At 43.1% G+C, this 72,089-nt stretch overlaps 2 pseudogenes; both read left to right on the plus strand.

The window, feature by feature from the left end:
- On the plus strand, positions 25,600-28,335 carry CHTF8P1 (chromosome transmission fidelity factor 8 pseudogene 1; annotated as a pseudogene).
- On the plus strand, positions 41,363-42,070 carry RPL19P20 (ribosomal protein L19 pseudogene 20; annotated as a pseudogene).

The raw sequence follows: 72,089 nt of genomic DNA on the forward strand, positions 1-72,089 counted from the left end.
CTGGGTGTGGTGGCTCATACTTGTAATCCCAGCACTTTGGGAGGCTGAGGCAGGCTGAGGAGGCTGAGGAGGCTGAGGATCACTTGAGGCCAGGAGTTCGAGACCAGCCTGGCCAACATAGTGAAAACCTGTCTCTACTAAAAATACAAAAAAAAAAAAAAATTAGCCAGGTGTGGTGGCGGGCGCCTGTAATCTCAGCTACTCGGGAGGCTGAGGCAGGAGAATCATTTGAACCCGGGAGGTGGAGGTTGCAGTGAGCGGAGATCACGCCATTGCACTCCAGCCTGGGTGACAAGAGCAAAACTCTGTCTCAAAAAAAAAAGAGAAAAAGAAAATAATTGTTGGCAAAGACATAAAGAAATTAGAATCCAAATGTTGGTGGGAATGTAAAATTTTGTAGCTGCTAAGGAAAACAGTACAAAGGTTCCTCAAAAAAATTAAAAATAGAACTACCATAGGCTCTAGTAATCCCATTTCTGAATATAAGTCCAAATGCAACAAATTCATTATCTTAACCCCTACAGTCCTCCACTTTACCAACTAAGTTATCAAAGAGCATCAAATTCATTATCTCAAAGAGATGTCTGTACTTTCATGTTAATTGCAGCATTATTCACAACAGTCAAGAAGTATGTATTAGTCTGTTCTCACACTGCTATAAAAAAATACCTGAAGCTGGGTGCTGTAGCTCATGCCTGTAATCCTGGCACTTTGAGAGGCCAAGGAAGGTGGACCACCTGAGGTCAGGAGTTCAAGACCAGTCTGGCCAACATGGTGAAACCCCATCTCTACTAAAAATACAAAAATTAGTCCGGGCGTTGTGGCTCACACCTGTAATTCCAGCACTTCAAGAGGCTGAGGTAGGCAGATCACTTGAGGTCAGGAGTTCAAGACCAGCCTTACCAACATGGTGAAACCCCATCTCTACTAAAAAAAAAAAAAAAAAAAATTAGCTCGGCGTGGTGGCAGGTGCCTGTAGTCCCGGTTACTCGGGAGGCTGAGGCAGGAGAATCATTTGAACCTGGGAGGTGGAGGTTGCAGTGAGCCCAGGTCGTACCACTGCACTCCAGCCTGGGCAACAAAGCTAGACTCCATCTCAAAAATAAATAAATAAATACAAATAAAAATATAAAAATCAGCTGGGCATGGTGGCACACGCCTGTAGTCCCAGCTACTCAGGAGGCGGAGGCAGCAGAATCACTTGAACCTGGGAGGTAGAGGTTGCAGTGAGCCAAGATCACGCCACTGCACTCCAGTCTCGGTGAGAGAGCAAGACTCGGTCTCAAAAAAAAAATTAGCCAAGTGTGGTGGCAACTGCCTGTAATCCCAGCTATTCGAGAGGCTTAGGCAGGAGAATCACTTGAACCTGGGAAGTGGAGGTTGCAGTGAGCTGAGACTGTGCCACTGAACTCCAGCCTGGGCAAGAAAACAAAGACTCCATCTCAAAAAAAAAAAAAAAAGAAAGAAAATTGTATACACATACAATGGAATACTATTCAGCCTTAAAAAGGAAGGAAATCCTGGCTGGGCATGGTGGCTCACGCCTATAATCCCAGCACTTTGGGAGGCCTAGGCAGATGGATCACCTGAGGTCAGGAGTTCGAGACCACCCTGGCCAACATGGCGAAACCCTGTCTCTACTAAAAAGACAAAAATTAGCCGGGCATGATGGCACACACCTGTAGTCCCAGCTACTTGGGAAGCTGAGGCAGGAGAATCGCTTGAACCCTCGAGGTGGAAGTTGCAGTGAACCAAGATCATGCCACTGCACTCCAGACTGGGTGACAGAGTGAGACTCTGTCTCAAAAAGAAAAATAAATAAATAAAGGAAAGAAATCTTGACAAATGCTACAACATGGATGAGCCTTGAAGACTTTATGGTAAGTGAAATAAGCCAGTCACAAAAAGACAAGCATTGTATGATTTCACTTATATGAATTACCAAGAGTAGTCAAATTCATAAAAATAGCAGAATGGTGGTTGCCAGGGGCTGGGGGATGGAGAACAGGGAGTTGGATATGGAGTTTGACTTTTTTTTTTGAGATGGAGTCTCACTCTTGTTGCCCAGGCTGGAGTGCAAAGGCACGATCTTGGCTCACTGCAACCTCCGCCTCTCAGGTTCAAGTGATTCTCCTGCCTCAGCCTCCTGAGTAGCTGGGATTACAGGCATGAGCCTCCATGCCCTGCTAATATTGTATTTTTACTAGAGACGGGGTTTCACCATGTTGGTCAGGCTGGTCTCGAACTCCTGACCTCAGGTGATCTGTCTACCTCGGCCTCCCAAACTGCTGGGATTACAGGCGTGAGCCACCGTGCCCGGCCTTAAGTTTGATTTTTGCAAGAAGAGTTCTAGAGATCCACTGCACAGCAATGTGAATACAGTACAGTATGTGTACATCCTGTACACATAATGTTGGCCAGGCTGGTCTCCAACTTCTGGCCTCAAGTGATTTGCCCACCTCAGCCTCCCAAAGTGCTGGGATTACAGGTGTGAGCCACCGCACCCATCAAGGTGGGCTTTATTTTTACTTATTTATTTATTTTTTGAGATGGAGTCTCACTCTGTTGCCCAGGCTGGAGTGCAATGGCTTGATCTCGGCTCACTGCCACCTCCACCACCTCCCAGGTTCAAGCAATTCTCCTGCCTCCGCCTCGCAAGTAGCTGGGATTACAGGCATGAGCCACTTCGCCCAGCTGGGTGGGCTTTAAATGCCATCACAAGGGTCCTTATAAGTGAGAGCCAGTGGGGGATAAGAGATATGAGAAGGTGATGTGAAGACAATGTGAATACAAAGGCAGAGCTTGCAGTGATGCAGTCACAAACCCAGGAATGCTGGCAGCCACTGGAAGCTGGAAGAGACAAGGAATGGCTTCTCTCCTGGATTATCCCCTAAGGAAGCATGGCTTTGCCAGGTTTCAGACTTCTGGTCTCCAAACTGTGAGAGAATAAATTTTTGTTGTTTAAGCCACGAAGTTTGTAGTAATCTATTACAGCAGCCTCAAGAAGCCAAATAAAGATATTTTTATGTGTGCCCTGCTTACCCTCAATGTTAACTGAAATTGACTACAAATAAGCAGTTGATATGCTAGGATTGTCTACAAGGTAATTTGTAAAACATCTTCATGGCCAGAGGGGAAAAAAAATCTAATCGGATCTCATAATCAGAACATCAAAAATCAGTGCATGAGTTATGAAATGCATTTCCCCTGGCCTCACAGAAGTTCCTGTAACAGTGGTTGAAGCCACAGGAGTTGTGCTCAGAATAAAGCCCTGGCCAGGTGCGGTGGCTCATGCCTATAATCCCAGCACCCTGAGAGGCCGAGGCCACAGGGTCACTTGAGGCCAAGAGTTTGCGACCAGCCTGGGCAACATAGTAAGACCTCATCTCGATTAATTAAAAAAATTTTTTTTAATTAAAAAAGAAGAAAGCACTGCAAAGAAAACACATTACAGCTTGCATCCTTTGGGATCAGTCAACAAAAGACAAGGATGAGTAGTCAGGACATTATTACAGACTTCAGTGTTACCATTTTCAATAGAATTTCTGATGCCAAGTGCCAACCTTGGCTGCGTCCTGAGATTATGCAATTCATGCCCAATCTTAGGGCATGTGCCCCTAATCCCAACACTGTGGAAGGCCAAGGTAGGAGGATCGCTTGAGGCCAGGAGTTTGAGATCAGCCTGGGCAACAAAGCAAGACCCTGTCTCTACAAAAAATGGGACATTAGCAAATGTCTTGCAAAATGGCAGATGGGGAGAGAGTGGAGAAAGGCCAACAGCTGACAAGTATTTGATTGTTGGCTTGGATAGACAGTAGACCAAGGTGAGTAAAAATGCATTAGTCAGATGGCAGCACTCCCACCTGACCTCCTTGAACCACCGTTTTCCCACAAGACCGAAGGCTTCTGATGTTGTGAAAGAGGCAAAGTGTCCAGAAGCCAATGGAATTCAATAGAGGTGTTAACTTTATGATATTAGCAAGGCATTAAGATAGCTTATGAACTCAAGGTTAGCAGTAGGCTGGATGCAGTGGCTCACGCCTGTAATCCCAGCAATTTGGGAGGCCAAGATAAGAGGATCGTCTGAGGCCAGGAGTTCGAGAACAGCCTGGGCAGCATAGCGAGACCTCATTTCTTTTTCTTTTTCTTTTTTTTTTTTTGAGATGGAATTTCACTCTTGTCGCCCCAGGCTGGAGTGCAATGGTGTGACCTTGGCTCAGCACAACCTCCACTTTCTGGGTTCAAGCAATTCTTCTGCCTCAGCCTCCTGAGTAGCTAGGATTACAGGCACATGCCATCATGCCCAGCTAATTTTGTATTTTTTAGTAGAGACGCGGTTTCACCATGTTGGTCAGGCTGGTCTCGAACTCCTGATCTCAGGTGATCCCCCACCTTGGCCTCCCAAAGTACTAGGATTACAGGAGTGAGCCACTGGGCCCGGCCGCGAGACCTCATTTCTACAATTTTTTTTCTTTTTTTTTTTTTTTTTGAGACGGAGTCTCACTCTGTTGCCCAGGCTGGAATGCAGTGGCGCGATCTCGGCTCACTGCAACCTCCGCCTTCCCGATTCAAGTGATTCTTCTGCCTCAGCCTCCTGAGTAGCTGGGATTACAGGTGCGTGCTACCACGCCCGGCTAATTTTTGTATTTTTAGTAGAAAGAGGGTTTCACCATCTTGGCCAGGCTGGTCTTGAACTCCTGACCTCATGATCCACCCGCCTCGGCCTCCCAAAGTGCTGGAATTACAGGCGTGAGCCACCACGCCCAGCCTTTTTCTTTTTCTTTTCTTTTTTTTTTTTTTTTTGAGACAGAGTCTCTCTCTGTTGCCCAGGATGGAGTACAGTGGTGCAATCTTGGCTCACTGCAACCTTCGCCTCCCAGGTTCAAGCGACTCTTGTGCCTCAGCCTCCTGAGTAGCTGGAATTACAGGTGCAAGCCACTAGGCCAGGCTAATTTTTGTACTTTTGGTAGAGACAGGGTTTCACCATGTTGGCCAAGCTGGTCTCGAACCCCTGACCTCAAATGATCCACCTGCCTTGGCCTCTCAAAGGGCTCGGATTATAGGTGTGAACCACCTCGCCTGTCCCAAAAGATATTTTTAAAAAAATTAGGTGGCTAGGCATGGTGGCTCACACCTGTAATCCCAGCACTTTGGGAGGCCGAGGCGGGCAGATCTCCTGAGGTTGAGAGTTCAAGACCAGCCTGACCAACATGGAGAAACCCCATCTCTACTAAAAATACAAAATTAGCCGGGCATGGTGGCGCATGCCTATAATCCCAGCTACTCGGGAGGCTGAGGCAGGAGAATCACTTGAACCCGGGAAGCGGAGGTTGCGGTGAGCCAAGATCAGGCCATTACACTCCAGCCTGGGCAACAAGAAACTCAGTCTCAAAAAAAAAAAAAATTAGGCATGGTGTCATGCGCCTATAGTCCTAGCTACTTGGGAGGCTGGGGTGGGGGGTGGGATTGCTTGAACCCAGGAGATTGAAGCTGCAGTGAGCCATGATGGCGCCACTGCTCTCCAGCCTGGACAACAGAGCAAGACCCTGTCTCAAAAAAAAAAAAAAAAAGAAACAAAAAACCGAAGTTAGCAGTCAAATGATGCACTTTGAAATCTATTCAGGACTGTAGAGTGATTAAGGAGGAGGCAAAACCTTTTTTTTTTTAGACAGAGTCTTGCTCTGTTGCCAGGCTGGAGTGCAATGGCATGATCTCGGCTCACTGCAGCCTCCGTCTCCCTGGTTCAAGCGATTCTCCTGCCTCAGCCTCCGGAGTAGCTGGGATTACAGGCACGTGCCACCACACCCGGCTAATTTTTGTACTTTTAGTAGAGACAGGGTTTCACCACGTTGGCCAGGATGGTCTCAATCTCCTGACCTTGTGATCCACCAGCCTCTGCCTCCCAAAGTGCTGGGATTACAGGCGTGAGCCACCGTGCCTGGCCAGCATAACCTTTTTGTTAAAGCAGGAATCTGTGAATTGCGATTGGAGCTGGAAGAAGAAAATGGGCAAAGAGTGAACTGGAGCAAGAAGTCATTTTCCAAGGATAGTGAGAATCCTTGTAGAGAAAAAGATCAGGAGGGGAGGTTGGGTACTACTTGGAGTGAAGCGTGGAAAGGAATTGAAGGGTTACTGTTGACTCCCAGGGTCTCAGCAAAGGACTTCCTAGGTAATTATCACTTCTTCCCAGGATTGACAGGGAGAAAGGAAACAGATCTCCATCTTGCGTGGAAAGTTGCCTTGGAGAGCAAGAACTGTGCATGGGCTCTGTGTGTGGGGATTTGGAGGTGGGCAGGGGCGGGAAAGGGAGCTGCCTAGATGCTGCCATCATTAAACAAGGAGCACAGAGCCCCTCTTCTGAGGCTCCACACTTTTGAAATAACAGTAAGTATGAGCTTTCGATCATCCTGCCTCAGCCTCCCGAGTAGTTGGGACTACAGGCGTGCACCACCACACCCAGCTAATGTTTATTTTTTTGTAGGGACGAGATCTCACTATATTGTCCAGGCTGGTCTCTAACTCCTGGGCTCAAGCAATCTACCCGCCTCAGCCTCCCAAAGTGCTGGGATTATACGCATGAGCCACCGCAACGGAACAGAAAACTATTCTTTGTTACCTACATTTTCGGGTCACCAAAAGTACGTTGAATTGTGGGCAAGTTAGTAAACTCTATTTACCTAGAATGGAGGATAGTATAATAAGGCTTTCTTCATCAAGAAAGCAGAGGGGGCTGGGCGAGGTGGCTCAAGCCTGTAATCCCAGCATTTTGAGAGGCCGGTCAGGAGTTCAAGACCAGCTTGGCCAACATGGTGAAACGCCCTCTCTACTAAAAGTACACAAATTAGCCGGGTGTGCTGGCACACCCCTGTAATCCCAGCTACTCGAGAGGCTGAGGCAGGAGAATCACTTGAACCTGGGAAGTGGAGGTTTCAGTGAGCCGAGATTGTGCCACCTCACTCCAGCCTGGGCCACAGAGTGAGGCTCTGTCTCAAAAAATAAATAAGGAAAAAGAAAAAAAGAAAGCGGAGGGGAGGCTAACAGCTTTTGAGTGCCAGGTTAAGTGTGTTTATGTTCATTCTCCTTTGATAAAAAATACCAAACCTCAGCTGGGCACGGTGGCTCACGCCTGTAATCCCAGCACGTTGGGAGGCTGAGGTGGGCGGATCATCTGAGGTCAGGAGTTTGAGACCAGCCTGACCAACGTTGAGAAACCCCCATCTCTACTAAAAATACAAAATTAGCCTGGTGTGGTGGCACATGCCTGTAATCCCAGCTACTCAGGAAGGCGGAGGCAGGAGAATCGCTTGAACCCAGGAGGCGGAGGTTGCGGTGAGCCAAGATCGTGCCACAGCACTCCAGCCTGGGCAACAAGAGCAAAACTGTCTCAAAACAAAACAAAAACAAACAAACAAACAAACAAACAAAAAAATACCAAACCTCTCTGAATATCATCCCAAAGTTCCATGCTTATAATTTCCGATAACATTTAGTTAACTCCCGAATAGCATACATCCTTGTCAGATTATGTTTTCTCACTTCCACGTCAACATTTTTTGGGTGCCCATCCAACCTGATGCATATAAATCTTCATTTCCCATTGGAATGTCCCCAGAAATATTCAGCATTAATGGATCATTTGTTCGTGTCTTATGCTAAAATTTGTTTAAGATGAGTAGGTGTCTTGTTTGTTCTGTCATTAGAGAGACCATATGTTAGCACAGCCATATGTGGGAGTGTTTTTATTCTTTTAAGAGTTCAAAACAGGGCATCTCCTAAGAAGCCTTAACTGGATGTCCAAGTACAATATAAAAGCAAAACAATAACTGATGTCCTAGTCATTCCAAACACTATTTATTTTATTCCATTTATTTCCTACATTAAGCTTAATGTCTAAAAGCAAAGCAAAACAAAACAAAGCAGAAACTAATTTTATTATACAGCTAGACACTGTATAATCTTGGTGCCTAAGAAAATTATACCTGCATATTTTCGAACTCTTGAGCTCAAAGCTATCCACCCACTTCGGCCTCCCAAAGTGCTAGGATTACAGGCATGAGCCAGCACGCCTGGCCAATACTTGCATATTCTGAGCATAATAGCGACTCTAAGCAGGGCACAGTGGCTCACACCTGTGATCCCAGCACTTTGGGAGGCCGAGACAAGAGGATCGCTTGAGCCCAGGAGTTGGAGACCAGCCTGGGCAACTTGGCAGGACCCTTTCTCTACAAAAAAAACTTTTTTTTGAGACGAAGTCTTGCTGTTGTCAGCCCGGACTGGAGTGCAATGGCATGATCGCGGCTCACTGCAACCTCCACCTCCCAGGTTCCAGCAATTCTCCTGTCTCAGCCTCCCAAGTAGCTGAGATTACAGGCACGTGCCACCACACCCGGCTAATTTTTGTATTTTTAGTAGAGACGAGGTTTCACCATGTTGGCCAGGCTGGTCTCGAACTCCTGACCTCAGGTGATCCGCTTGCCTCGGCCTCCCAAAGTGCTGGGATTACAGGCGTGAGCCACTGTGCCCAGCCAAAATTTTTAAAAATTATCCAGACGTGGTGGCACATGCCTGTAGTTCCAGCTATTCGGGAGGCTGAGGTGGGAGGATCACTGGAGCCTGGAAGTTGGGAGGTTACAGTGAAATGTGATCATGTCATTGCACTCCAGCCTGCACGACAGAGCCAAAGTGAGATCCCATCTTTCTCTCTCTCAAAAAAAAAAGCAATTCTATAAGCCTAATCAAATGATACACTAGTATAGCAGCCAGACCCCAAAATAAGATTATTTCCTTTCCATGCAGTGAAAAAAAAAAAGGTTTGTTTTTTTTTTAGTTTGTGTGTGTGTGTGTGTGTGTGTGTGTGTGTGTGTGTATGTGTTTTAAAGAGTCAGGGTCTCCCTCTATTGCCCAGGCAGCCTCAAATTCCTGGGCTCAAGCAATCCTCCCACCTCAGCCTCCCTAGTAGCTGGAGCTACAAGTGTGCACCACCACGCCCAGCTAATTTTTGTATTTTTTGTAGAGACAGGGGTCTCCCTCTGTAACCCAGGCTGGTCTTGAACCCCTGGACTCAAGAGAATCTCCTGTCTCCGTCTCCCAAAGTGCTGGGACTACAGGTGAGAGCCACTGCGCCCAGCCTAGAATTAAGTCTTAACATGGAGAAGTGTTTATTGTCCTTTGATTTGATAACTGGTTTTATCTTCAACACTACTTATAAGTTTTTTAAGTGTATAATAACTTTACCAAAGTAAAGCCTCCATTTAAATATAAAATAATATATATTTCTTACAATGCACAAGTTATTTTTTAGAAAATAGAGACCCATTTTTTGAGGACTTTTCAAACTAGATTTCTCTGAAGATTTTTGTAGTTCTCCCCTTTCAAAACATTTATTCTTTACCCTTTAAAAGGAATTTATGCATCTGCTGTTTTGAAAACATCTCAAGGTCTTCTTGAGAATACACATATTATACTCTGAAATCCTGAAATAGCTGGAGTTCTGGGGTGTATACCCAAATTACTTAAATTCTTAAGATGATGAACTCTAATTTTCTCAATTTTTGCAAGTTTTCAATTCTTATGGTCCTGCGTTTCTAAGTATCATATTTTAATCTATGACTTTCCTCCCTCAGTGTAGCAGGTTGTGATATTATGGAGTTAGAGTCACTTCTGAGAAATACCTTTCAGGCCAGACATGGTGGCTCACACCTGTAATCCCAGCACTTTGAGAGGTCGAGGCAGAAGGATCCCTTGAGACCAGGAGCCTGAGCAACATAGTGAAACCCAGTTTCAAAAAAAAAAATTAGCTAAGAGTGGTGGTGTGCACCTATAGTCTCAACTACTTGGGAGGCTGAGACAGGAGGAACACTTGAGCCCAGGATATTGAGGCTGGAAAACAGAGGGAGACCCTGCCTCTAAAAATAAAATAAAATAAATCTTCCTAAGATTTATCTTTAAGGCTTTGAAATGCTCAGGCTAAGGTTTCTCCTCATTCAAAACGCAGAAGAGTGAAAGCAGAGGTTGTTGCAAGAGGGAGTCTTTCATTTGTGCAGTTTTTCAGTCATTTATGTGCTAAAAAGGTTAAAACTTCTAATGCTCCGAACGTGTTGCCTCCTTGTTGATCTAATTTAGAGGAATTAAATGTTTCCAAAAGAGTTTGTTCAAGAATACACAGATCTATGTTTTGGGATAGCTGTGGCTGATTAGTATTCCTTGTGTGGCTGTAGGATGGTTTATTCAGTAGTTTCCTATTGACATGTAGATTGCTCCCAAACTTTTGTTTGTACCAATAATGCTCACTGGTAGGGCACAGTGGCTCACGCCTGTAATCCCAGCACTTTGGGAGGCCAAGGCGGGCAAATCACCTGAGGTCAGAAGTTCAATGAGGTCAAAAGTTCAAGACCAGCCTGGCCAACATGGTGAAACTCCATCTTTACTGAAAATACAAAGATACAAAAAATAAATAAATAAATAAAAATAAAAATCAGCCCGGCATGGTGGCAGGCGCCCGTAATCCCAAGTACTTGGGAGGCTAAGGCAGAAGAATCGCTTGTAACAGGGAGGCAGAGGTTGCAGTGAGCCAACATGGTGCCACTGCATTCCAGCCTGGGCAACAGAGTGAAACCCTATCTTCAAAAAAAAAAAAAGCTCAATAAATAACCTTGTGCATATGTTACTTCAAATCTGTTCAGGTGTAATTTACATTTGCCTTTTGTTTATTTTTGTAGAGATGAGGGTCTGGCTACATTGCCCAGGCTGGTCTTGAACTCCTGGCCTCAGGCAATCACCACCCCTCACAAACTGCCCCTCTCCCCCCCGCCTCTGCTTACCAAAGTGCTGGAATTACAGGCGTGAGTCACCATACCCTTCCAATAATTCACAATTGATTTGTAGAAGTGGAACTTCTGGGCCAAACTGTGAACACATTTGCATTTTTGCTAGTTATTGCCCCTGCTGCCCCTTTGCCCCATCCCCCCTCCACTGTTTTAACACCTTAAGCCCTGCATAAAACTCTTGGTATAATTTCAGTGTATGTTCTTACACCTCCACAGTGATACTACTGCACTGGGCTACTCAAGGGGACAATGTTGGTGTCACCTCTGGGAAGGACAGTCAGGTATGACCACCAAGGTGACCAGACAACATTTGCCTGTCCTCCTTCTCCATTGCCGTCTTCCTCTGTCAATGTCACTCTCTTCAGAGCCTTTGTGAGGCCCCAGAGGTTGCTCCCCAGGAAACCCTGGCAGTGCCTCATCCATCCCTGCCCTCTCTCCAGTGTCTTAGAATGATCTCACATCATCAAGAAGCATCTCCTACATCCCCCTTGAGGCCTTCTCTGAAGATTTATAAATAATCCACCACAAAGTTTTAATGACATCATGAATTACTGAATGGGGATTTCAGTTAAACACTGCTTTACCCAAAGGACCAAGCCTAATGGTGGAAATTTCCATACCCAAGGCAAGCCTAGTCATAAGTCACTGCTCTGCAGGGAGCCTTTGCTGATGTTCCACCGCCACCCCCTCTGTCCCCTTCCCCCAAGGCAAGGTGTTGAGTGTTCCCCTCCCAGACTTCTCTTTTTATTTTTTATACAGAGTCATACTCTGTCACCCAGGCTGGAGTGCAGTGCCGTGATCTTGGCTCACTGCAATACCTGCCTCCTGGGTTCACACGATTCTTCTGCCTCAGCCTCTCAAGTAGCTGGGACTACAGGCGCACGCCACCATGCCCGGCTAATTTTTTGTATTTTTAGTAGAGACAGGATTTCACCATGTTGGCCAGGCTGGTCTCGAACTCCTGACCTCAGGTGATACACCTGCCTCAGCCTCCCGAAGTGCTGGGATTACAGGAGTGAGCCACCGTGGCCCACCAAATGATATCTAACTTCACCTACTCCATCTTGCCTCTAACCTCCAAGCTGTCCTTGTTCATTCTTGAGCATAGGCTGAACTAAATTTGGGAGAAACTTTAAACTATAGCTTATAGTTTAAAACAAAGACGATTAACAGCCCTTTCCCAAAGCAGACCTCCTTGTTGCTTGGGGACTGGATTGCCTCTGTAGGACTAACATTAGCCACAAGATTAGAAATTATGGTTTAGGAGTCATGCAGCAGGAGGCTACAAGATTCTGACTCTCCCTAAACTGCTCCTAAGACCAGTGCTTGAGATATTTTGCAGACCCTGCACTTGACGGATCAGCTGGCACCACCCAGATTGAAACACTGGCTCATCTGATCTTGTGAGCCCCACCCAGGAACTGACTGAGCACAAGAAGACAGCTTCGACTCCCTATGATTTCATCCCTAACCAGTCAGCACTCTCGGCTTACTGGCTTCCCCGCACCCACCAAGTTGTCCTTAAAAACTCTGCTCCCCGATTTGATTTGAGTAATTTGAGTAATAATAAAACTCCGGTCTCCCGCACAGCCGGCTCTGCGTGAATTACTCTTTCTCTATTGCAATTCTTCTGTCTTGATGAATCGGCTCTGTCTAGGCAGCAGGCAAGGTGAACCCATTGGGCAGTTACAATAATGGCTCACTGCTGCCTCGACCTCCCGGGCTCAAATGATCCTCTTGCCTCAGCCTTCCTAGTAGCTGGGAATACAGGCATGCTCCACCATGTCTGGTTATTTTTTGTAGAGACAGGGTCTTGCTATGTTACCCAGGCTGGTCTCGAACTCCTGGGCTCAAGGGATCCTCCCGCCTCGGCCTCCCAAAGTGCTGGGATTCCAGGTGTGAGCCACTGTGCCCGGCCAAGTCTAAACTCTTAATAAGGTCAACTCATTGAATGATAGTTTTCTGATAGGGTTATGGTCACTTTATTCAAAAAAAGAACCTCAAACCACTCTCTTTTACCAGGCTCCCGGCTGTATTTCTATTGTCCGACTTAAAAATCCAGGACTTTTCTCAATATGAGTAAAGAGTAAGGAAACAAGTGATGCATCCCTTGTATAAGCCTGTGGTTAGAGAAGCCTGTGAGGGGCCAGGAGTGGTGGCTTGCACCTGTAATCCTAGCACTTTGGGAGGCCGAGGCGGGTGGATCACCTGAGGTCAGGGGTTCGAGACCAGCCTTGCCAACATGGAGAAACCCTGTCTCTACTAAAAATACAAAATTAGCCAGGCATGGTGGCGCATGCCTGTAATCCCAGCTACTCGGGAGGCTGAGGCAGGAGAATCGCTTGAACCCAGGAGGCAGAGATTGCAGTGAGCCGAGATGGCCCCTGCACTCCAGCCTGGGTGACAGCAAGACTCTGTCTCAAAAAAAAAAAAAAAAACTTAGATCTCATTCCCTGTCTCAGTCATAATTTTGCAAAGGTGGTTTCATTATCTCACCACTGCACTCACACCTGGGTGACAGAGTGACACCCTGTCTCAAAAAAAAAAAAAGAAAAAAAGTTTAGATTTGATGACTGGGTCAATCGGCAAATTTCCACCCAAGAGAGACAGGAGACAATGAATCAATTCGTTCCTCTTTGTTGTCCCTGTCTCCTGCCCCAGCTTCCTCCTGCTTCCGTCAGCTAGAGAAGTCCTGAGACAGAGTTTATGGGGCTTCTCTGGGGCACAGTCCCACAGATTGAGCAATCATATTGCACATAAAGATGGCCAGCTTGATAACACACCATTTCATTGGCTCTCCGTCCTTCTCTGCTTTGCTCCCCCAATGGGGAAACAACATATATGTCCTCTGTCTCAGGCTTTGCTTTCTGAGGAAATCAATCTGAGATATAAAAAGAAAAAAGAGTGATAGGAGCTATAGTGTAGCTAAAATCTCTGATTCTAATTGAGAAAGACTGATAGAGAGAAGGAGTCAGACACTGGCGAGCAATCAGAGTAGAATATAGCTCAGCATAGACTCAGAGAAGGATATAGGTCAGAAAGGCTTCTTAGGCTGGGAAGCATCAACAGTCCTTTTGTGTTAAAAATTGAAGAAAGGCCGGGTGCGGTGGCTCACACCTGTAATCCCAGCACTTTGGGAGGCCAAGGAGGGCAGATCACTTGAGGTCAGGAGTTCAAGACCAGCCTGGCCAACATGGTGAAACCCCATCTCTACTAAAAGTACAAAAATTAGCTGGGCGTGGTGGCATGCACCTGTAATCCCAGCTACTCAGGAGGCTGAGGCAGGAAAATCGCTTGAACCCAGGAGGCGGAGGTTGCAGTGAGCCGAGATCATGCCATTGCACTCCAGCCTGGGTGACAGATCGAGACTCCGTCTCAAAACAAACAAACAAAAATAATAATAATAATTGAAAAAAAATGTTGGGGGGACATGGTAAAAAACCATAGACATGGACAAAAGAAATATAAGAAACAAAAAATTTGCAAATTATAATTATGTTGCAAAAGTTCTTAACAATTGAGAAGAAAAAAACAAATAGAAAAATCAGTGAAAGACATGATCAGAGGGTTCATAGAAAAAAGCAAGGAGTCTCAAACATGAAAAAATGTTCAACTTCACTCATAATAAGGGAAATGCAACTGATCGGTACACTGAAATACCATGTCTTATTGATCAGATTGGCAAAAATTCAAGTTTGAAAATGTACTCTGTTGGTGAGCCTGTGGAGAAGTAGGCATTCTCATTCATTGCTGGTTGGAGTGCAAAATATTACAGCCCCTATGGAGGGGAATTTGCTCATATTTAGCAAAAAGACAAACGCATTTACAGTTTTTGACCCAGCAATCCCACTTCTCGGAAACAAATGTAAATTATACCTGGGCATTATCTGTACAAACAAAAGTTTGGGAACAATTCACATGTCCATCAATAGAAAACTGATTGAATAAACCATTGTACAGACACCGAAGGATACTATTCAGTCATAAAAAAAAAAAAAAAGCATGAGGAAGGTCTCTGTATTAGTTTATTGTGACTGCCATAACAAATTGCTATAAATTTGGTGGCTTAAGACAACAGAGCTTTATTATCTCACAGTTCTGGAAGCCAGAAAACCAAAATCAAGGTATCAGCAGAGTTGATTCCTTCTGGAGGCTCTGAAGGAGAATATGTTCCATGCTTCTCTCCTTGCTTCTGGTGGCTGCCTGCAATCCTTGGCATCCTTTAGTTTATAACTGCATCACTCTAATCTCTACCTCCATCTTCACAAGGCCTTCCCCTCTGTCTCAAAACTCCCTCTCTTTTTTTTTTTTTTTTTTTTTTTTTGAGGTGGAGTCTTGCTCTGTCACCCAGGCTGGAGTACAGAGGCACGATCTTGGCTCACTGCAACCTCTGCCTTCCGGGTTCAAGCGATTCTCCCGCCTCAGCCTCCCGAGTAGCTGTGATTACAGTGCGCACCACCATCCATGGCTAATTTTTGTATTTTTAGTAGAGACGGGGGTTTCACCATGTTGCTCAGGCTGGTCTTGAACTCCTGACCTTGTGATCCACCCAGCTTGGCCTCCCAAAGTGCTGGGATTACAGGCATGAGCCACCGCACCCAGCCAAAACTCCCTGTCTTTTCTCTTATAAGGACACTCCCAACTGGATTTAGGGCTCACATTAATCCAGAATGGTCTTGTCTTTTTTTTTTTTTTTTTTTTTAATTTTTGAGGCAAGGTCTGGCTCTGTCGTCCAGGCTGGACTTCAGTGGTGCCATCTCGGCTCACTGCAACCTCCACCTCCCGGGTTCAAGTGATTCTCCTGCCTCAGCCTTCCAAGTTGCTGGGATTACAGGCGCGTGTCACCACACCTGGCTAAATTTTTGTATTTTTAGTAGAGACGGCATTTCACCATGTTAGCCAGGCTGGTCTCAAACTCCTGACCTCAGGTGATCCGCCTGCCTTGGCCTCCCAAAGTGTTGGGATTACAGGCGTGAGCCATAGTGCCCAGCTTAAGATTCTTACCTTAATTACATCTGCAAAGACTCTTATTCCAAATAAGGTCGTATCCTCAGGTTCTGGATACATCTTTTGGGGAAAAAATGTAACCCACTACAGTATATAATAATACCAATTAATTTCCAAAATGTATCATTATGTCTAAAAAGCAAGGTGCAAAACAGTGTTGATCAGGCACGGTGGCTGACACCTGTAATCCCAGCACTTTGGGAGGCCGAGGAGGGCAGATCACTTGAGATCAGGAGTTTGAGACCAGCCTGGCCAACACGGAGAAACCTCATCTCTACTAAAAATACAAAAATTAGCTGGGTGAGGTGGCATGCTCCTTTAATCCTAGGTACTCGGGAGGCTGAAGCAGAAGAATCTCTTGAACCCTGGAGGCGGAGGTTGCAGTGAGCTGAGATCACACCACTGCATTCCAGCCTGGGCACAGTTCGAGACTCCATCTCAAAAACAACAACAACAAAAAAAAAAACAGTGTTTATTTATTTATTTATTTATTTATTTGAGATGGAGTCTCACTCCCGTAGCACAGGCTGGAGTGCAGTGGCACGATCTCAGCTCACTGCAACCTCTACCACCCGGGTTCAAGTGATTCTCCTTCCCCAGCCTCCCGAGTAGCTGGGATTACAGACATGCGCCACCACGCCCAGCTAATTTTTGTATTTTTAGTAGGGACAGGGTTTCGCCATGTTGGCCAGGCTGGTCTCAAACTCCTGACCTCAGGTGATCCGCCCGTCTCAGCCTCCCAAAGTGCTGGGATTACAGGCGTGAGCCACCACGCCCAGCCAAACAGTGTTTATAGTATGCTATATTTTGTGTGAGAAAAGAGAAGAAGTAAGAATAAACACACATAGACACATCTATGTACCTATTTATACAGGCAGATATTTTCAAACAGTAACGCTGGAATAATAAACTAGAAACTAATCAAAATAGTTAACTCAGGGGGTGGGGAGGGAAGTGAGAAGGCAGGAATAGAAGAGAGACTTCTGAGTATGCCCTTTTATATCGTTTTGGCTTTTGAAACATGTAAATGTTCTACCCATTATTTAAAATTATTATTATTATTATTATTTTGAGACGAAGTCTTGCTCTGTCGCCAGGCTGGAGAGCAGTGGTACAATCTCGGCTCACTGCAATCTCTGCCTCCCAGGTTCAAGGAATTTTCCTGCCTCAGCCTCCAGAGTAGCTGGTACTACAGGCACGCACCACCACACCCGGCTAATTTTTTGTATTTTAGTAGAGACGGAGTTTCACCATGTTGGCTAGGGTGGTCTCGATCTCCTGACCCTGTGATCCACCTGCCTCGGACTCCCAAAGTGCTGGGATTACAGGCATGAGCCACCGTGCCCGGCCAATATATTATTATTTTTTTAAAGGCAGGGTCTGACTCTGTTGCCCAAGCTGGAGTGCAGTGGCATAATTATAGTTCACTGTAATCTCAAACTCCTGGGCTCAAGTGATCCTCCTGCCTCAGCCTCCTTACTAGCTAGGACTACAGGTGCATATCACAATGGCCGGTTATTTTTTTTAAATTATTTTTTGTAGAGATGGGGTCTTGTTATGTTGTCCAGGCTACTCTTGAATTCCTGACCGAACAATCCTCCTGCTTTGGCCTCCCAAAGTGCTGGGAATACAGGCATGAGCTGCTGAGCCTGGCCAAATTAAAACCTAACTTAAATATTTTTTAAAAATCCCAAAATTGAAAACAAATTTGAGCAAATGAACCTAATTCTATGTCAAGTAGTATCACTACACAGAGAAAATATTTACTTTATGTGATAATTTTAATATTGAATTATGGTATATCCTTATAGGTACATATTCTAAGATAAAAAGAATTGCAAATACATTTTTTTTTTTTTTTTGGACGGAGTCTCACTCTGCTGCCAGGCTGGAGTGCAGTGGCGAAATCTCGGCTCATTGCAACTTCCACCTCCCGGGTTCAAGCGATACTCCTGCCTCAGCCTCGTGAGTAGCTGGGATAATAGGTGCCTGCCACCACGCCCGGCTAATTTTTGTATTTTTAGTAGAGATGGGGTTTTACCATCTTGGCCAGGATGGTCTCGATTTCTTGACCTCGTGATCCGCCCACCTTGGCCTTCCGAAGTGCTGGGATTACAGGCATGAGCCACTGCCCCCGGCCATATCTTGTATATCTTATCTTGTATATCTAAAAATAAACTTTTACATTTTAATTAGAAATATAAATAATAAAAGAAAAACAGAAAATGAATGAGACCAAAAGCTGTTTTTTGAAAAGATCAATAAAATTAAAAAATTATAAAGTTAGTAAGAGAAATAAGATCAATAAAATTGAATTTTTCCATTTCGTCTGTGTTAACACATATATTGGAATAAAGCTGTTCATAGTATCTCCTTACTAGCCTTTTTTGTGTGTGTTTTTAAGACAAGGTCTTGCTCTGTCACCCAGGCTGGAGTGCAGTGGCATGATCTCAGCTCACTGCAACCTCTGCTTCATGGGCTCAAGTGATTCTCCTGCCTCAGCCTCCAGAGTAGCTGGGACTACAGGCACAAGCCACCACGTCTGGCTAATTTTGTTTATTTTTTGTAGAGACAAGGTGTCCCTATGTTGCCCAGGCTGGTCTCTCGAACTTCTGGCCTCAAGTGATCCTCCCACCTCGGCCTCCCAAAGTGCTTGGATTATAGGTGTGAGCCACCACACCTGCTTAACTAGCCAGGATGTCTGTGTTACCATAGATGTCTGTAGGCTCTATGGTGGTGAACCCTCCTTAATCTCTGATACTGGTATTTTTTTTTTTTTTTGAGATGGAGTCTCACCCCGTGGCCCAGGCTGGAGTGCAGTGGTGCGATCTCAGCTCACTGCAACCTCTGCCTCCTGGATTCCAGCGATTCTCCTGCCTCAGCCTCCCGAGTAGCTGGGACTACAGGGGCACACCACCACGTCCAGCTAATTTTTGTATTTTTGTAGAGACAGGGTTTCATCATGTTTGCTAGGATAGTCTGGATCTCTTGACCTCGTGATCCGCCCACCTTGGCCTCCCAAAATGCTGGGAATACAGGCATGAGCCACCACACCTGGCCAATACTGGTATTTTTTTTATCTTCTCTTGCTTTTTCTCTTTCTTTTTTTTTTTTAATCATTCTAGTGCATTATTTTTTTTCCCAGAAGCAAGGAGATCCTCAAATACTAATGGAGGCTTTAGAAAAGAGCTTGTCGTTTAAAAAGAAAAAAAGAAAAAAGGTTAATGAAAGCATATTGAAAAGATAAATGAACTAGATTGAAGCGGCTCCCACTGATTAAATTTGTGATTATTTGAGCATAAAAAATAATGAATATAATTAAGCAAAACACATGAAATAAGAAAAAAATACACCAAAAGCCCCAAACCAAACCAAATCTTATTTCTCAACATAAGAGGTAATTAGTATACATATTCCTAATTCTGAAAATTGGTTGTTAAAGGAGATGATCTAAGCAACTTTTTTGCCTTCTCCATAGGAATCGTATTTCAGGGATAATAAAATGGTCTTAGCTGAAAAGGAAACTCTTCTTTTCTGAAGACTGCCTGCTAATAAATGGAGAAGAAATAATAAAATTGGAACAATCCCCAGGCCAGGCGTGGTGGTTCACGCCTGTAATCCCAGCACTTTGGGAGGCCGAGATGGGCGGATCACTTGAGGTCAGGAGTTCGAGATCAGCCTGGTCAACATGGTGAAACCTCGTCTCTACTAAAAATGCAAGAATTAATCCCGGCTACTCGGGAGGCTGAGGCAGGAGAATCGCTTGAACTCGGGAGGGGGAGGTTGTAGTGAGCTGAGATCACGCCACTGAACTCCAGCCTGGCAAACAGAGTGAAACTTGGTCTCAAAAAAAAAAAAAAAAAATTTGTAACAATCCCCATTTTGCTACCTTCAGTGAAATAATTGATTCAGACGAAAATTATCAATGAGTGTTAAAACCACTACACAAAACCATGACATCTCCCCTACATCATGGAAACTGGATGTTCCCATGGCACTAAGTATGACTCCACAGATAACTCCCTGATTGAAAAGTAAAAACTGTTAACGTTGTGATAAAAAAGATTTAGGGTGTAGGGAAAAATTGTGAAAGACTTTGAAATGGATCAAAGATTCTATTCTTCAATGGAAGATAGGTGTTGTCCAGGTTATCTGATTCCATTGGGACTCTGGGCCTTTTATTATTTTTGAGCTATTTTTCAAGCCTGTAAGTTCTAGAATATTGAGAACACTGCAAATGATTCATGTCCTTAGAAAAATGGAAATTGTCTAGTAGAGGTGCAGTTGATTGTTGCCCTATGGACATTGACCAATTTGAGCAAATTCATTTTAACTTTTATTCAGCCTGTATATGTGTCTGCTCTTTGGATTTTCCTCTAGACCAGTTGTAATATCTTACTGGTTTCCTCAGTAATTAATGAGCTAAATAACATCTTTGGTACATGTTCATTTTGTATTTGTTTGAGAGTCCTGAGCTTACCCTTTTTTTTCCCAGCTAAGTTTGCTAAGGATTACCCTTAACAAAAATTGTCCTTTAACAAGCAAAAAACACCTTAATTCAGTGAACAAAGTTAGCATCATTAATAATAGACACATTTTTAAAATGTGCCTCCTGGCTGGGCACAGTGGCTCACGCCTGTAATCCCAGCACTTTGGGAGGCGGAGGTTGGTGGATCACCTGAGGTCGGGAGTTCGAGACCAGCCTGACCAACCTGATGAAACCCCGTATGTACTAAATTAAAAAATTAACTGGGAGTGGTGGCACCCGCCTGTAATCCCAGCTACTTGGGAGGCTGAGGCAGGAGAATTGCTTGAACCTGGGAGGCGGAGTTTGCAGTGAGCCGAGATTGTGCCATTGCACTCCAGGCTGGGCAACAAGAGCAAAACTCCTTCTCAAAAACAAACAAAAAAAAAGTGCCTCCTGATGTGATATATATAAAGCATACATCACCTGTGTAGTATTCTTAATCAAGCTTTTAGATCTAACTTCCTCTTTACAAATTAACTGCAAGAAGAGAAACAATCTGAGTGTTATGACACAGAAATAATTATACAAAGTTAGAATGTGAGACATGCTACAAAATATTTGATCATTCTCTTCCAAAAGTCAATGTCATCAAATAAGAAAAAAGGTCTGGTCAGGTGCGGTGGCTCACGCCTGTAATCCCAGCACTTTGGGAGGCCGAGGCGGGCAGATCACCTGAGGTCAGGAGTTCGAGACCAGCCTGGCCAACATGGCGAAACCCCGTCTTTACTAAAAGTAAAATCCCAGCTACTCAGGAGGCTGAGGCGGGAGAATCGCTTGAACCCAGGAGGTGGAGGTTGCAGTGACCTGAGATCGCACCACTGCACTCCAGCCTGGGCTACAAGAGCAAGACTCTGCCTCAGAAAAAAAAAAGAAAAATGAAGGTCTAAATTTTAAAAGGCTGAAGAGATGTAAGTTCAAGACAGTCAATGATCCTTGACTGAATTCTTACTGTTAAAAAAGAAAGAAAGAAAGAAACAGCGATAAAAGGTAATTTTTTTTTTTAATCTGTCACGCAGGCTGGAGTGTAGTGGCTATCTCAGTTTACTGCAAGCTCCACCTCCTGGGTTCATGCCATTCTCCTGCTTTAGACTCCTGAGTAGCTGAGATTACAGGCACCCGCCACCATGCCTGGCTAATTTTTTTGTATTTTTAGTAGAGACGGGTTTTCACCATGTTAGCCAGGTTGGTCTCAATCTCCTGACCTCGTGATCCGCCCACCTCAGCCTCCCAAAGTGCTGGGATTACAGGCATGAGCCACCATGCCTGGCCTTACAAAAGGCAATTTTTAAGCAATTGAAGACATTTGCAAAGGAAATCGGTATTAGGTAATAGTAAGAAATTATTGCTCATTTTCTTACATTTATAGTATTGTTGTGGATACATAGGAGAAAGTTATTTATTTAGAGATTGCTATGGTCTGAATGTTTGTGTCTCCCCAAAATTTATATGTTGAAATCCTAAACCCCAGTGTGATGGTGTGAGGAAGTGAGGTTGTTGGGAGGTGATTTGGCCATGAATACTCCACACTATAAGGGATTAGTACCTTTATAAGAGACTCCAGAGAGCTCCCTTTCCCTTTCTACCATGTGAAGACACAGCAAAGAGATGGCTCTCTATGAAACAGGAAGAAGGCACTCACCGAATCTTCTTGATCTTGGATTTCCCAGCCACCAGAACTGTGAGAAATAAATTTCTGTTGTGTATAAGCCATACAATCTATAGTATTCTGCTAGAGCAGTGCAAAGGAACTAAGAAAGAAAAAAAATTTTTTTTTTAAGACAGAGTCTCCCTCTGTCACCCAAGCTGGAGTACAGTGGTGCGATCTCAACTCACTGCAACCTCCACCTCCCGGGTTCAAGCAATTCTCCTGTCTTAGCCTCCCAAGTAGCTGGGATCACAGGCGTGCGCCATCACTCCTGGTGAACTAAGACAGAGATTAATGCTAAAGTTTTCAGAAGTGAAGTATCACGATATCTGTACTTTAACACAGTGCAGAAATGAAGCAAATGTGGCAAAAGGTTAATGATTTTTCAAACTAGTTGGTAAGTACAAGGATGTTCAGTTTCCTGTTCTTTCTGCTTTGTTTTCTCTTTTGTTGTTTTTTTTTTTTTTTTTAGAGATGGGGTTTTACGATGTGGCCCAGGCTGGAGTACAGTGGCTATTCAAAGACTCAACTGAGTCTAGCTCACTGCAGACTGCATAGCACACTGCAGCATTGAATTCCTGGGCTCAAGTGGGCCTCCTGCCTCAGCCTCCTGAGTAGCTGGGACTAACTTTGCTCTATTTTTGAAATACCCATAATAAATAATGAGAATAAAATGAATCTTTATGTATGGAAGCTCCATGGACATCTCATTGAAAACAACATTGACTTACAAAGGTAGCTTCATTCATATTTGTTTCCTTTTTTTTTATTCACCCTTCATAATACCCCAATTTCATAATGGAACTTTATGAAAATTAATGGTGATCAGACCGGGCACAGTGGGTGGCTCACGCCTGTAATCCCAGCACTTTGGGAGGCTGAGGCAGCGGATCACTTGAGGTCAGGAGTTTGAGACCAGCCTGGCCAACATGGTGAAACCCCATATCTACTAAAAATACAAAAATTAGCAAGGTGTGGTGGCAGGTGCCTATAATCCCAGCTACTGGAGGGGGCTGAGGCAGGAGAATCGCTTGAACCCGGGAGGCGGAGGTTGCAGTGAGCCAAGGTTGCACCACTGCGCTTCAGCCTGGGTGACAGAGACAGACTCTATCTCAAACAAAACAAAACAAACAAAAAAGAAAATGAATGGTGATCAACTCATAATGATATAATAATCTGTATTCAATTTCATTAATAACTTTTAAGTGATACGCCCATCTAACAGCAACCTAGTGACAGGAGTGGCCATGGTCTATTAATTCCTGAGTATCAAATAATTAAATGAAAATTCAATATTTTTGTTTGTTTTCTTTTTACTTTTCCATGAGCTTTCAACTCTGAAAAAACATTCTATTAAATTAGACAAAACCTATGTATGTAAAAAAGTTCAAGTGGACTGCTCCCCAGAGTCAAATAAGTCATATATGGCCCTGGGGCCCAGGGTATTTTTCAACCACATAATTGTAATAGACAGAAATATAGGCACTGGAAGATCAAATCTTATAGCTAGTGGCAGAATTGAAACCAGAATATTTAGGTATTCTGAATACCAGGTATATTTATTACTCAGTGGCCCTCAACAGGTGGGCCCCCACCTAGGGAACACTTGGACATGTGTTATAGATGGGAATGTTTTGGGTTGTCATAATGACTGAGAGTTGCTTATGGCAATTAGTACCTAGAGGCTATGGATGCTAAAAGTGAGGCAATTTCAGAGAAAGTCTCACACAATAAAAAACGAAACAAAACAAACTGTCCTAATTCAAATGCCACTAACTCAACTTCCCCCATCACATCACCACACACTGAGAAATTGCTACCCAAATACAACTTAATGTCAATTTGGCTGATTAAAGGCATAATGTAATAATGAAGAAAATTCAAAACAGACAGACAAAAGACAATTTCTTTTTAGGCATTGATATTTTTAAGAATCAAATTTCACCAGGCACAGTGGCTCATGCCTGTAATGCCAGCACTTTGGGAGGCCGAGGCAGGTGGATCGCCCAAGCTTGGGAGTTTGAGACCAGCCTGGCCAGCATGGTGAAACCCCATCTCTACTAAAAATACAAAAATTAGCCGGGCGTGGTGGCAGGCGCCTGTAATCCCAGCTACTTGGGAAGCTGAGGCAGGAGAATCGCTTGAACCCGGGAGGCAGAGATTGCAGTGAGCCGAGATCGTACCACTGCACCTCCAGCCTGGGCAACAGAGTGGGACTCCATGTCAAAAAAAAAAAGAATCAAATTTCATTCCCACTGATAGTTGTTTCCTGTTTGTGTTAAACTTTACTTGGATTTTTAAGTCAAACATCAATGAAAGAATTATGACATCCTGAAGTACACTGAAGAAATCTTGAGATTAAAACTAATTCACATGAAACTTACATGTTGGCATAAGCTGAGAACCAAAATTAAAATGAACTGAACTAATTTACTAAGGAGCAAAAGCAATAAAACAAACAAAAGCAAAATTTTAAAAACCAATATAGTGAGCTCATTTGACTTGAAAGTGAAACTCCTTTTGTTTTCCAAACTCAGCGAACTGGAAGGGAAAAAAGAACCATAATATACTCAAAGCAAACCAATATTTAATTCTTTTCAAGACCATCTCAGTGAACAATATGTGTCAAAGAGCTGTGGTTAATTGAAATCCCTGACTGTACTGTATATTGCAGACCTCAGTACTTTTTTTTTTTTTTTTTTTTTTTTTTTAAACAAGGTCTCTTTCTATTGCCTAGGTTCCAGGCTGCAGCCTCACCCTCCCAGGATTAAACAATCCTCTCACCTCAGCCTCCTGAGCAGCTGGGACTACAGGTGCATGCCACCACGCCTGACTAATTTTTAAACTTTTTTGTGGAGACAGGGTCTCACTATGTTACCCAGATTGGTCTCGAAACTCCTAGGCTCAAGTGATCCTCCCACCTCAGCCTCCGAAAGTTCTGGGATTACAGGCATGAGCCACTGCACCTGGCCTTCTTTACTCTTAATAGTAATATAGCTATCACCTTTTGCTCTTATCTTGCCAACCAGTGTTTAGCAGATATACTTTAACTGATTTTAGAGGTAAATATATGGAAACAGAGAATGCATAAAATGTTACAGAATACACTTTGTGGTCCTGAAATGCTGTGGGATATCCATTAATTTAACTCTTGCCTGAGTACCTGCTATGTGCCAGATTCTATCCAGCACTGTGGTAGGTACTAGAAATAAAGTGTCTTTCTTTTCTTTTTTCTTTTTTTTTTTTTGGAGACAGAGTTTTGCCCTTGTCCCTCAGGCTGGAGTGCAATGGCGCGTTCTCTGCTCACTGCAACCTCCACCTCCTTGGTTCAAGCGATTCTCGAGCCTCAGCCTCCCGAGTAGCTGGGATTACAGGCGCCTGCAACCACGCCCGGCTAATTTTTGTATTTTTAGTAGAGACGGGGTTTCACCATGTTGGGTTTCACAATATTGGCCAGGCGCAGTGGCTCAAGCCTGTAATCCCAGCACTTTGAGATTACAGGCCAAGGCGGGCGAATCACCTGAGGTCAGGAGTTCGAGACCAGCCTGGCCAACACGGTGAAACCCCGTCCCTACTAAAAATACAAAAAACTGGCGCAGGCAGTGCTCGCGGCAGCAGCGGCGGCGGTGGGAGGTTCGGTTGTCGCCCGTTGACACTCGGCGGCCGCCATTGCAATTTGTTTTCACTTGCTTTTTAAAGACAGAAAGCTCATGGTGCAAATTGTTATTTCCTGGGAATCCCTGCGCTGATCGTGTGGCATCATATCCTGAATGGGAAAATCATCCCCCCCGGAGAAAGCTTTTGCAGTCCCTGTCAAACACACTCCTGGATATCAGGACTGTGATGAGCTTGGCCGCAAGACTGGCACTTGGTACCTGGTGAGAGCACTCATCAAAGACAAGATCCTTTTCAAAACCTGCCCCAAGCCCATTATCACCAACGTCCCCAAGAAAGTATGAAAGAGCTCGGATTTTCCCTAGAGAGCGGCCAACTCCTTGGACTGGTGCTCCGCTGCCACCTCAAGGATGGCTGGACGGTTCCCTGGGACGACAGGGGGGTCCTGTTCTGAACACAGGCCACCCACTGGGTGTGAACTCGGATCCCTTCCTTATGGCGGCTGGTTTTCTTGGTGGAAATCTGGCCCCATTTCCAAGGAACTCATCTCCTTTTCCAGCTTCATCAGGCTCATTGGCTTCAAATCCAGCACCTTTCCCGGCTGGTGCTCGTGACCCAAGCATGGCTTCTTTTCCAAGAGGGATGAATCCCACTGGCACAGGTGCAGTTTCTTTCCCAAGGCCTGGTGGCTTCTTGGGGCCAGGCCCGGGACGAGGCCCCACCCTAAACCCTAGGACAGGGGCTCTTCCAGGCCTGGGGCCTCTGTCTAATCCCAGGTTAGGGGGTCTCCCAGGACCAGGTCCTATATCCAACCTAAGGGCAGGTAGTCTCCTGGGAGCAGGTCCTGACCCCAGAAGTGGTGGTCCCATGGGCCCTGGATCTGGACCTAACCTGAGAGCAGGTGTTCTGTTGACTTCTGGGAATGGTCCTCCCAATCCTTGGCCAGTTGGCCTGGGCCCAGGACCAAACCCCAATCTGAGATCAGGCTTTTTAGGGACAAACCCTGCCCCCACGTTAGGTGTGTTTCCAAGACCAAGTGGCCTGGGCCTGGGCCGTAATCTAGATGCCAGAGCAGGTGGCCTCTTGGGCACAGGACCTGGTCTTAAGAATAGCTGGACCTCAAGGCCTCGATCTTTTCCCCATTCTAAGAGCGGCAGGTCTTTTAGGAGCAAATTCAGCTTGTCACAGGCTTCTGGAAACATGGGCACAAGCCCGTCTTCCATGGCAAGAGTACCTGGCCCCATGGGTCCAAACTTGGGTCCTGGCCCTCGGGAAATTGGCCTTCCAGGGCCAAATCCATCTCCCATGTCAAGGGCTCCTGGCCCCATAGGCCCTAATTCAGCTCATTTCTCAAGGCCAGGGGGCCCCATGGGGGTAAATGCCAATCCCTTTCCCAGGGGAGCGGGTTCATCTGCCTTCTCTCAGTCTTCTGGCACATTGGCATCAAACCCAGCTATCTTCCAAAGGTCTGCTGGCCTCCAGGGCTCAAATCCAACAGTTTTCCCAAGAGCCTCTGGGCCACTTGGCCCCAACCCAGCTAACTTCCCAAGGGCCGCTGGCCTGCAGGGTCCAAGTCTGACTACCTTCCCAAGGTCTACTGGCCCATTAGGCTCTGGTCAAGTTACTTTCTCCAGGTCAGCTGCCGGGCACCTGGGCTCTTCTCCAGCAGGCCCTGTGGGTACCAACCCAGCTCCTTTCGCAAGGCCAACTGGGACCCTGGGTCTCAACCCGGCTTCCTTTCCAAGGATGAATGGCCCTGCAGGCAAGAGTTTGGTCCCATTTCCTAGAGTGGGGAGCCTCCCTGGCACAAACCCAGCTGCTTTCCCCAGACCAGGGGGTCCAATGGCTGCAGTGTACCCAAATGGAATGTTACCCCCTTAAACACCTTTTTCCCTCCAGGACCACCTTAGTTTCTAGGCACTGTGGTTCTCAGCAGTGGCTGTCTCTTAGGTAAAAGGGTGGAGCTACAGTCTGAAGAACATAGCTGGGGCTCAAGTTCAAATGAGCCATCTTTTTCCTCTGCGTTTTTCTTGACTGAAGGTGAGCTGTTATTTGTGGCACATGAACTGTGGCAGGTGAGAATAATCCTGGCCTTGAGAGAAAGGATCTCCAGCCTCCCAGAAGCCTGCTGTGCTTTCATCCCACAGCTTTCTGCCCATTGTTTCTTACTAGTTTCTTGAATTGTTCTTGTGAACTTTTCCCCAGGGATACATTGGCCTACGGGTCCCAGTTCACATGTAGTCCCCTGCTCACCGTTGGAGAATCAGCTCACTGCTCTCTAGAAACGTGGCATTGGTGAACTGACCATTCTTCCATAGCTCTGACCTGGGCAGCTTGGAACTGGTCATCCTCAACTGCCATACCTTTCCCTGGGGGCTTGAACACAGAACAGGGAGATGGACAACCACTTCAAAGACCCACCAAATGCAGTTTCTGCTTGACTGACTGGGCCTGTAGCTCCCTTCTCCTGGGACTTAGGAGTAGCCGGATTTAAGGCTCCTCTACCCATCCAGCTCCCTCTTCACTGGTACTCCCAATCAAAGAACCTCAAAATTTAAACTGATGTGGATGGGTATATGGGAATTGGGGTGAGGGTGGGGGAAGGAAGGGAAGAAATCACTGTGCTTCGTTCAGCCTGGTGTGAAAGGATGGTTGGTGGTTTTCCTGCGTTGTATCTTTTCTTACTGTTTCTTTAATAAATGGGATGAGAGGGCAAAAGAAAAAAAAAAACACTTAGCCAGGCATAGTGGTGCACGCCTGTAATCTCAGCTACTCGGGAGGCTGAGGCAAGAGAATTGCTTGAACCCAGGAGGCAAAGGTTTCAGTGAGCCAAGATTGTGCCACTGCACTCCAGCCTGGGTGATACAATAAGACTCTGTCACAAAAAAAATAAAAAATAAAAAATAAAAATAAAAATAAATAAATAAAAATAAAAATAAATAAATCAGCATATCATGGTGGATCACAGACCACATTCTGGTCTCAGGGAGATCTGGGTTCAAATCCAGCTCTACCAGCTCATGACTATGAGTTATAGCCAGATAAAAATAGAAGATACAGGATAAAATAGAATATTTAAGGAATTCAGAGCCCAATTAGAGGTAAAGAGAGTTTAGTCTGCCACTTGAGTAGGGTTGCAGATTTCTAGTTAACCCAATCAGGTAACTAAAACTTTATAGCTAAAAGGTATGGCCTTATGCCCTCCCATGAGCAAAGTGGCTATTTTTTAAAAAAGGGGGTTCCTCACTTTTGCTATGAATAAAATTATTGTGACTAATTTTGTAAGAAAAATATGATATGGTTCATTAGTTTTTTAAAACCAAGTTTATTGACATAACAATAAACTGCCTCTATTTAAAGCATAAATTTTAGGTCCAGGAGCGGTGGCTCAAGCCTGTAATCCTAGCACTTTGGGAAGCTGAGGCAGGTGGATCTCCTGAGATATGGAGTTTGAGACCAGCCTGGTCAACATGGCTAAAAACCATCTCTACTAAAAATACAAAACTTAGCCTGGTGTGGTGGCACGTGCCTGTAGTCCCAGCTACTTGGGAGGCTGAGGCAGGAGAATTGCTTGAACCTGGGGGGTGGAGGTTTCAGTGAGCCAAGATCGTGCCACTTCACTCCAACCTGGGCAACAGAGCGAGACTCCAACTCAAGAAAAAAGAAAGTGTAAGTTTTGATATATGTATATACTCTTAAATTCATGTCTGCCCTCAAGGTAATGAACATGTCTATCCCCCTATGGTGGTCTCTCTCTTCTCCTTGAACCCCCATCTGCTTTCTGTCACTACAGATTAGTTTGCATTTTCTAGAATTTAATATAAAAGGAATTAAGTGGTGTGGATTCCTTTTTGATTGGTCTCTTCCATGTAGCATAATGATTTTGAGATTCATCCCTGTTGCAGTGTGTATCAGTAGTTCTTTCTTTTTTATTGCTGAGTAATATTCCATTGTATCAGTACATCACAATTTGTCTGTTGATCTGTTGATGGACATTCGGTTTGTATGCAGTTTTGGGCTATTACAAAGAAAGCTGCTATGAACATTCATGTAAAAAAAAAAGCAGGGGTTTCCTGTGTACCCTGTGACTAAGATAGAATAATTCAGGAAGCATGAGTCTCTTAAATCCTATGTCTGGGTCTTGAATTTCTAACTATACAAACACATCCTGAGGGGAAAAGCCACCTTCTGACTTCAGCTCAATTTACCTGATATAGTAAATCTACTACCCTTATTTGGGTAAGTGACTTTTCAACCCTGGGGAGAATTTAGAATGATATGATGAAGTAAATAGCCATAGTAGAAACACTTTTTATAAATTAAAAACAATTTCTTTGTAATGTTTAAGAGAATCTAGCATTTTAGGAAATCTGTTAGATTAGCCTTCAGCAATTGATTTTGACTTGTAATTTCACATAGATAAGTATAAGAGATTTTCACAAGCATATTAACAGTATTGAAATGTTTATGAAAGCTCAAGATTCAACAAATTTATAGGCTTAATTTATTATCTTCACCAGAGTCATTTAACCAACTGGTAGAATTTTGTTTGTTAGGATTATACTTACGCCTTGTCAGGCAATTGAAGGGCTCGAAAAGTTCAAATATATTAAATTTATGAGTGTAGTTTAAAAAGGGGAAATAAATAAGTTTATAAATTGGATTGTTTAAAGTGATTTTAATCTGCTTGAACTGTGTTGACTATTAATCAAAGAATAAATGAAAGTAATTGCTCTTATTTTATACAATTACAAGATTTATAAATAGCATAACTAATAATATTCATAAATTGTGTTTAACACTTTAAAAAAACTAAATGTGCAAGTTAGAAATTGCATATTATTATAAAACCCAAGTAACTATAGGTAGTCCAAGAAACCCCTAGTTATGTCACCTTTGGATGAGCTTCAGTAGCCTCATCTGGAAAATTTCTAGAGTGTTTGTGGAGACAATTAAATAAGATAATATGTCCAAATCACTTAGTCCAGTATCTCTCATAAGGTTTCACTTGACAGATCATTCTACATTTAAAAGCCTTCAAAAATATGAATGTAGGCTGGATGCGGTAGCTCATGCCTGTAATTCCAGCACTTTGGGATGCCGAGGTGGGCGGATGACTTGAGGTCAGGAGTTCGAGACCAGCCTGGCCAACATGGTGGAACCCCATCTCTACTAAAATTACAAAAAAAATTAGCTGAGCATGGTGGCGAGGGCCTATGATCCCAGCTACTCAGGAGGCTGAGGCAGGAGAATTGCTTGAACCCGGGAGGCAGAGGTTGCAGTGAACAGAGATCACACCACTGCACTCCAGCCTGGGCAACAGAGGGAGACTCCATCTCAAAAAAAAAAAAAAAAAAAAGAGAAAGAAAGAAAGAAAGGATTTAAATATGTGGATTCACCATCAGGTAGAAGAGGAGCCAAATGCATTCTGTAATGACCTGGAGAATGGAGCTGGTAATACCATGAAGATGGAGACTACAACAATACAGGTCCACAGATGCTGGGTACTTAACTACGTTCCAGGCACTGTAATTAGTGCTTTACATAGATTATTTCATTTATTTGTCGCAATGTACTGGTATCATTGGGGTTTGATCAGAGAAGCAGAACCACTGTGAGTTAAATAAGAAATTTAGCTTACAGATCAGACCTTACGAATATTGAGAGCTGTGTAGTTTGTGTATAGCTCTTGCTTCTGCATCGGATTTTCGGCCTGAAGTCAGCATCTGCAGGAGTTGGGAAGGGAAAATGGGTGTAAAGTGGAAGATAGCAAGAAAGAGCTGAAACTCACATCTGTCTCTCATCAGAACTTACATTGGTCACATTGGTATCACATTGGAATCTTCGTCGGTCTCTCACTGTCTCTAAGCCTCCGACTTTAAAGATGCCAGTGACCTGTAGAGGAGCTGGCACACTTCACCACAGAACTTCACACAGAGTTGGCCCAGGATCCAGAGATACTGAAGAAGAGCTGGCCAGGGCTGGAAGAGCTGCAGGCCCAGTTGGTGCCCTACATGAATAATGCAAACCAGATCTGTGCTGATGTAGGGAAACTACAACAGCAGTGGCCCTATACCCTACTTCCTGCCTTACTTCTGCCCTCCAGTTTCCCCTGTGGTCAACTCTAACCCAGCACCAAACAAGGAAGGGAATTCTGGGAATCTTAGTTCCAACTTAGCTAAATTGATACAATGCAAAGCTACGGTTATCCCCATTTTACAGAGAAACAAACTGGCTTAGAAGGTTAAATAACTTGCACAAGAGCACACAGATGGTAAGTGGGAGAGCAGGAACATGAACAAAGACAGTCTGGCTCAGAACCGGAATCTTGACCACTGCCCTCTACTGCCTTTCCCTAATGCGTGAAAATTAGAAGAAAGCAGCCAGACTCGGTGACTCAGGCCTGTAATCCCAGCACTTTGGGAGGCCAAGGCAGGTGGATCACCTGAGGTCAGGTGTTCGAGACCAGCCTGGCCAACATGGCAAAGCCCCATCTCTACTAAAAATACAAAAACTTAGCTGGGCATAGTGGCATGCACCTGTAATACCAGCTACTCGGGAGGCTGAGGCAGAAGAATCACTTGAACCCAGGAGGCGAAGGTTGCACTGAACCAAGATTATGTCACTGCACTCCAGCCTGGGCAACAGAGCAAGACTCTGTCAAAAAAAAAAAAGAAAGAAAGAGAAAGAAAGAAAGAAGAAAGAAAGAAAGAAGGAAAGAAAGAAAGAAGGAAAGAAAAAGAAAGAAAAAGAAAGAAAGAAAGAAAGAAAGAAAGAAAGAAAGAAAGAAAGAAGGAAAGAAAGAAAGAAAAAAGAAGGAAAGAAGGAAAGAAACAGAAAGGAAGAAGGAAAGAAAGAAAACGAAATTTAGAAGAAAGCAAGTTTCAGCTCAATGGCAAAATGATCAGTTTAGCAGTATGAGCTAGCCCACGGTGGAACAAGCTGCTTTGCAAAGCAGAGGGTTCCCTGTCCTAGATGATGCTCAAACACAGGCTGGGTGGCCATCTGTCAGAGATATTACACAAGAGGGTACCCACTGGGAGGGAGAATGAACTATGTGGCTACTCACAGCACTTTCAACTCCAAGATTCTACGTTTCTAGAACATATAGTTCAGGGAAAGGGCTGGAACTCACAGCGTACAAGGAACATAACAGAAGGGACGGAGAAGACAGAAATGCTCAAGGGTGGGCTGGAAAGAGACTTAGCCAAGCTGTGCCAAACGGTGCCAAAATTCACTGTGAGAAAAATAAAAATTATAGTCAACCCAAGAATTGTTTTTCACACACATGGTACCACATTAAAAAAAGAAAAAAAAACTCTTTAGTGGTGTTTTTTTTTTAATTCCATTAATTGACTTGATCTCACTGAATTGACAGGCCATTTTTGTTGTTGTGTAGGTGTGATCTTTAAAAGACCTGTGGAAAGACTGCAAATTAAGACATGCTATCCATTGACTCTTTAAAATGAAAGTTTAATCAATTGAGGGCATGACAAAAAGTTTGAAGCAAATATCCAGATACTTCAGAGAATGGCTTAGAAAAGAATTTTCACATTTGAATCTCTGCCAACATAAACACATAATAGTGAACCTTATGTCTCGGTTACAGTTTAAAAAATTAAAAGAAAAAGGCAGTGACTACTCCAATGTTTCTGTAGCTGATGCATCCTAATAGCATCTTTCCAAAGCAGATATTACAATAATTTTCTTTTCTCCCCTCAAATTCTACACAAGCTGGTTCACCAGCTATACACATTGGAGGTCATGAAAAATCAAGGTAAAGTTGTTAGATGAAATTGACTTCTCACCAAAAAAATTGCAAATCTGTAAAGTTTATGGAATAATAAAATCTTAAAGCCAATAGATATAAATGAAATCCCATGAGAAAGGTTATTGCAAGCCGGGCGTGGTGGTTCACACCTGTAATCCCAGCACTTTGGGAGGCTGAGGTGGGTGGATCACGAGGTCAAGAGATTGAGACCATCCTGGCCAACATGGTGAAACTCTGTCTCTACCAAAAATACAAAAATTAGCCAGGCGTGGCAGCACGTGCCTGTAATCCCAGCTACTCAGGAGGCTGAGGCAGGAGAATCGCTTGAACCCGGGAGGCAAAGGTTGCAGTGAGCCAAGATAGAGCCACTGCACTACAGCCTGGCGACAGAGCAAGACTCCACCTCAAAAAAGAAAAAAAGAAAGATTATTGCAGTGTAGCAGATGTCTCTCTCCACCCTTCTCTGCCTGCTCTCTACCCAGGTGGCTGACTTGAATGGAGCACAATTAGTGGGCATCATTGTTCTCTGGTTTCCAGTGGGGTTTAGCCAATGCGCAGTCCCAGAAGATCAGAGGGAGGAAAGAGAGTCAAGTTATGGTATTTATTCTCCTAGCATTCTCCGTTCAAGGTCACCTTAGGCAACAGAAGATAGTGTTATTTATTTATTTATTTATTTATTTATTTTCGAGACAGAGTCTTACTCTGTTGCCCAGGTTGGATTGTAGTGGCGATCTTGGCTCACTGCAACCTCCACCTCCTGGGTTCAAGTGATTCTCCTGCCTCAGCCTCCCAAGTAACTGGGATTACAGGCATGAGCCACCACGCCCAGCTAATTTTTGTATTTTTAGTAGAGATGGGGTTTCACCATGTTGGTCAGGCTGGTCTCGAACTCCTGACCTCAGGTGATCCGCCCCCCTTGGCCTCCCAAAGTGCTGGGATTACAGGCGTGAGCCACCACACCTGGCCAGATAGTGTTGTCCTTAAGGCATCTCTCTCTCTCTCCACCTCTCTCTCTTTCTCATCCCATTGTTAGTATAAACGGTAAAGGCCCTCCACTGTTAAGAGACTCAGGGGACTACACTCTCCTCTGTGGCCTCCCTACTCCCTGCCCCACACCTTTGTAAGCAGTCGGTTATTAAACCCTCCTCAAATTATGTTAATTAGAGAATGCCTTCTGTTTCTTGCTGGGCCCCTGACTGATACACACAGAATTATTAAAATACTAGTAATTGTCAGATCTCAGCATTAGTGCTATGTCCACCATTTTCAGAAAGTTAGATTCTCACATTTCTTTTTTTAATGTCTCTTAAACATTTTTTCACAAAGATTCTCACATTTCTATTTCTGAAAATTCTAATTATGAGTGAGACGGTTACACCTAGAGTTTGGTGTTGTTAATATTTCACACTCTGGAGCCAGAATGCCTGGGTTGAATCTCAGCTCTAACACATACTAGTTCTGTAATTTGGGCAAATCATCTAACCCAGTGATTCTCAACCTGGGGGTAGTTTTGCCCCTCAGGGAACATTTGGCAATGTCTGCAGACATTTGGATTGTCACAACTGGGGTGGAGAGGTGTTGTTATGGCACCTAGTCATGGATAGACAACAGAGATGTTGCTAAACATCATACAAATGCACAGGACAGCCCCCCACCACAAAGAATTACATGGTCTGAAATGTTAATAGTGCCAATAGGTTGAGAAACCCTGATGTGACCCTTCTGTGCCTCCATTTCCTAATCTATAAAGTGCAGTTAACATTAGCACATACCTCATGGGATTGTCTGAGGGTTCAGTAAGCTAATACATGCAAAGCACTTAGAACAATGCCTGGGATATAGTATGCACTCAATAAATGTAAGCTGACATTGTCATCTTCACCATCATTATCAGGCTCTCTAGATCTCCTAGTACAAAGAGGACTTGCTCAAAGGCGGGCAGTTAGAAATTCATTATGAAAGACAATTCACTAAAGCACTGCAAAAGCGGAGCTCTTGTCTGGCTTTATTCTACTGTATCCTCTGCACCTTAGTGTCTAGCATCTATTTTATTTGTTGAATATATTGCACTGACTAGAATTCCTTACAAACACACAGTAGGTGCTCAATGGTAGTGGTGGTTGTGGTGGTTGTAATGGATTTCATGAAAGTATGTCTTTGGAGCTTGAAAACAAGAACCAGTGGGTATCTTCTTTCACTTTCTTGCTCAAATCTTTTTAATTTTGTTCAACAACTGTTCAACAACTCAAGGCCAAGAAGAAATTCACAGATAAGTTACATGATTTCTAAAATTGCAGAATGCATATTTATATTTTCCACATATTTTAAAAAGGTATTGATTTAGAATTATCTTAAGTGGCACTTTTTAAATTTTTTTATTTTTACCTTGCTTCAGTCCAATGGAAGAATTAGAGTTGGATGACAATGTCTAAAAATTAAGCAAGATGATAAGGCAAAAGCGAAAATGAGGGTAGAAAAAAATAGATGAAGCAAAGAGTTAGGTTAGAACCCCCCAAAATACCCTGTAAGAATCTAGCCCCCTGCTAGAAGGTCAAAAATTTGGCAGGTAAATGCAGAGAGTAACACCTGACCCATCACGTATTTTGCACATTCATACAGTAAAGAACTACAAGAAAAGAACAATTATTCTTTGTAATGAAACATGAAAGTTCTCCCTACACAGAGGCTACTGAAATGATATTAATCTCTTCAGTGGCGTCTTTATAGGGAAGTCAATAGTTTATGGGACTATTCTTTATAGTGTCCTGCAGTGTACACCAAAGATATGATGCTGAAGCACAGTCCAATAAAAGTAACTCTACAAAAGGGTAAAACGACACAATTTGGGTATAAATCTTTCTAGTAGTCTCCCCTAGTCCTGGGCTAACAGAGCGCTGTAAGGAATGGCCAAGAGCACTGTAAAGAATGGCCTCCCCAAGCTGAGCTGCTCACACACAAGCTCAGGTACGGCTGTACCTGAGCAGGACGATCTGGGTGGCAGACAAGTGCAGACACATGGTCTTTAGTGTCCGCTGAGCAGGCGATCAAGCTGACACAGCTTGTGGAAATTGAGGAGCTTAATGATGACAAAACACATTTCACATTTATGAGCTATTTTCTTGTGCCAGTCATTGTCCCAAGGGTCTTAGAAATATAAGCCATTAGGGCCGGGTACAGTGGCTCACGCTGTAATCCCAGTATTTTAGGAGGCTGAGGCAGGTGGATCTCTTGAGGCCAGGAGTTCAAGACCAGCCCGGCCAACATGGTGAAACCCCGACTCTACTAAAAATACAAAAATTAGCTGGGCGTGGTGGGGTATACCTGTAGTCCCAGCTACTTGGGGGGCTGAGGCGGGAGAATCCCTTGAACCCAGGAGGTGGAGGTTGCAGTGAGCTGAGATGGCACCATTGCACTCCAGGCTGGGTGACAGTGAGACTCCGTCTAAAAAAAAAAAAATATATATATATATATGTATATGTATTCCTACAACTTCATGCTGAGAGTACAATTAGTAAATCTCTCATTTTGCAGATGAGGAGACTGAAAAGGTAAAGTAAATACTTGCAAAACGTTATCAAGCTAGTAAGTGACAGTACGAGGAATTGGGCACAGGCAGCTTACATGTATGAGGTCTATATCACATGCAGCCTAAGAAGGGACAACGCTTCCTCCTTGCCCCCACACTTTGCCAAGTGGTCTAGGCCTCCAAGGTCAACCCAAGTCCTACTTACCCCAAAGCATTGCCACTGGCTTGAGTCCACATCAATCTTTTACTCAGTTTTTGTTTGTTTGTTTGTTTGTTTTTTGAGACAGAATCTTGCCCTGTCACCCAGGCTGGAGTGTGGTGACTCACTGCAACCTCTGCCTCCTGGATTCAAACGATTCTCCTGCCCCAGCCTCCCAAGTAACTGGGATTACAGGCACCCACCACCACACCCGGCTAATTTTTGTATTTTTAATAGAGACGGGGTTTCACCACGTTGGCCAGGCTAGTCTCGAACTCCTGACCTCGTGATCCACCCACCTCGGCCCCTCAAAGTGCTGGGATTACAGACGTGAGCCACCACGCCTGGCCAGTTTTTTATTTCAAGAAAATCTGCATGCGCTGCAGGGGCAGGAAGGCAATTGTTGCGGCTCTCAGACAACAGTCTCTGCTTTCAAGAGGCAAAATGGGATCCCCAGACAATCCGGAGACTCCAGAATCTCAAAGCCTAACTGTCAGATTAGTGTCCCAAACAGGAGACGAGAGAAGGAAGACCTAGACGAATGAAAGCTATTGCATCGGGGCCTCCACATACAGGAGGGGTCTCCAGGTGGGCTGAGAAAGAAGGAAAGAAGGAGAGAAAGAAAGGGGAGCAGAGAAAGCCAACTTGGCAGGAGGCAATATACTGACTGAAGGCTTCCAAAACCATGTATGGCACAGTGCCAGGAACTATTCGAAGTGCTTTACACATATTAACATATTAATGTTCACCACCACCATGCATGAGATAGGGATTATTATCATTCACCTTTCATATGAAGAGAGTAAGCACAGATGGGTTAAGCAACTTGACCAAGGTCACACAGCTAATGATAGGCAGTCTGTCTCCAGAGTCATTGCTCCTAATATCTGTGCTGTACTGCTTCTCTAGAAGGAAAGCTTCCTGTAGTGGAGCATGCAGAAATGGTGATGGCAAGGTAAGTAAAAGCCAAGGCAATGGAGAGCCTTGGAGGCCAGATTAAGGAGTTGCTAATTATGGATGCTGTAAAGGGCAGAAAGTCAAGTGTCAGGAGACCTTCAAGCCAGAAGATCCCCAATATGGGTACCCTGCTATTGGGTCATGGGAACTATTGTTGCATAACAAACCATCTCCCAAATTAGTGGCTTAAAACAACCATTTATTTGTTCACAATTCTGCAGTTTGGCTAGAGATTGGCAAGGATGACATGTCTCTGCTCCATGTGATGTTATCTGGGGTCAGTCATATGGCTACACTAAGTTGGGAGCTTGACTAAAGCTGGAACATCCAAAATGGCCCCAAGTCATGTCTGGCGCCTCAGCCTGGGTGGCAGTAGTGACTGGACACCTGAGCTCTTCTCTATCTGACCTCTCTCTCTTCTTCCACGTGGTTGTGCATCATTCAGATGTCTAGCCCAAGCGTCTTTATGTAACAGCTGGCTTCTAAGAGGGTGACAGCTGAAGGTGCCAAGTTTCTTCAGGTCTAGGCTTGGAATTGGTACAGCATCACTGTAACCGCCCAAGGGGTTCACCTTGCTCGCTGCCTAGACAGAGCTGATTTATCAAGACAGGGGGATTGCAATACAGAAAAGAGTAATTCACCCCCAGCTGGCTGTGCGGGAGACTGGAGTTGTTTCTTTTTTTTTTCTTTTTTTTTTTTTTTTTTGAGAGGGAGTCTCGATCTGTTGTCCAGGCTGGAGTGCAATGGCATGATCTTGGCTCACTGTAACCTCCGCCTCCCAGGTTCCAGTGATTCTCCTGCCTTAGCCTCCTGAGTAGCTGGGATTACAGGTGCACACCACCACGCTCAGCTAATTTTTGTATTTTTAGTAGAGACAGGGTTTCACCATGTTGGCCAGGCTGGTCTCGAACTCCTCACCTCATGATCCACCCACCTCAGCCTCCCAAAGTGCTGGGATTACAGGCATGAGCCACTGCACCCGGCTGAGACTGGAGTTTTATTATTACTCAAATCAGTCTCCCCAAGCATTCCGGGAGCAGAGTTTTTAAGGACAACTTGGTGAGTGGAAGGAAGCCAGTGAGCTAGGAGTGCTGATTGGTCAGGGATGAAATCACAGGAAGTCAAAGCTGTCTTCTTGTGCTGAGTCAGTTCCTTGGTGGGGGCCGCAAGATCAGATGAGCCACTTTATCAGTCTGGGTGGTGCCAGCTGATCCATCCAGTTCAGGGTCTGCAAAATATCTCAAGCACTTATCTTAGGAGCAGTTTAGGGAGGGTAAGAATCTTGTAGCCCCCAGCTGCATGACTCCTAAACCATAATTTCCAATCTTATGGCTAATGTTAGTCCTACAAAGGCAATCTAGTCCCCAGGCAAGAAGGAGGTCTGCTTTGGGAAAGGGCTGTTATTGTCTTTGTTTTCTTTTTATTTATTTATTTGTTTATTTTTGAGACAGACTCTTGCTCTGTTGCCCAGGCTGGAGTGCAATGGCGCTACCTCGGCTCACCGCAATTTCCACTTCCCGGGTTCAAGCAATTTTCTGCCTCAGCCTCCTGAGTAGCTGGGATTACAGGTGCCCACGATCACACCTGGCTTTTTTGTATTTTTTTTTTTTTTTTTTGGTAGAGACAGGGTTTCATCATCTTGGCCAGGCTGGTCTTGAACTCCTGACCTTGTGATTCACCCGCCTTGGCCTCCCAAAGTGCTGGGATTACAGGCATGAGCCACCATGCCCAGCCTATCATCTTTGTTTTAAACTATAAACTATAACTAAGCCTTCTCCCAAAGTTAGTTCAGCCTATGCCCAGGAATGAACGAGGACTGCTTGGAGCTTAGAAGCAAGATGGAGTCGGTTAAGTCAGATCTATTTCACTGTCTCAGTCAATTTTGCAAAGGCGGTTTCATCACTTCTGCCATATTCTCGTGGCCAAAACAAGTCCTAAGGTCAGCCCATTTTTAAGGGGAGGTAAATAGACCTCAGTACTTGATGGGAAGTGCCGGAGGCACATAGCAGGATGGGCGGGATTGTTAGCAGCCATCTTTACAAACAATCCACCACGATGACACCAGAGATCTCTGGTTTTGTTGTTCTTGTTCCCCCTCTAATGCTCTGTCATAAATGACATTCTCTCCACAGATCCCCAGGACATCATAGCAACATTCCCTATGCACTTACTCTCATCCAAATGACATGTAAGCTAAGGAAATTGTATGTCCAGGGTGTCATCAGGGAAAGTCATTTTAGACATCGCAGGGCTCCCGTGGGAAAAAACTCCACTCAGGTCAAAAAGAACCAGAGCACCAAAGGTCACCAAGTACTCCATGGCTTGAGGTGATGGTACACTGCAAGGACTCTAATTTTCCTCCAGGAAATGAGTGGGTATACTGGGATTCTGTGGCAAAATCTTGCCACTCGCCCTTTCTGTAGACAGTTTTATTGGAGCACAGCCATGCTCATTCATTCAACTATTGTCTATGACTGCTTTAACATTTAAACAGCAGAGTTGAGTAGTAACGACAGAGACTGCACGGTCCATAACACCTAAAATATGTGCTGTCTGCCCCTCTACAGAAGAAGTTTACCAAGCATGGCACCAGGAATAATGGTCAGTAACTGTACTCTTTCTCAAACTTACTTTATTTCCAGAAATTACACTGACCCCAGGGCTCACATTTTAACTGGCAGTAATAGGCAATTCTTGGGCTGGTCCGTACAATTCCTTGAACAGGCAAGAGAATATAAAGCTTTCAGTAATAAAATGTTAAGGTGCTTTTAAAGTCAAATTAACTTGTGCCCTTAGCACTTTTAGAACCTACTTACAAGCCTTCACTGGCATACTCCCTCTATGCCAACGTCACATTCTTCCCAGAACAGAGAGTTGCAGTAGATTTTGAATGCTCAGAGATTATTTTTTTTAAATAGCAGGCAAATTGGTCATCCTCAGTGGATAATCACTGTGCCAATTCACAATCAAGAAAACCCGACAGAGCTCTCGAACTCTGCTGACTTAGTAGTACTTGAACTTTTTGAAAACTTCAAGGTAATTATAGAGGCCTGCCCTTTTGTCTTCACTTGCTTGTATACATGAAAGACTTTCAAAATACCTACTTTTTAAAACACATTTAATACTGTAAAATTGTGTTGTTTATGAGAAATGATTTTGACCACGTTTTCATATGCAAAATACAATCAAAAGATTAAATCCAACATACTGTTTCCCTGGAACCCTTGAAGTTTTGCTCCCATGCCTATCAAGAGTATATTTTTGAAATTTTATGTTTAAAAAGCTTTCAGGGAGCTCTTTCCTTTTGCTGCTGCGGCCACAGCCGTGAGTATACTCAGTCTTCAGAAGAGGCTCATCTCTAGTGTCCTCCACTGTGGCAAGAAGAAAGTCTGGTTGGACCCCAATGAGAACAATGAAATCGCCAATGCCAACTCCAGTCAGCAGATCCGGAAGCTGATCAAAGATGGGCTGATCATTTGCAAGCCTGTGACTGTCCATTCCCAGGCACGATGCCAGAAAAACACCTTGGCCTGCCGGAAGGGCAGGCACATAGGCATGGGTAAGCAAAAGGGTACAGTCAATGCCTGAATGTCACAGAAGGACACGTGGATGAGGAGAATGAGGATTCTGTGCAGGCTGCTCAGAAGATACCTTGAATCTAAGAAGACTGATTGCCACGTGTATCCCAGCCTGTACCTGAAGGTGAAGGGGAATGTGTTCAAAAACAAGCAGATTTTCACGGAACACATCCACAAGCTGAAGACAGACGAGGCCCACAAGAAGCTTCTGGCTGACCAGGCTGTGGCCCGCAGGTCCAAGACCAAGGAAGAACACAAGCACCATGAAGAGCGCCTCCAGGCCAAGAAGGAGGAGATCATCAAGACTTTGTCCAAGGAGGAAAAGATCAAGAAATAAAAGCTCCTCCTTTGTCTTTTCATACTGGCCTCCTTGATTACACAGATCAGCCATTAAAATAAAACAAGCCTTTATCTGCCTGGAAAAAAAAAAAGCTTTCAGCCGGACATGGTGGCTCATGCCTGTAATCCCAGCACTGTGAGAGGCTGAGGCAGGCAGATCACTTGAGCCCAGGAGTTTGAGACCAGCCTGGGCAACCTGGTGAAACCCCTTCTCTACTAAATATACAAAAAATTAGCTGGGCGTGGTGGTGCTCGCCTGTAGTCCCAGCTACTCAGGAGGCTGAGGTGTGAGGAAAGCTTAAGCCCAGGAGTTAGAGGCTGCAGTGAGTTATGATCACGCTACTGTACTCCAACCTGGGTGATAGAAAGAGATCCTGCATCCAAAGAAAAGGTTTCAAGGCCAGGTGAGGAAGCTCACGTCTGTAATCCCTTTGGGAGGCTGGGGTAAGAGGATCTCCTGAGCCCAAGAGTTCAAGAGTAGCCTGGGCAGCATAGCTAAACCTCATCTCTACAAAAAAAAAAAAAAAAAAAATTGCTGGGCATGGTGGTGCATGCCTGTAGTCCTAGCTACTTGGGAAGCAGAGGCGGGAAGATCACTTGAGCCCAGGAGTTAGAGACTGCAGTGAGTTATGATCATGCCACTGCACTCCAGCCTGGGTGACAGAGAGAGAACCTGTCTCAAAAAAAAAAAAAAAAAAAAAAAAAAAGGTTTTTAAACACACATACTCACTGACCCAGCAATTCCAACTCTAGAATTTTTTCTAAAGTTCATGATATGGTATAATTCAAGATTATTCACAGCAGAATTGTTTGTAATAGCAGGAAAGCTTAAGTAACCTAATATCCATCAATAAGGGACTGGTATTGTTATCAGTAGAAGGTGTCCAGGTTCTTGGCTTCTCGAACAAAGAATTGGACAAAACCCACAATATGAAAGCTGTCAGCCATAAACAATACATAAACAAATAAGCATGATTGTGTTCCAACAATCTAATTGCAGTACATCTCCATGTTGGATTAAAAGAAATGGAGAGAGGCTGGGCACGGTGGCTCATGCCTGTAATCCCAGCACTTTGGGAGGCCAAGGCGGGCAGATCACCTGAGGCCAGGAGTTCAAGACCAGCCTGGCCAACATGGTGAATCCCCGTCTCTATAAAAATACAAAAATTAGCCAAGCATGATGGCGAGTGACTGTAATCCCAGCTACTCAGGAAGCTGAGGCTGGAGAATTGCTTGAACCCAGGAGGCAGAGGTTGCAGTGAGCCAAGATCACGCCATCACACTCCAGCCTGGGCAACAGAGTGAGACTCCGCATCAAAAAAATAAAAAATAAAAGGAATGGAGAGAATCTTTAGAATTGTATATAGAACTCCAGGATTATTGCTAAATGAAAAAGCAAAGTGTTGGATAGTGTATATAATATGTTATCATTTGTGAAAAAAATAGAAGAGAGAGAATAGATATAATTTGCTTCTATATGCATAAAATATTCTGGAAAGATACACACAAGAAACAGATAGTAGTATTTCGTTCAGAGGGAAATTAATAGAAGAAATTGGTTAGGTGATAAAGAGTTAGGACACCAAATAGAAGATTATGAATTAACCTTGGAGTTATTAATAGCAAGAAATGACTACCAGCCTTACGGATGAAGGAACACAGGGAGGAGGTGTTGTTACCAGATCCCAGAAGCTGGGCCAATTCAGCAGTAGTAGAACCGTGGTGGGGGCTGCCCAGAGGGGAGCTGGAGCCAAGAAGTTGCAGCAACTGCAGGAAACCCTATGCAAAGCATGAGGAGACAGAGAAATACCTTGGCTCTGCCTTCCTTGCACCCTCCAGTCTGTACCAGTGCCTGCCCTTCCCCCATTGCCTGAAGCTAGCCAGAAGCCACCAAGCAAAGGAAACTGGGAAATGTAGTTTCCTGCAATAGAAAGCAGAGCTGACAAAGAGCTGGGAATGGATTTGTGAAGAAACAGGCATGACAAGCCCAGAAGGAAATATGTTGACCTGGGAGACAGCAGTGGCAGGGGGATATTTTAATGTTTACCCTCTTGGGCTTCCTGAATTTTGAACCCTGTGAATATATTGCCTATTAAAATAAGTATAACTAAAACAAAGAATATGTGAAATAAATACATGTCTAATGGAGTGCACTTTTTTTTATTAGAAGAGGAGATTTCAAAGAAATGTCAAGCTAGAAACAACTGAATGATCAAGGGAATGGTGAAAGAATGGTGCATATGCACAATTAAATAACATACAGCTATTTAAAAGAATGAGTCATAGAATACCTATGAAAAGACACACAAGAAAGTAGTGGCTGGGCACAGTGGCTCACGCCTGTAATCCCAGCACTTTGGGAGGCTGAGGCGGGCGGATCATTAGGTCAGGAGTTCGAGACAAGCCTGACCAACATAGTGAAACCTCATCTCTACTAAAAATACAAGAATTAGTTGGGCGTGGTGGCACACGCCTGTAATCCCAGCTACTCAGGAGGCTGAGGGAGGAGAATTGCTTGAACCTGGGAGGCGGATGTTGCAGTAAGCCGAGATCACACAACTGCACTCCAGCCTGGGTGACAGAGCAAGACTCCATCTCAAAAAAAAAAAAAAAAAATGATGTCAATTGATACTCAAGGGAGATGATGAGTAGATGGGTGGTTGTGGGACAGGTGAGAAGACTAGATGACAGGGAAGGCCCATAGTGAAAACATTGTATGCCTTTTTGCATTTTCTGATTTTTGTAACATGTATACGTATTGTCCATTCAAAATAGGAATCAAGATTTTTTCTCCCTCTTACCCTTTTTCTTGAGACAGGGTCTTACTCTGTTGCCCAGGCTGGAGTGCAGTGGTACAATCCTGGCTCACTGCAGCCTCAGCCTCTTGGCTCAAGTGATCCTCCTACCTCAGACTCCTATGTAGCCGGAACCACAGGCGCACACCACCATGCCCTGCTAATTTTTTCCCCTAAAAAAATTTAACCAGGCCGGGCATGGTGGCTCACACCTGAAATCCCAGCACTTTGGGAGGCCGAGGCGGATGGATCACAAGGTCAGCAGATCGAGACCATCCTGGCTAACATGGTGAAACCTCGTCTCTACTAAAAATACAAAAAATTAGCCGGGCATGGTGGCGGGTGTCTGTAGTCCCAGCTACTCAGGAGGCTGAGGCAGGAGAATGGTGTGAACCTGGGAGGTGGAGCTTGCAGTGAGCCGAGATCGCACCACTGCTCTCCAGCCTGGACAACAGAGGGAGACTCCATCTCAAAAAAAAAAAATTTAACCAGTTGGGTGTGGTTGCTCACACCTGTAATCCCATAACTTTGGGAGGCTGAGGCGGACAGATCACCTGAGGTCAGGAGATCGAGATCAGCCTGGCCAACGTGGCAAAACCTCGCTCTACTAAAAATACAAAAATTAGTTGGGAGTGGTGGCAGGTGCCTGTAATCCCAGCCACTCGGGAGGCTGAGGCATGAGAATCACTTGAACCCAGGAGGGAGAGGTTGCAGTAAGCCGAGATCCTGCCATTGCACTTCAGCCTGGGCAAAAACAGCAAGACTCCATCTCAAAAAAAAAAAAAAAAATTAACTGTGCTAAAATGCACATAACATAAAGTTTGTCATCTTAATCATTTTATTTATTTATTTTGAGATGGAGTCTCACTCTGTCACCCAGGCTGGAGTGCAGTGGCATGATCTCGGCTCACTGCAACCTCCGTCTCCTGGGTTCAAGCGATTCTCCTGCCTCAACCTCCCGAGTAGCTGGGATTACAGGCACCCGCCACCACACCTGGCTAATTTTTGTATTTTTAGTAGAGACGGGGGTTTCATCACGTTGGCCAGGCTGGTCTGGAACTCCTGACCTCAAGCGATCTGCCTGCCTCGGCCTCCCAAATTACTGGTATTACAGGTGTGAACCACAGGGCCCAACCCATCTTAATCATTTTAAAGTATACAGTCCAATGGTGTTAAGTACATTCACATTGTGCAACCAATCTCCAGAACTTTTTTGTCTTGCAAAACTGAAACTGTACCCATTAAGCAACAGCTCCCCATTCCCCACTGCTCCCAGCCCCTAGCAGCCACCAGTCTGTTTTCTGTCTCTATGAATATGACTATTCTAGGTATCTCATATAGGTGGAATCATACGGTATTTGCATTTTTCATAACTGCCTTATTTCACTTAGCATAATATCCATCAGGTTCACCCATGTTGTAGCACATATCAGAATTTCCTTCCTTTTTGTTCTTTTGTAGAGACGAAGTCTCACTCTCACCCAGGTTGGAGTGCACTGGCACAATTATAGGTCACTGTAACCTCAAATTCCTGGGTTCAAGCAATCCTCCCATGCCAGCCTCCTGAGTAGCTGGGACTAAAAATGCGTGCCACCACACCTGGCTAAATTTTTATTTTTATTTATTTATTTATTTTTGAGACAGAGTCTCGCTCTGTTGCCCAGGCTGGAGTGCAATGGCACGACCTTGGCTCACTGCAACCTCTGCCTTCCAGGTTCAAGCAATTCTCCTGCCTCAGCCTCCCAAGTAGCTAGGATTACAAGCATGTGCCACCATGACCAGCTAATTTTGTAGTTTTAGTAGAGACGGGGTTTCACCCTGTTGGCCAGGCTGGTCTCATCTCCTGACCTCAGGTGATCCACCCGCCTCAGCCTCCCAAAGTGCTGGGATTACAGGCGTGAGCCACCATGCCTGGCCTCTAGCTAATTTATTTTTTTTAATTTTGTACAGAGATAGGGTCTCCCTATGCTGCCCAGGCTGGTCTCAAACTCCTGGGCTCAAGGGATCCTCCCACCTCAGCCTCTCAAAGTGTTGGGATTACAGGCATGCACCACTACACCCAGCCCCTTCCTTTTTAAGGCTGAATGATACTCCATTGTATGGATATACCACATTTTGTTTGTGCATTCATTCATTTATGGACACTTGAGTAGCTTCCACCTTTCTGGTTATAAGAAATCAAGATTTTGGCCAGGCACGGTGGCTCATGCCTGTAATCCCAGCACTATGGGAGGCCGAGGTGGGCAGATCACCTGAGGTCGGGAGTTTGAGACCAGCCTGACCAACATGGAGAAACCCCGTCTCTACTAAAAATACAAAATTAGCTGGTCATGGTGGCACATGCCTGTAATCCCAGCTACTAGGGAGGCTGGAGACAAGACAATTGCTTGAACCAGCAGAGGTTGCAGTGAGCCGAGATGGCACCATTGCACTCCAGCCTGGGCAACAAGGGTGAAACTCCTTCTCAACAAAAAAAACAAAAAAAAAGAATAAAAGAAGTTAAAGACTTTCTTATAGTTATGCTAAATATTTTAATGATGAATATTTTTAGAAGGACAGGTAATAAAATGGAATGTACAGCATGATTCCAATTTAGGGAAAAATATATATGTGTACACAGAAGAAAGTACTTCAAGGTCAGAAATGGAAATCCCTAGATAGACTGAACAAAGAGGGATCTAAAGACAGAAGGGATCTGGACTTTGGGTTGGCACATTAACCTGGGCATCAAAGAAAGAGGCCAGAGGGGAAGATGGAGACAGGGTCTGCAATGGCACTAAGGAACCACTAACTTAACTGACCCAAGTGTCATTAGTTTCTGGATTTCTTGTTAATGGGAAAATAAAATTTTCTGGATTAAACTAACCAGAAACTAAACTATCAAAAGTCCCTTTTGATTACATGTCCTCCTAAGTTCTAATCCGATTTGATCTAACTTTCTCCATTTTACATGATGTTATTGTCCAGTATCTTAGTTCCATTATGTGTTTTCTGTTTTTTTTTAGTTTATTTTATTTTATTGTATGCAGCTCATAACCTGAAGTTCCATTATGTTTTAATGCCCCCTTAATAACCATCCTTAAAAATATGTAGTAAATTCCTGTTTAGCTTTACTTATACATTTACCAATACATTTACCAATACATTTATTCTCATAGGTCTTCCATCTGAACTCTTGTTTCCTTGCTCAAATATCTTTTTCCTTATGAAAATCCTTTGCTTTTTTTTCTCAGTAAGGACTTAAACAAATTTTTTTTTGAGATGGTGTCTTGCTATGCTGCCCAGGCTGATTTAGAACACCTGGGCTCAAGCCATCCTCCCATCTCAGCCTCCCAAAGTGTTGGGATTACAGGCATGAGCCATAGTGCCTGGCCCACAAGGATGTGTTGGTAGTAAATTTGTGTAACTCTTTGTCTATAAAGGTTTTTGTTTAACTCTTTCAATCGAATGCTGGTTTAGCTTCATAATGAATTCCTTTGACTTACATAAGGCAAGGAATTGGAACGGCATATTCTACATAACTCCTGGGTCTTGAAGAGATGAACCATTAGTAAAAGGTGGAAAAGAAAAAAACCTACCTGCTAGCACAAGCTGACGACGAAGAATACGTTTCTTTGCCTGGCCTCTGGGTAGAAAAATACCTCCCCTGAAAAATGTATAACCCTGAGCCATACCATACGACCTGCATGGACCAAGAACTCCTACAATGAAAAGTTGACATAAAAATTTTTCCTAGTCTCTGGTGCCTGGCAGAAACAAGTACAAAAATACTTTGGAAGCCCACATCCCAAACCTGAGATACACAGGATCACACAGGTAAAGCTCCACTAATGTTGCACTTAAACTCTGAATTATAAAACACGGACGGGCGCAGTGGCTCACGCCTGTAATCCCAACAGTTTGGGAGGCCAAGGTGGGCAGATCACCTGAGGTCAGGAGTTTGAGACCAGCCGGCCAACATGGTGAAACTCTGTCTCTACTGAAAATACAAAAATTAGCCAGACGTGGTGGCGCCCACCTGTAATCCCAGCTACTCAGGGGGCTGAGGCAGGAGAATCGCTTGTACCCAGGAGGCAGAGGTTGTAATGAGCCGAGATCACGCCACTGCACTCCAGCGTGGGCGACAGAGTGAAACTCTGTCTCAAAAACATAAAAATAAATAAGTAAATAAATAATAAAACAGAAAAGGAAAAGATTCCATGGGGAGAAAAAGTGGGTGCAAAACTGCAGATCAATAGCCCCAAAGTACTTCAAATAATATAACAACCTAATGGAAAGGATAAAATGAATCTGTTTAAAATGATTAAAGACATAAATGGAAGCACTGTCATCCATAAGAACAAGTCGCTATTTTAAAAATAACCAACAGATTTTGAACCAAATTGGTCTCCTAGAAATGAAATATATAAATATTGAAATCTAAAACTCAGTGGACTTTTATATCATATTTAACATTGCTGAAGAGAATTACTGAACTGGAGAACATATCTGAAGAATTTACTCAAAATGCAGCACAACAAGATAAAAAGATGGAATACATGAATTATGGAGCATATGAAAAAGAGGTTATGATATATCCAGGATAGAATGAGTTAGTTAAATATATCTCTAACAGGAACTCCCCAAGGAGAAACTAGAAAGATTGTAGGGATAGTGGGATGATGGAGAATTGATATTTTAAAACATAATGGCTGACAATTTTTTCTGTATTGATTAAAGTCATAAATCCCAGTTTTAAGAAGCACATCCATGCCAAGCAGGAAAAGTAAAAATAAACCCAGACCGGGCGTGGTGGCTCAAGCCTGGAATCCCAGCACTTTGGGAGGCCGAGGTGGGTGGATCACTTGAGATTGGGAGTTAGAGACCAGCCTGGCCAACATGGTGAAACCCCACCTCTACTAAAAATACAAAACTTAGCTGGGTGTGGTGGCGGGCACCTGTAATCCCAGCTACTCAGGAGGCTGAGGTAGGAGGATGGCTTGAACCCAGGAGGTGGAGGCTGCAGTGAGCTGAGACCATGACACTGCACTCCAGCCTGGGCGACAGAGCAAGACTCTGTCTCAAAATAAAATAAAATGAAATAAACCCAGGCTGGGCGCAGTGGCTCACGCCTGTAATCCCAGCACTTTGGGAGGCTGAGGCGGGTGGATCACCTGAGGTCAGGAGTTCAAGAGCAGCCTGACCAACATGGTGAAACTTCGTCTCTACTAAAAATACAAAACATTATCCCAGCATGGTGGTGGGTGCCTGTAATCCCAGCTACTCGGGAGGTTGAGGCAGGAGAATTGCTTGAACCCAGGAGGCGGAGGTTGCAGTGAGCTGAGATTGCATCATTGCACTCCAGCCTGGGTGACAGAGCAAAACTCTGTCTCAGAAATAAATAAATAAATAAATAAATAAATAAATAAATAAATAAACCCAAACTTAGACACATTACAAAGAAACATCAACTACTGAAGTTAAACAGAAGCTTTTAAAAGCCGTCAGAGAGAAATGACAGAGCAACTTTAAAAAAACAAGAATTAAATTGAAAAGCGATATTGCATCAGCAATATTCGAAGCCAAAAGATAATGAAATAACATTTTTACAGGACTGAGAGACAAGAGCTATCAGGTTGGAAATTCAATATCCAACTAAATCATCATTTAGTCCAGAAGATTAAATAAAGACATTTTCAGACAGAGACTGAGAGAGTTTACTATAAACAGATCCTTGCTGAAAACAAAGCCCCCCAAAATGTTATCAAAGATGAAGAGGGAGATTTCATAATGATAAAAGGGTCAATTCATCAAAAAGACATAAATTCTAAATGCATATGCACCAAACAGCAGAGCTTCAAATTACATGAAACAAAACCGAGAGAACTTGAAGGAGAAATAGACAAATTCCCAGCTATTATTCAAGATTTCAATACTCCTCTCCCAATAATTAACAGAACAAGCAGACAGAAAATCAGTAAGGATATAGAAGAATTAAATGCCATCAACCAACTTGACATAATTAACATTTATAGAACATTCTGCCCAACAGCACATTATTTTCAAGTGCACATGTAAGAATCACCATGATAGATTATATGCTATGTTATAAAATAAGTCTCAATAAATTTAAATGGATTGTAATCATACAGCATGTGTCCTCTGACCACAATGGAATAAAATTAGAAACCAGTAATAGAAAGATAACTAAAAGATCTCCCAAATATTTGAATACTAAACAACATACTTAAAAAAAAAAACACAAAAAACAAAAACCCATGGGTCAACTGAGAAATCAAAAGGAGATTCTAAATAAACGAAGATAAAGTATCATATTTGTGGGATGCTGTTAAAGCAGTGCTTGGAAAGAAGTCTACAGGTGGCAGAAAGAGGGTGAGAGAATTCTTTGGGGTCTTTTATAAGGGCACTAATCCCACTCACGAGGGCTCCACGTTCATGTCTAATCATCTCCCAAAGGCCCCCACCTCCTAATACCATCACGTTGAGGGCTGAGACTACAACATATGAATTTGTAGGGACACACATATTCAGTCTGCTGCAATTTAGATAAAGTAAAATATTGCTCTGAGCTTTACTGTCTGAATAATTTTTTTTTTTTTTTTTGAGACGGAGTCTTGCTCTGTCACCCAGGCTGGAGTACAGTGGCGTGATCTCGGCTCACTGCAAGCTCCGCCTCCCAGGTTCACGCCATTCTCCTGCCTCAGCCTCCCAAGTAGGTGGAACTACAGGCACCCGCCACCACGCCCAGCTAATTTTTTTTTGTATTTTTAGTAGAGACGGGGTTTCACCATGTTAGCCAGGATGGTCTCGATCTCCTGACCTCGTGATCCGCCCGCCTCGGCCTCCCAAAGTGCTGGGATTACAGGCATGAGCCACCGCGCCAGGCCCTGTCTGAGTAAATTATTTTAAAGGAACACTTAACAATGATCTAGTATTCTAGCCGATGTGTGCTTTTTGGCCCTATTTGTACTATACCAAAATATTATTTTGGTGGGAAACAAGACAAAAAGTTCCCACTTATCATTTGGCATGGCGTAAATCAAAAAGAATAAACGTTTGTTGGTTTTAAAATATTTTGTTACAAAGCATTAAAAGATGGAGAATAATCAACACTTGTATGTTCTTTACCATGAAAAAATAGAAATTAACATTGGCCTTGGTGGCTTTATTCTCTCAAAATAAAATATTCTACTTTAGCTAAAGCTTCATCCTCTTCTACTACCCTTTTCCATTCCCAAGGAACGACAATATCCTAAAGTTGGTTTGCATCGTTTTCATGCATATATGAATTTACTGAAAAATTACTATTGTTGGATATTTATTTATCCATTCATAAATTGAAGAAGTAAAATTTATTTCCACTTTTGTTCCCCAATTACAGTGTTGCAATAAACACATGTACATGTTTACTTGGGCACATATGGGAGAGTTTCTCCAGGGTGGGTAGGAACACGTGGAATCTTGGGTTATTGGATAGACACATAGTTGACATTGCTATGTATTGTCAGTGGGCTTGCCAAATTACCCATCTAAAAGGTCTTATAGCTCTGTATCCTCACCATCACTCGGTGTTATCAGATATACGTATGTTTTAAATTTTTTCCAATCTGTTGTGTGTAAAATATTTCATGGTAAAATGATTTTTTTTTTTTTTTGAGATGGAATCTCACTCTGTTGCCCAGGCTGGAGTGCAGTAGCGCGATTTCGGCTCACTGCAGCCTCCGCCTCCCGGGTTCCAGTAATTCTCCTGCCTCAGCCTCCCGAGTAGCTGGGATTACAGGTGCCCGCCACCACTCCTGGCTAATTTTTGTATTTTTAGTAGAGACAAGGTTTCACCATGTTGGCCAGGCTGGTCTCAAACTCCTGACCTCAGGTGATCTGCCTGCCTCAGCCTCCCAAAGTGCTAGGATTATAGGCATGAGCCATCGTGCCCGGCCCTGGTAAAATTATATTTAAATTATATTTTCCTGGCCAGGCACGGTGGCTCATGCCTGTAATGCCAACACTTTGGGAGGCCGAGGCAGGCAAATCACGAGGTCAAGAGATCAAGACCGTCCTGGCCAACATGGTGAAACCCCGTCTCTACCAAAAATACAAAAATTAGCTGGGCTTGGTGGCGCGTGCCTGTAATCCCAGCTACTCAGGAGGTCGAGGCAGGAGAATTGTTTGAACCAGGGAGCCGGAAGTTGCAGTGAGCCGAGATCATGCCACTGCACTCCAGCCTGGCAACAGAGCGAGACTCTGTGAAAAAAAAAAAAAAAAAAAAAAAAAAAAGAAGAGGATCTCCAACCTGGTGACAGAGCGAGACTCTGTCTCAAAAAAAAAAAAAAGATATTCTATTTTTCTGACTATAAGAACATTTGATCTTTGGGCATATTTCATATGTTACCCATTTGGATTTATTCCTCTGTTAATTGCCCATTCAAACCTTTTGGCCATTGTTTTACTGGGCTGATTGTCATTTTGTTACTGATATATTATTAACATTCTTTGTAAGTTGAGATTACCAGTCTTCTGTTAATTAGATGTGTTACAAAAATATTCTGCCAGTCTGCATCTTGACTTTGTTCTTAGGCATCATCTGTTTTTTCCCGTCTCTTATAAAAACTTTTTAAAATAGAGATTTTCAAATATACAACAAAGTAGAAAGAATTGTATAATGAACCTTTGGGTACCCACCATCTAACTTTAACAATTATCATAGCCAGTCTTGTTTGATTTATACCCAACCTAATCCCCAGCCCTCCTCTCAAGCCCCACACCTCACCAATTCCTCTCCTTGCTTCCTGGTTATTTTGAAGTAAGTTCCAGACATTACATAACTTCATAAATATTTCAGTATAAATATTTTAAAAGGTAAAAACTTTTTTAAAAACATGATGATGTGGCTTGGTTTGTCATTTTGCTTTTGTGTCTTCTTCATACAAAAGTTAAAATATTTTTAAAACAGTCTAATATATCAAAAAATTTCAAAGTTTTGTTTTTCACGGTGAGGTCTTTAATTAAGCAGAATTATTTCTTTTTTGGTACAGAGTGAGGTTTGATTATAATGTTAAAAAAATTTTTTTATATCTAGCAGATTGTTCCAGCACGATTTAATGAATAGTTCATCCTTTTTAGACTTTTGCCAATAACAGTACTTCTAATTACTGCAGCTTTATAGAAGGCTTAATATCTGAAAGACAAATCTTCCCTTCTCCTCTTTAAGATTTCAATGGCTATTCTTGGTCCTCTACCTTTTTTATGGATTTTAGGTTGAGATGATCAAGTTCCCTGAAAGATCCTGTTGAGATTTTGATTGAAAGTACATTGAATTTATAGATCAGCTTTGGGAGACTGTATATCTTTATGATGCTGCAAATTTTCATGTACAAATATGGGATAGCTTACCATTTATTTGTCATCTTTTATATCTTTCATTAAAATTGTATAATTTTCTGGCTGCCCACGGTGGCTCATGCCTGTAATCCCAGCACTTTGGGAGGCAGAGGCGGGCGGATCACCTGAAGTCAGGAGTTCGAAACCAGCCTGGCCAACATGGAGAAACCCCATCTCTATTAAAAACACAAAAATTAGCCAGGCGTGGTGGCAGATGCCTGTAATCCCAGCTACTCGGGAGGCTGAGGCAGGAGACTTGCTTGAACCCGGGAGGTGGAGGTTGCAGTGAGCCAAGATCATGCCACTGTACTCCCACCTGGGCAACAGAGCAAGACTCCATCTCAAAAAATAATAATAATAAAAATAAACAAATAAATAAAATTGTATACTTTTCTTTATGAAAATCCTACGAGATATTTTTGTTAAATTTATTTCCAAGAACCTTCCTTCTCTGGCTATTTTAAATGTTATCCTTTTCAAAATTACGTTTTAGTTTTTTGTTGCTGGTATGGAAGAAGGCAAATGGTTTTGTATTTGAATTTTACGTCTAACAACTTTGTTGAACAATCTCATTAGTTCTGATAGCTTGTCAATTCTATAAAGACAATTTTATCATCTACAAATAGCAAGTTTTGTTTCTTTCTTTTTTCTTTTCTTTTTGAGACGGAGTCTCACTCTGTCGCCTGGGCTGGAGTGCAGTGGCACGATCTTGGCTCACTGCGACCTCCGCCTCCCGGGTTCAAGCCATTCTCCTGCCTCAGCCTCCCTAGTAGCCGGGATTACAGGTGCCTGCCACTACACCCACAGGCACCCGCCACTATGCCCAGCTAATTTTTTGTATTTTTAGTAGAGATGGGGTTTCACCATGTTGGCCAGGCTGGTCGCAAACTCCTGACCTCAGGGGATCCACCTGCCTCGGCCTCCCAAAGTACTGGGATTATAGGCGTGAGCCACCGCACCCGGCCAACAAGTTTTGTTTCTTATATATTTTAATTATTTTTCTTTTCCTAACTCATTGGCAAGAATCATTAATACAATATTATATAAAGTAGTGATAGTGGAGATCCTTTTCTGTCTTAAGTTTAAAGAGAATATTTATAATGTTTTGTGTAACAGTCAGGGCTCAATCTGAGAAGCAGAGCCACTAGGAGATATATATTTATTATGTATTTGTTACAGAAATTTGACCTTACAAAATGGCAAGAGCTGGTTAAGCAGTCTCTCTGAGGCTTCGGGCTGGAGCTTGAAGTCCACAGTGGGGAAGGGAAGATGGATGTAAAGTGTAGGAAGATAAAGGAAAAGATTGAACCCATAAGCAAAAACTGGAGCCCATGACGACTGTTGGAAACTTGTTTCAGCTCTTGTCCCTTCTGACCTTGATGGTCAGGGCTGCTTGTTACAGACACCTTGCCCTGGCATCAGAAAAACCCCACCAGGTAAAGAACTATGACCAGCTGAGGAGCTTGCTGAAGGCAAAAGGAAGATGTGATGGGTAGTGGAAGAAGATAGTGATAAACACCAGCTATGACCATGTGACCAGTTGTAGAAACAAGGACTGTGATAGTTATGAGTATTTCTTCCTTATTTTAATGTGAATAAGTTTATATATATATTAGCCAAATATTTTTGTTTTCTTCCTTTCTGGGTCTTAGCTACCACAGAGCTCAGATCACCCTCTCCCATCCCAGTAGCTACAGTGGCCCTTATTATTGGCATAGTTGTGGTCTCCCCTTTTGTCTCAATCATTTCCTCATGATTGCATTTGTCTCTTTTTGTTAACCAATTCATATATTTTTGGGAGAGAAGTAGAAATCAAATAAACAAACAATGATTGTAGTAGTAATCAGCTTTTGGACATTTCCTTTATTTTCCTTTTTACATAATACACATTTATAGTGGTACTACACATTTTTTCCTTGGGAACACACACACACACACACATACATACATATATATATATATTTTTTTTTTTGAGACAGAATTTCACTCTTGTTGTCCAGGCTAGAGTGCAATGGTGCGATCTCGGCTCAATGCAACCTCTGCCTCCCAGGTTCAATCGATTCTCCTGCCTCAGCCTACCGAGTAGCTGGGATTACAGGCATGTGCCACCATTCCCGGCTGATTCTGTATTTTTAGTAGAGACGGGGTTTCTCCATGTTGGTCAGGCTGGTCTCAAACTCCCGACTTCAGGTGATCCACCTGCTTCAGCCTCCCAAAGTGCTGGGATTACAGGCGTGAGCCACCGCACCTGGCCAGGAACATATTATATGTAATAACAATGAAACAGGGGCTGAAGAAAGTTTTCTTCCTAAAGGGGCTTTATCAGTCAAGATTAAATCAGAGAAGCAGAACCATCAGGAAAAATATATATATAATATATACATGTTATTTTATACACACACACACACACACATATATGAATTTGCTACAGGGATTTAACCTTAGGTGGTAGGAGATGGTAAAAAGTCTCTGTAAGGTTACTGTCTTCACATCTGATGCTGGAAATTCAAGTCCACAAGGCAAGCAGTTGGCAAGGGAAGATGGATGTAAAGTAAGAAAGAGCAGAAGTAAGTCTGAGCCCACAAGCACAAGCTGAAGCCTGTGAGAACCAACCAAAACCCACGTGTATTATTAGTCTATTCTCATGTTGCTAATAAAGACACACCCAAGACTGGGTAATTTATAAAGGAAAGAGGTTTAATGGACTCACAGTTCCACATGGCTGGGGAGGCCTCACAACCATGGTGGAAGACCAAGGAAGAGCAAAGGCACATCCTACATGGCGGCAGCCAAGAGAACGTGTGCAGGGGAATTCCCCTTCATAAAACCATCAGATCTTGTGAGACTTATTCACTATCACAAGAACAGCATGGGAAAAACCCACCCCCATGATTCAATTACCTCCCACAGGGTCCCTCTTATGACACATGGGGATTATTACAATTCAAGGTGAGATTTGGGTGGGGACACAGAGCCAAACCATATCACCAGGTTAGTTATTGTTGCCCCTGACTTTGATGGAGCTTTGCAGCCACTGCCTCACACCAACAAGGTGAACCAGAAGACAAGTGACAATACATGTGATTTACAAAATAGCTGCTGTTTCACTTCCAGCCTCCAAATCTCAGACAAGAATCTCTCTTATGGCTCCCACTAACTGGAAACACAGGAAGGGGAATACGGGGAAGTGCAGGTCAACTCAGGCAAGCTGACAAATTGTAAACCCATCACAAACTCTTTGTTGTTGTTTTGTTTGTTTGTTTGTTTTTTGAGACGGAGTTTCACTCTGTTGCCCAGGCTGGAGTGCAGTGGCGTGATTTAGGCTCACTGCACCCTCCACCTCTTGGATTCCAGCAATTCTCCTGCCTCAGCCTCTTGAGTAGCTGGGATTACAGGCGCCAGCCACAACGTCTGGCTAATTTTTGTATTTTTAGTACAGACGGGGTTTCACCATGTTGGCCAGGCTGGTCTCGAACTCTTGACCTGAGGTGATCCACCCACCTCGGCCTCCCAAAGTGCTGGGATTACAGGCATGAGCCACTGCGCGCCACTGCTTTGTTGTTTTTTAATAGCAGCTTTATTGACGTGTAACTTACAATAGAATGTGCCCATTTTAAGTGTACAATTTGATGAGTTTTGATAATTGTTATTGATTATACCCATATAACCAATAACTACCAGCACAGTTAAGATATAGAACATTTCTATCCTCCGTTGAAAGTTTGTCGTGACTTTTTGTAGTTAATTCCCCTCTATCGTCAGCTTTAGGCAACCACTGGTCTGCTTCCTGTAGATATAGATTAGATTCGGCTGTTCTGGAATTTCCTATACATGAAATCATGTGTTTGTCTATTTCACTCAGTTAAATAATTTTGAGTTTCACATATGCTGTTGCATGTATCAATAGTTCATCCTTTTTATTGCTCAGTAGTATTCCATGGCATGGATATATCACAATTTGCTTATCCAATAACCTGTTAATGAACATTTAACTTATTTCCACCATTCAGCTATGATGAATAGAGTAAATTCATGTATGAAGGCATTACATGGACATATTCTTTTTCTTGTATAAATGCTTATGAGTGAAATTCTTGGTCTATTCAAAAATTTTCCCCATTTGGCAAATTTGGTTTGTTATTGTTCTTATAATTGAGTTTCAAGACTTCTTTATATGTTCTGGATACAAATTCTTTGTCAGATATATGAATCATAAATATTTTCTCCTAGCCTGTGGCTTGCCTTTTTATTGTCTCAAAGATGTGTTTCAAATAGCAGCAGTTTTAAATTTTGAAGTATAATTTGCTAAATTTTTTATGATTAGTGCTTTTTGTGTCCTAAGCAGTATTTTCTTACCTCAAGGTGTATAATTTTCTTCTATGTTGTCTTTTATACATTTTATAGTTTAATTTTCACATTTAGATCCATCATCCATTTGCAGTTAATTTTTATATATGTGGTGAGCACTGATGTCTATTTGAAAAACACAGGCCAAATGCCGTGGCTCACACCTGAAATCCCGGTACTTTGGGAGGCCAAGCTGGTGGACCAGTTGAGGTCGGGAGTTTGAGACCAGCCTGGCCAACATGGTGAAACCCTGTCTCTACTAAAAATACAAAAATTAGCTAGGTGTGGTGGCGCATACCTGTAATCCCAGCTACTCAGCAGGCTGAGGCGGGAGAATTGCTTGAACCCAGGAGGCAGAGGCTGCAGTGAGCTGAGATTGCACCACTGCACTCCAGCCTGGGTGACAGAGTGAGACTCCATCTCTAAATAATTAAACAAATGCATACATAAAATAAAATAAAATAAAAAACTTAGATAGTTGTTCCAGCATTACCTTATCACTTTTCTCAAAGATCAGTTGATCAATGTGTAGGTCTGTTTCTGGACTCCATATTCTGTTCCATTGATCTACATGTCTATCCTTAGGCCAATATCACACTGCCTTCATAGCTGTAGCTTTATCATCAGTACTGTAAGACCTCAAAGTTTATTCTTGTTTTCCAAGGTTGTTTGGCTATTTTTGGTCCTTTTGCATTTTAAATCATTTATCAGATTCATTTTAAATCATTTATCAATTTCTGTTAAAAAGCCTGCTGGGATATTGATTGAGATTACATTAGATCAATAGATCAATTTAAGGAGAATTTCTGTCTTAACAATATTGAATGTACCAAATCAGAATCATATTATTTCTTTTTAATTATTTATGTCTTCTTCAATTTCTCACAATAATGTTTTACCATTTTTAGTGCAGAGGTTTTGCACATTTGTTAGGTTTATTCCTACATATTTCAGTTTTTTGTTGCTATTTGTAAACTGTAGCTTTTAGAATTTCAATTTCTAATTGTTTACTGATAGTGGTCTCTGTTCTTATATTTGTTATTTCCTTTCTTTCAGTTTCTGGGTTTTTTTGTTTGTTTGTTTGTTTTTTGAGATGGAGTCTTGCTCTGTCGCCCAGGCTGGAGTGCAACGGCGCAATCTCGGCTCACTGCAACCTCTGCTTCCCAGGTTCAAGCGATTCTCGTGCCTCAGCCTCCCGAGTAGCTGGGATTACAGGCATGCACCACCATACCCAGCTAATTTTTTTGTATTTTTAGTAGAGACGGGGTTTCACCATGTTGGCCAGGCTGGTCTCGAACTCCTGACCTCAAGAGATCTGCCTGTCTTGGCCTGCCAAAGTGCTGGTATTACAGGCGTAAGCCACCACACCCGGCCTCTTTCAGTTCTTTTGGATTTAGTTCGCTCTTCTTTTTCTAACTTTGTTTAGGAGGAAATTTAGATCATTGATTTTAAACCGTTCTCTCTTTTTTTCTAAAATAAGCATTTAAACCTATAAATTTCCCTCTAAGCACTGCTCTGACAGCACCCCACAAATTTGATATTTTATTCTTATTTTTATTCAGTTAGAATGTCCTTTGGAGAATCTCTTTTTGAGGATACAATGAGAACATGGCAGTTTGACAGCCCTCACCAGAACCTAACCATGCTGGCACCCTAATCTCAGACATCCAGTCTCCAGAACCGTGACAAATTTCTGTTGTTTAAGCCACCTGTCATACTTAGTTAAAGCAGCTCAAACTAAGACATTCATCTAAACATTTGCCTTGGTGTTTATTTATAAGAGCATAGAGTCTCATGAATGTGTCATTATAAAACAATTTCAGAGGTTCAGGCCTAGACTTAACATCTAGTTCAACATCCATATCGGTCAGAAGTTTTCCCAATAAACAGACCACAAATAAAAATACAGATGGCAAACGTCTGGAGTAGCAGGTAGGGTGACCCAGGTATAGCAGCTTCTACTTTTCCCCAGAAAAAATCATTTTATTATTGCCGTTATAAGCAGTGCTAAGACAACGCTGTCATTTTAATATTAATTTTGAATATTGTCTTGTTTTATGCTAATTTAAGAAACAATTCTTTAGAATGGCTATGACCCACTTGAAGAAAACACCCATGGAGATTACTGGAGCCCCAGTACCAGGTCTTCAGAATCCTAGGGGTAGATTGGAATCACTGAGAAGAAGGCCTCTTGTGCAATTATACTGTGTAAATCAGCATTCTCCAGTATCTTTATTACAGTTTCCCCCAGCTGGTAAAATATTGTTTCCTCCATCCTCTACATGCACAAACACTCGACCTAAGCAAATTTTGGCTTTGCAATATCAGGATCAAAGAACAAATGGTAAGGCCATAGAAGCATCATGTAGAGTCCCAGGAATATGTCTCTACTTGTGCCAGCAGAGACTTCCTTCCAAGATCTCAAACCCAGTTGCAGGCTTAGTGAGGTTGTCCTAAAATGTGAGATACACATAGGATTGGCAAGGTATGAAATATATCACGGGCTTTTCCTTCTTCTTCAGAATTATAGCTCTCAGTTAGACAGGAGGAAGACAAATGCGACATGAGTTCTGAATTATTCTTTTTTATTTATACACTTCAGCAGTTCATTGTTGCCTTATCTCCTGCAGGTTGAAACTAATGAGAGGCTGAATAATTTCATGTAAGTCAAGAAAATGGAAACTGGATATGTTTGGAATAGTCGTTATATAAAATATGGTTGTTTTTACTACTTTTAACTTTTGAATGGTAGACTATCTTGTTAATTCAATAAAAAAATTTATGAAAGTGAATAAGTAATGTTTGTAAGTTTCTCTAAGCTCTTTGGATGAAAGGTGCTATATAAAACCAAAGTATACTGTGTTGCATTATTATTTTATTTCATAAACTCTGCAGCATAAAAAGCTGCAAATAAAATCTCCCACTGCATTGGGAAAGATGATTATTATCTTCCTACTCCTGGAAATAGATTTTTCAGGCTTTTGTGAAAGCAGCAACCCCTGTTTTTTGTTGCTGCACAAGCTTTTTATGCTCACAGGCAGATATTGACAGGTCAAGTTTCATACGAGTTGTGTAGACAGCACGCGTGTGCGTGTGTGTGTGTGTGTGTGCACATGCAGTGGGCATGTGCATTCACATGGGAAATAAATCATGCAAAGGATGAATCAGACATTTGATTAGGTGTCAGTTTATGTCAATATTTATTTCTGATGCTAGTGTGTGTTGCATTTCTGAAATTGGTATATTATTTTAAAAGTAGGCAATTTGGGAGGAATTTATTTTCAGGGTCAAGAAAGTGAAAAGAAAAATTTGTGCTTTGTCATCTTGTGACAGCACTGAAATTTATATGTCATGCTCCAGAATTCAATCACTCCACAAAGATAAATTGAGTGCACTTATGAAATTCTCGCATCATAATCCCAAGCTGTGTTTGATGAATTAGGAAGTTTAATAAATGTTTAATAGCTTGACTACATTCAGAAAGCAATGAAGGGAGGTAAAGTATATGTGCATCAAAAGTTTAAAAACTACTAAAGACAGTAGTATATGTCAAAACATGCAAAATGAGTCATCTGAGGAGTAAAGGCTGTGTATTCAGAGGCAGGAGATGCAGCCAAAAAATCAGAGGTAAATGTGACAGCAGAGTCATCAGAGGGACTAGCTGCTGGAATGGAATTTTCAGGGAGACAATGGGGGAGGTGAGGTTGGAAATTTAGCTTGACAATACAACAAATTGAAATAATATCCTAAATAGTTCTCCATTTTCTCTCTCAGTTGTAATTATCTACAATTGTTTTGTCCTTGATTTAAATCGGTACATGTGAATATGCCTGCTGCCCAGGATGGAGACACACAGTTGGTCTTGCTTTTCCAATAAGTACAAAAGAACAGGCAATGACAAGCATCTTGGTTGATGATGATAATGTTTAAAATATTTTATTTAACAAGTTTTTATCCTAACTCTTCTTCATCCAACAGGCTCACATCACTGTCAGCAGCCCTGAAACACTTTATATGGTTGCTGTATCTCTATTTCTTTCCATCTTAACATCCTGGATCGACTGTCAGCAGTCTTGAAAGTTTGATTTAAAGCAAAATCAAACAGATGTGGAAAAATTGGAACCCTCATACATTGCTGGTAAGAATGTAATGGTGCAGCCACTATGGAAAACAGTTTGGCAGTTCCTGAAAATAGTAAATACAGAGTTATTAAATACCTCATGATCCAGAAATTCCTAAGTATATACCCAAGAGAAATGAAAACATGTTCACACAAAAACTTGTACGTGAATGTTCATAGTGTCATTATTCATAGTAGCCAAAAAGCAGAAACAACTCAACTGTCCGTCAGCTGATTAATGAACAGGTATAAAAAGCAAGAAGTATCGATACGTGCTACAACATAGATAAACCTTGTCCACGGGGAGTTGGACAGTGGGGAATGACCGCTAAAGGGCTTTTTTGGGGGATGATGAAAATAGTCTAAAATGAGATGGGAGTAATGGTTGCATACTGTGAATATGCTCAAAACCATTGACTTGTATACTTCAAGTGGATGAATCGTATGTTATATGAATTGTATCTCAATAAAGCTGTTTTAAAAATCAAACACAGCCAGGCGCGGTGGCTCACGCCTGTAATCCCAGCACTTTGGGAGGCCAAGGCAGGTGGATCATGAGGTCTGGAGTTGAAGACTAGCCTGGCCAACATGGTGAAACCCCGTCTCTACTAAAATCACAAAAAATTAGCCGGGCGTGGTGGTGGGCACCTGTAATCCCAGCTACTCGGGAGGATGAGGCAGGGGAATTGCTTGAACTCGGGAGGCGGAGGTTGCAGTGAGCCGAGACCATGCCACTGCACTCCAGCCTGGGTGACAGAGTGAGACTCCATCTCAAAAAAAAAAAAAGAAAAAAAATCGAACACAGTAAGATTTTTTTAAAAGCAAGAAAAGAAAGAAATAGAAATTTGCTTTTTTGTTATTGTTGTTTGGCTCTTCCTCTTGGCAGTCTTGTTCTCCTGCTTATGGTCATGCAATGGCTCTTATTTTATGCCCTGCATAATTTCTCTGGACCACGTATTTTGAATCTAGGCAGTTCTGGAATTTTCTTGGCAACTTTTTTTTTTTTTTTTTAGACGGGGTCTCATTCTGTTGCCCGCGCTGGAGTGCAATGGCACAATCAAGGCTCAATGCAGCCTGGACCTCCTGGGTTCAATCGATCTTCCCACCTCAGCCTCCTGAGTAGCTGGGACCACAGGTGTGCGCCACTACGTCCGGTTAATTTTTTTATTTTTTGTAGAGACAGGAGTCTCACTATGTTGTCCAGGCTGGTCTGAAACTCCTGGGCTCAAGAGATCTGCCCACCTCGGCCTCCCAAAGTGTTGGCATTACAGGCGTGAGCCACAGCACCCAGTCATTGGTGACTATCTTAAGGTTTGATTTCTCTTCTGCATCAAATGATAAAAAGGAAACAACTGTGGTGTTATAAATTCCTCTTTATGCTTGGAAATAGAAATTGGTTTCTTACCAAATGTGATATCAGGGAAATGACATCATTTTTTAAACTGAAAAGCCAATGTTTCTGATAAGAGCTGAGAGTTTATTCTTTAAATGAGATAAGACCATAAAATTATGTGTGTGTTTTCTAAAACGAACCCACTAGATTGTACATTTCCAAGAAGTTCTAGCACTTTCCAGGTAGTCTCTTTATGAGGCTTTGCATTAATGCCAAGATTGATAAAATCACTGCACACTGAAACTATTATATTGTTATGTTTTCTTCCAAATCCATGATACGTGATTTTTAAAATATCCTGAATGGCAATACATTTCTGTCCTTTCATGGTGATTTAATTTCTGGAAGTAGTCAAAAGTCACCCATGTTTGATAAATAGGCCAAAGGATCAATCTGGAGGGCATTTTTTAATGTCTAAAATGAAATATGACTCTAATGTAATGAAATTTTTCAGGATAACTCAAACAAAATTTGAAGGCACTTAAAAAATATGAGTTTCAAAAAATAATTTGAGTAGTCGATAGCATTATTGGAATAAGCCTCTGGCTTCTCACCAGACACAATGCCAGGGATTTTACACAGATTATTCCAATAAATCCTTCCAATAGTTCTGCAGGGTAAAAATTATCCCCATTTTACTGATAAGGAAATAAGATTGGAGATGCTCAACAACATGCCCAAGTAAACCCAGCCATCTTGAGGCAGAACTGGTTCTCAGATCTGCAACCTGCTGACTCTTGATGGGGATGGAAAACCAAATATGGCATATTCTCACTTATAAGTGGGAGCTCAACAATGAGAACACATGGACACAGGGAGGGGAACAAGACACACTGGGGCTTGTGGGGAGGAGGTGCAGGCAGAGGGAGAGCATCAGGATAAATAGCTAATGCATGCGGGGCTTAATACCTAGGTGAGGGGTTGATAGGTACAGCAAACCACCATGGCACACATTTACCTATGTAACAAACCTGCATGTCCTGCACATGTATCCCAGAACTAACTTACTTTCTTTCTTTCTTTCTTTCTTTCCTTCGTTCTTTCTTTCCTTCTTTCTTTCTTTCTTTTGAGATGGAGTCTCGCTCTGTTGCCCAGGCTGGAGCGCAGTGGTGCAATCTTGGCTCACTGCAACCTCCACCTCCCTGGTTCAAGTGATTCTCCTGCCTCAGCCTCCCGGTAGCTGGGATTATAGACATGTACCACCACCCTGGCTAATTTTTGTATTTTTAGGAGAGACGGGGTTTCACCATGTTGGCCAGGCTGGTCTCAAACTCCTGAACTCAAATGATTCACCCGCCTCAGCCTCCCAAAGTGCTGGGATTACAGGCGTGAGCCACTGAGCCCGGCCGCGGAACTTTAAATAAAATTAAATTAAAAAAAATTTTTTAAGTCACTTTGCTTCATTCTCAGAGTGGTTTATAGTTTTTATTTCCTATTTCTACATGCTGTGTGCATGTCCAAGCTTGAAACTGGGCCAAGTCTTCCTCAAAGATCTGGGACTTTTCTGCCCTTTTTTTTTCACTCTGTCACCCAGGCTGGAGTGCAGTGGCGTGATCTCGGCTCACTGCAGTATCAGCCTCCAGGGCTCAAGTGATCCTCCTACCCCAGCCTCCCGAGTAGCTGGGATTACAGATGCAAGCCACTACACCCGGTTAATTTTTGTATTTTTAGTAGAGACGGGGTTTTGCCATGTTGGCCAAGCTGGTCTTGAACTCCTGCCTCATCCTCCCTAAGTGCTGGGATTACAGGTGTGTGCCACCATGCCAGCCTCCTTTTTATCCCCTCATTTCAGATCTAGAACTACATATTGAGTTTAACTTCACAAAATTTGAGCGCAGCACCTTTCTCCTATAATAACACCGAGAACTTCTCATTTACCCTCTGTGTAAATTATCATGAATTCAAAGTCAGTGGAGTCCAAATTAATGAGGACTTGCAACATTTCCTCCCTGAGCTCCCTGGAAGGCCCCCACGCCATACATCATCCAACACTGAGCTTTTTAGCTTATAAAATCTGAAAACACAGCCTGAGGGAGCAAGGCCATAGAGAAGTATCAGGAGGATAATGTTAACACCTGTAATAAAATTAAAACCATGAATACAACTAGGGGAACTGTCCATCCATGAAATGAGCATGTTAGTGTAAATGAATTAAGAATTAGAAATCAATGAGCTGTATTAATTGAGTTGATTCCTGTAATCTGGTAAAATTCAAATAGCATCTTCTTTTTATTGGCCCATGGACTGCCTGGATGAACACCACTAGAACCTTTGGAAAGCAAGACTAAAAATAATCCAATGCTTAAAAACTTTCAGCAGGGCCATGCTGAAGGTAGCTTAGACCAGCACTTGGCTTTAGAGCTGTAGGTTCCTAGAATTCGTAAGAGTAATAATAATAATGACCACTTACATAGTACTACTGTAGTAGTCTGTTCTCACACTGCCAATAAAGACATACCCGAGACTGGGTAATTTATAAAGGAAAGAGATTTAATGGATTCACAGTTCCATATTGCTGGGGAGGCCTCACAATCATGGCAGAAGACCAAGGAAGAATGTCTTACAAGGCGGCAGGCAAGAGAGAAATGAGAACCAAGCAAAAGAGGTTTCCCCTTATAAGACCATCAGATCGGGCCAGGCACGGTGGCTCATGCCTGTAATCCCAGCACTTTGGGAGACTGAGGTGGGCGGATCACTTGAGGTCAGGAGTTTGAGACCAGCCTGGCCAACATAGTGAAACCCCGTCTCTACTAAAAATACAAAAATTAGCCCAGTGTGGTGGCAGGCGCCTGTAATCCCAGCTACTCAGGAGACTGAGGCAGGAGAATCACTTGAACCCAGGAAGTGGAGGTTGCAGTGAGCTGGGATTGTGCCACTGCACTTCAGCCTGGGTGACAGAGTGAGACTCTGTCTCAAAAAAAAAAAAAGCAAAAAAAGCACATCAGATCTTGTGAGACTTATTCACTAACCATGAGAACAGTATGGGGGGAATCGCCCCCATGATTTAAAATCTCCCACCAGGTCCCTCCCACAACACGTGGGAATTATGGGAGCTACAATTCAAGATGAGATTTGGATGGGGACAGAGCCAAACCATATGAACTACCTATGTGCCAAGTACTGTTATAAGTTTCCTCACTTAATCTTCACAGTTGTGCAGTGGGTGCTATTATTATCATCCGCATTTTACAGGTAAAGAGATCAAGGCACAGGTTAAGTGATTTGCTCAGGATCACATAGCTAGGAAGCAATGAAACTAGAATTTAAATGGTTCTAAATCATTACACTGCACTGCCTCTCTTCATGCTATGCTGCTTCTAATGTGAAGTGACTTGGCAAAAAGGATAGGGCTGGCAATGAAGGACAGTGTCTTTTTCGTGGGCCAGAAAGATGTTGTCTGGCAGTGTATTCATAAGCTCATCTGAAAAAAAAAAAAAGAAAGTGTACATCTTCAAACACAGATAATTGGAATAATTTGCCTTCTAATGAGGGGAAAAAAAAACAGCCTTTCTCCCTTTGCTGATTGAGTCCCCTTTGGGGTGCATCACATTACTATTCCCATCTCTTTCTCCCTTGCTATATCCATATCCTTTGCCTGGTAACTTTGCAGTTCTTCCCGTTAGAGGTGGAGTCTGTTTCTCCACTCCTAGGCTTCAGGCTCAGCCATATGATTCACTTTGGCCAAAGGGATATTAAGCCAAAGTGATGCGAGCAGGAGCTTGAAATGTGCTTGCGCAGCTGGGTTGCTTTTCCCCCTCACTTGCCATCGCCGTGGGAATTGCATGTTCTGGCAAGCCTGCTGGTTGAAGGAGGATGAGCAATGTGTGTGGAGCAGATCTGCACCCAGCCTGGGCTTCCAGCCAACCTCAGCTGAGCCCAGCCCACACCAGCTGACCCCACAGCCAACCTGCAGATGTGGGAGTGAAAATTAATGAATGTTGTTTTAAGCCACCAGGTTTTGAGGTGGTTTGTTTTGCAGTAAGAATACGGCAATAGCTGAGGAAGAATCTACTCCATTGCTTTTCTGCTTTACGTACCAATACCTCCCACCCATAAACACACCCAGACACATTTGCTTATATTTAATTATAGTAAATCCCCACAGCCCTCTTTCCCTCCTCCATCACCTTTGTCTTTATTATGGCTTTTACTACCACACTCATCTTTTTTTTTCTTCATAGCAATTTTTTTTTTTTTTTTTTAGACAGAGTCTCGTTGTGTCGCCCAGGCTGGAGTGCAGTGGCATGATCTCGGCTCACTGCAACCTCTGCCTCCCAAGTTCAAGCGATCCTCCTGCCTCATCCTCCCAAATAGCTAGGATTACAGGTACCTGCCACCATACCCAGCCAATTTTTGTATTTTTAGTAGAGATGAGGCTTCACCATGTTGGCCAGGCTGGTCTCGAACTCCTGAGCTCAAGCGATCCCCCCACCTCAGCCTCCCAACGTGCTGGGATTCCACAGTATTTTTGACACACTTCTGTCTGATCCACAACCACCTCTGTGATTGGATTGGTGGCACTGGGACGGTGCAGATAACACAACTGATCACCATTCCTTTCTACTGTTATGCATACTGTGATCTTATTGGTTAAAATAATACAAATGAGCCAGGTGCAGTGGCTCATGCCTGTAATCCCAGCACTTTGGGAGGCCGAGGCGGGCGGATCACCTGAGGTCAGGAGTTCAAGACCAGCCTGGTGAACATGGCAAAACCCCATCTGTACTAAAAATACAAAAATTAGCCATGGCCAGGCACGGTGGCTCACACCTGTAATCCTACCACTTTGGGAGGCCGAGGCAGGTGGATCATGAGGTCAGGAGATGAGACCATCCTGGCTAACATGGTGAAACCCCATCTCCACTAAAAATACAGAAAATTAGCCGGGTGTGGTGGCACACGCCTATGGTCCCAGCAACTCGGGAGGCTGATGCAGGAGAATCGTTTGAACCCGCGAGGTGGAGGTTGCAGTGAGCCAAGATAGTGCCACCGCACTCCAGCCTGGGCAACAAAGTGAGACCCCATCTCAAAAAAAAAAAAAAATTAGCCAGGCATCGTGGCGGGCGCCTGATACTCGGGAGGCTGAGGCAGGAGGATCGCTTGAACTTGGGAGGCAGAGGTTGCAGTGAGCTGAGATTGTGCCACTGCACTCCAGCCTGGGTGACAGAGACTCTGTCTCAAAATAATAATAATAATAATAATAATCCAAATGAGTATGACCAGGAGGAAAATAAAGAAGCCAGTTTTCGAAAGCCTACAACTCACCAATTCTCTTAGTTTGATTTATGAAGCGATTCTACAGGACCATACGTGATTTCCAACTAGTCTGGATTTAATCAATGGCTACCTGTCCCTTTTCAGTAAATGTGCCCATAGCAATCATCTACATGTTGGCAGAAACTTCTCTTCTAAAAGGATATTGTACTTAAGTCACTCTTCCAAAAGTATTTACATTATTATATTAAAATTAAAATTAATTATATTGAAATAATTTCAAATATACTCAGAAAAGTCGCAAGAATGTACAATGAAATCCCAAACATCCTTTACTTACATTTAGCAATTAACATTTTGCCACATTTGCTTTATCATTTTCTTTTTTTCTGTATTTTTCTTTTTTTTAACCTTTATTTTATTGTTTTGGGGTGTTTTTTTTTTTTTGGTTTTTTGAGACAGAGTCTCACTCTGTCGTCCAGGCTGGAGTGCAGTGGCATGATCACAGCTCACTGTAGCCTCTGCCTCCCAGACTCAAGCCATCCTCCCACCTCAGTCCCCCGAGTAGCTGGGACTACAGGTGCACACCACCACACCTGGCTAATGTTTTTGTATTTTTTTGTCGAGACAGGGTGTTTTATTTTGTTTTGTTTGATGGAATTTCGCTCTTCTTGCCCAGGCTGGAGTGCAATGGCATGGTCTCGGCTCACTGCAACCTCCAACTCCCAGGTTCAAGCAATTCTCCTACCTCAGCCTCCCGAGTAGCTGAGATTTCAGGCACCCACCACCACGCCTGGCTAATTTTTGTATTTTTAGTAGAGATGGGGTTGTATTTTTAGTAGAGATGTTGGCCAGGCTGGTCTCGAACTCCTGACCTCAGGTGATCTGCCCACCTCAGCCTCCCAAAGTGCTGGGATTACAGGCGTGAGCCACTGCGCCCGGCCGAGACAGAGTTTGGTTTTGCCATGTTGCCCAGGCTGGTCTCAAACTTCTGAGCTCAAGCAATCCTCCCATCTCAGCCTCCCAAAGCACTGGGATTACTGAGTATAAGCCACTGCACCTGGGTATAAGCACTGGTTATAAGCCACTGCACCTGGCCTTTTTTCTTTATTTTTTTTTTTTCCTGAACCATTTGGGAGTAAACTGCAGACATCATGCTCCTTTACCCCATCTTCAGTTTGCATTTCCCAGGAATGAAAACAATCTCTTACATGATCACAGCTCAATTATTAAAATCAGAAAATTTAATGTTGATGTAATGCTATTATCTGTATATAATCCGTATTCAAATTTTGCCAATTGTCCCAGTAATATTCTTTATGGCATTTTTTCCCTCTTCCTTGATCTAGAATCCAATTCAGGATCACAGATTACAATTAACTGGCATCTCTCTCTCTTTTTTTTTTTTTTTTTGAGGCAGGGTCTTGCTCTGTCTCCCAGGCTGAAGTGCAGTGGTGTGATTCTAGCTCACTGCAGCTTCAAACTCCTGGGCTCAAGCGATCCTCCTGCCTCAGCCTCCCGAGTAGCTGGGACTATAAGCATACACCACTATGCCCGTCTATTTTTATTTGTATTTGTAGAGACAGGGTCTTGCTATGTTGCCCAGGCTGGTCTGAAATTCCTGGGCTCAAGCGATCCTCCTGCCTCAGCCTCCCGAGTAGCTGGGACTATAAGCATACACCACTATGCCCGTCTATTTTTATTTGTATTTGTAGAGACAGGGTCTTGCTATGTTGCCCAGGCTGGTCTGAAATTCCTGGGCTCAAGAGATCCTCCTGCCTCAGCCTCCCGAGTAGCTGGGACTATAAGCATACACCACTATGCCCGTCTATTTTTATTTGTATTTGTAGAGACAGGGTCTCGCTATGTTGCCCAGGCTGGTCTGAAAGTCCTGTGCTCAAGAGATCCTCCTGCCTCAGGGCACATCTCTTTAGTCTCCTTTAATCTGGACCAGTTCCTTAGGCTTTCTTTGTCTTTCATGACATTAACATTTTTCAATAGTACAGCCCAGTTATTTTGTAGAATGTCTTTCAATTTAATATTGAGATTTCCCCACAGTGAGATTCAGGTTATGCATTTTTAGCAAAAATACTACATAGGTGGCAATTACATTTTAAATTCTATGTGTGATGAAAACAATATTTAATATGTTTTTCCCTCTGACTACATATAAGTCAGATGTAATATAATCTAAGGACTCCACCAGATGAAGAATTATTTTTGAGCGAGGGGGAAGTTCAGTGCGCTACTGATATTTGAAGCCAATATTATATCTCTGTGGTATACTTATTGTGATATAAAAGAACAGTATACTTTAACAAGAGCTTACTGTAATTACTGTCATGCAGAAATTACAAGAAGATTTTGGCTCTATATGAAAACATTCTAACTTTTAGAACCACATAAAAATGGCTTCAATTTTGTGAACTCGCTAACTCTGAACAATTTTACTGGGGAAGGTAGAGAGATCATTTAGGCATCAGACAAGGGCTGAACTAAATTACTTCTAAGGTACTTTGTAATTCTGGTCTGTGTTCCAGAAAGCCCGATGTCTGGGCTCACTCCAGCTTTCTAAGTGCTGGCAAGGATCTCACTCTTTGAATAAACAGGAAATTTTGTACATTAAGAGTCTACATGTCATGTGAAAAGATGCTCAATTTCACTCAAAATTAAAGAAATGTAAATTAAAACTATGATAAGATATCATCTTTTACCTACATGATTGACACAAATCTAAAAGTTTAATACCACGTTCTGTTGGTGAGGGTGTTGGGAAACAGACGCTTTCATGTATTACTAATGGGAATGTAAGCTGGTGTAGAAACTCTTTGGAAGGTAATTTAGCCATAGC

This window comes from Homo sapiens, chromosome X, assembly GCF_000001405.40.
Source record: "Homo sapiens chromosome X, GRCh38.p14 Primary Assembly".
Lineage (NCBI taxonomy): Eukaryota > Metazoa > Chordata > Mammalia > Primates > Hominidae > Homo > Homo sapiens.